Below are 57,769 nucleotides of genomic sequence, written 5' to 3' on the forward strand. Positions count from 1 at the left end.
TATATTTTTTACATTTTTTCTGTTTTTTTTCTCTCATAGCTCAACATTTTCCCAAATTAAATCATTTTAGGATTTTAACCTTTCGGTTTAATTAGTTGAATTACTGTCTTATTAATCACAAAAAACCAACATAGAGCACCAAAAACCAAGTTATTTTTCATTCTATAAATAGATGGATGGGTCTTCATTGGTTATTCAACATTTGCATGTGTCAAAGATTAACAACAAAATGTATTTAATACAATTTGTATATTTCATGTGGTATCAGATACACAGTCTAGTTACCTTTGTGGTAAAAAGTGTCCCAGTAGCTTTCACTGAAACAATTTTTTAAATCTAACAATAATTATAGTTTAAAACAATTAAGTTTTCAACATCAGGTGAAAAAAAAGGCTTATATATGACATTTGTACAGGATTCTACCAGATTCAAGTGATTTATCACTGTAAGCAGATGCAGGAAATTCTGGTAGTCACTACAACATGTCAAACAAGTCGCTGCCTCTCCTGCTGGTCATACTGGACAGATTCTCCTGATGCCTGCATGAACATGAAGCTGAGAATAACTAGTAGTCAATTCATTTTAATTTACAAAATTGTCTCAAAGCCCTTTTGCAGACTCTGTCTATCACTGCACTCCAATCATAATCTAATTAAAACAAAACCATTACATGAGTCACAATATTCCTGTTTATATCTGTGTTCATGGAAGCCAAAGGACAGAAAATGAATTGCCCATCAAAGGAAACCAGCAGATTGCATCTTATCTTCTTTTAGATTAAATTCCCCATCCTGAACTTGTGGGCGGTGGGACATAATGGAGACAAAAAAGCTCCCATTAAACAGGAAGAAGCTTCCAGCAGAACCAGGAAAGGAAGCAGTCTGACTCAACTGGTTGGACGTGGAGAGGACGGGGGGTCAACAAGTGCCATAATTCTCAGTAAGGATACCTGCTGAGACATTAATGACATGTTTTTATAAATGCAAAATTAGGAGTAAAGAGAAAGAAATACAAGTCCTAAACCTGTGGCAGCATAAATAAAGATCCTGCTCCAAAATAACTCCAAGGTTCCTCACTGTAGTACTGGAAACCAGTGTAACACCTGCCAAAGTAGTTACATGGCTTGATGGTGTCTTCTTCATGGGTTCAGCTCCAAAGACAACAAACCAACCATGAAGCTGTTGCATGTTTGAATTGAAGTATATGTTACACACTTTGTGTTGTTCGCTGATGACACTCATACTTTTAGCTCAGGAAATTATTTAAAAGTTCTTTCAGAAAGCATAATAAAAGAAACGGTGAAACTTAAAAAATCTAAAAAGAAATAGTTAAATACGCAACTTTAAGGGCATTTTTTATTCTTCTATTTTTAATGTTTTATTTGGACTTTGCTGTCACACTTTTAATATTTCATGTAAAACACTCATACGTGAAGTTTACTTTACAGATAAACGTACCTTGCTTTGCACCATGCAGGTGCTTTTATACTGTGTATTTTGTATCAGTTTGAATACTGCATGTTAAAATGTGAAGTTTTGATATTCCAGGTGTACATCATGATGTTGCATCAGCCTGCAAACAAAGAAGACAGATTACAAAATGTAATCCCATTTCTGCTCTACGATGAGATAGATACAGAGCATTTTGTCCTCCTTTATGTGTCATTTTCATGAGGCTCTTGTCGATGTGTACCTTGTTGGAGCAGCAGAAACTGTAGGGGCAGTGTTTGAGCGGTTTAACTGGTGCATGACTCACAAACGGAACAAAGAAGAAGAAGTTGGACTACATTTATTGGCTCCACAAACCTTCAGCATCTACTGTGATGGCTCTTTTTATGTCTCTGACAATGTACATTATCATGATCTCTTCCAGGGCAAACGGGCCGTCTTGCACGCTACACTTTACCTGATCAGCATATCAAGTGTTGAAGATATTATCGCCATTTGAGGACCAGTGTTGAGTTTGAAACTTTAGAATTGTGACACGCTACTTGCTAGCTTGTGACCCAGTGCGTAACTTTGCAGCATCACACAGCGTCCTGATAAAAAATTGGCAAAGTACGGTTTCACAGTTTCGATGTGTTGCTGAGCAGTGATATACGTCGTTGCACCATCAAACGAGTCCAGAACGTGGAGTTTTAAAAGGATATTGTATATTAAATACTCCCATCTCACGCTGAAATCATGTATCACATTCAGATAATGCATATGATGTGATGCCTTTTCAAACCCCTACTGCAGCAACAGAGACCACAGTGTATTAAAAAGCCTGAATAACAATGATGAAACCATATTATCCAATACTTTATGGAGTGCATAAGCAGAACAAAATTCATGGCACTTGGATGACTTGTCGAAGACATAAAACCTCTGCTTTCCACGAAGCACAATAACAGCTAACGCCACAAATAAACTCTGGTGGAATGGTATCTATACCATGCGCACATGGTTCCACTTGCTTTTAGAACCACAGTAAATGTCTGCATGGCCGGATTATCCAATGGGCATTATGGGCACAAGCCCAGGGGCCCACGCCCACTTGGGGCCCATGTGGGGCCCATGTGGGGCAAACACCAGCAGTTTGGACATGAAACAAAATGTAGATAAAAGCCAGATAGTTACACCACACTGTCTAGTCTATTGTTACCGGTACCATTGGCTGACAGATGTTAGAAATGTCGTTTCACAGTGTTTCTTTCAAAATTTTCACCATGTTGCGGTGGGGAAGGGTTCCCCTGGAACACTCTGGGCTCAGGGGACCTGTGCACTTTTAATCCAGCCCTGAACGTCTGCTTTCAGTGGCGGTAAAGTCACAATAAAAGCTAGTGGGATGGCAATATAAGCTGCATGTACATGACTTTTAAAGCTACTAAAACTCCATAAACACACGCTTCTGTAGCAACGAGACCGGTGGATTTCAGACGGAGCTTCTGTTATGCTGCCTCTGCTGATGAGTAATACTGTGTAACAATGAAAAACGTTAGCTTTAGGCTAATTTAGCCTGTGCAGTTGAATCACTGCTGGAGAAAAAATCTGGCAAGTTCAGCATCCCTGATAAAATCTTTCTCCTTGAGCTACTTCCAGCTGGGGAAGGCTAGCCACATGTTGCCTTTTATTCTTTCTTAGCGATGGTAAAAAAACATTCCCTGCATTTTCCATCTTGCTGAGGTAGTAAGTCTCTAGCTGAGCTTCTCTGTTGCCTCAATTGCAGTGCGCTGGCTCGCACAGAAAACACCTTCTCATAGTGTGTTGGTGCTATTTGTCCCTTACCACCAGCTATAGTTTCAAGATGGCAGTCATGGCGCTTCTGTTCTGGCTTTAGCTTGTCGCATCCTCCATGACAAGCTTTGTCTGCAGCAGGGAGGGATCGCTGCAGGCGGCGATGTCGGCTTTTATGTGCAATGAACCCTGTTATTTAATATTAAAGGAGAAACTTCGTCCATGGCAGGGCGGGTTGTGCATGTAGCTTGTTCCATGTCTTTAAATGCTATAAATGTTCGTACTTTCTCACCACTTCGATCAGCTGTTTTATCAAAACGATTCATTTGACCTGCATCAGCGGTAACTTTCCACTTCATGCTTTTCTGTGTTAACCACGCCCACCACAAATGGCCGACCAATCAGAGCCCTAACACTAACCCCTAAACCTAGAAAAAACTTCTGCCAGCTTGGTGTGTCGAGAAACGTCTTCAAACACGTCTGCGAGAATCAAATGACATCATTTTCTTCTCGGGGCCTCGAGAACAAGAAAAGTTCTCGCTTCTCATGGAGGATGTAGCAGGCTTTGTCATAATACACTAATGATAACCCACATATTGATGCAAAAATCCATTTTGGCCAGAAAATGTTAGAGAAAGTCCCTTTAAGGTCAGAAAGTTACGTAACACATCTTTAATTGTCTACTTATAATTAACATTTAAATAAAGTTTTATAACAGCAGAATCTCTTCGCTGAACTGGTCGCCTCACTTTTCAGGTTTCTTACAGTTTACTATCAGGATCAACACAACCAGTGGTGTAGTGGAGAAGTGGGCATACTCTCAATTTTTCGCTCTTGTTTTAAAACATAGAAAAAGTAGCCCAGAAAAACAAGACTCCATAATGCATCAGTGTATTCGCTCATTGTCACATGACTTCTGCTCCTCAGTTTCAGGAAGGAAGAATTATGAAATGACCGATACTGACCGATACTGGTACACAGACCAGTGATAGACAGGCTCATAGACATAAATACATAGATCTTTATTATGTCTATGTTCAGGCTGAAGTTAACGCAGCTGTTGACTAACTCTACCAGTATAGGTATCCTTAGCTGAGCTGCTGGTTGACGTAGTAACATGTAATTGTAAAAGCAGCATCACAAGGGGGTTTAGAAGTGAGTATACTCAATACTCTGTATACCTCTGTATACCCTGCACCGTATTTTTCACACTTTCTACACACATAAAGAACATGTGCTGTTTCCAAAGAAATCATTCTATTAGAAACTTAAAGCAATTAGTTTTTTCTACTGGGTTTCATTTGGTCTGAGAACCAGGTCGGTCCGAGCTGTCCAGGGTATACCCTGCCTTTCGCCCAAAGACTTCTGGGATAGGCTCCAGCTTCCCCTCCAACTAAGCGGTTTGGATAATGTATGAATGAAGGATGAATGTATAAATGAATGAACCAAGCCAGTCTGAGCTCTCGTATTTAACTTGCTTCCTCACTTGACTTGAACATTTCTTTATTACAAGGCACACTTAATACAATAAAACCATCTGATAAAGCGCACGTTTTGCTGTTGTTGAATGTCCGTCCTGCTGCTTTCATGGATCCTGGTGCCTGAAAATGAAAAAAAACAACCTGAAAGGCTCCAGACTCCGTTTCATTTAAACAATTATGTAGTTTTGCTCTCTGACCAGCAGCATGTTAGGATTAATGTTGTTGTGAGTTATTAGTATTATTAGATTGTGAAGAGTCATACTTGTGCTTTTTCTTGTCATGCAGTGAAAAAATAACCAGCTTGAAGCAGCAGTCTGAGCACTGCTGGTCTAGTTAGAAGACCTTTAATAAGCAGGAGAAAAAAAACAGTAATTCTGCTGGGTTTTTTTTTGTTTTTGTTTTTTTTTTTTCCAGAAGGTGAGACGCCCAATTTCCAAGTCATTTCACACCCTGTGTGTAAGTTGTTGATCACCTCTGCTCCCAGCAGCACACCAAAGGCAGGCTCAGGAAATCATCAGTCATCCAACATAACAGGCTTTTTTCTATTTTTCAAGGTGACTTTGAGGAATGGTGACCATTAGAGGTGAAATGAGCTAATTTTATCAAGAACCAGGTACAGTCATCCTGGGACTGGAACCTGCAACACATCCTCATGGAGAACTGAAACCAGAGCAGCTCAATAAACTTTATTAGTCCCTGAGGGGTCCTAGGATGACATTTTACATGACGGATTGTAAAAATGAGCATAGATGATAAGTGATTTTAATTACACAGACATATAAAGGGGGAAAAGCTGCAGAAATCAACAACTTACCAGTTTGGAACAATAAATGCACAGTTGTTGTCACAGTGTTTGTGTGGTACGCTTTGTTCATAGAGTTAAACCCTTTTTCCTTCAGAACTAACTTCATTCTTGGTGTGATAAAAGCAACAAGGTGTTGGAAACATTCCTCAGAGATTTACTCCATGTTGACATGAAACATCACACAGTTTCTGCACATCATGATGAGAATCTCCCGTTCCACCACGTCCCAAAGCTGCTCTGTTGGACTGAGATCTGGTGACTGTGGAGGCCGTTGGAGGACAGTGAACTCATCGTCATGGTGGAGATGATGTGAGCTTTGTGACATGGTGCATCATCCTGCTGGAAGTTTCCATCAGAAGATGCTACACTGTGCTCATAAAGGGATGGACATGGTCAGCAGCAGGACTCAGGTAGGCTGTGGGGGTTGGAGCTGGGGTAGGTAAGCTTGCTCAGATACATGTTACTCTGGGTGAAGTGGTTCCTCGTCCTGATAGTAGTCTGTACATTTTGTAATCATGAACAATAAGAAATCTAGTTAGACCCCTCAGTTTACTGTAAATCTGTAAAAACTCTGACCAATCCAAACGTTCGGACCGAAATGAAGTTATTTATTTCTTATATTTCGGAGTTTCTTCTCCCGGCTCCCCTCCTCCCCCTTCAGCTGTGCATACCTGATAGCCACACCCTGCATATAAATAGCGTGTTAGGATGAAAATACAAAGTAGTGAAGAAGAAACTCAGAAGGCAAACATGGCTGAGAAAATGCAGGAAGGATTTCCCGACCCGGCTCGGTTTATTTGCCTCCTCCTGCTAAACAGCCGAGAAAGAGAAAATCGTTGGTGGAAAAGCTGTGAATAAAAAAGCCTTGGACCACGCAAGGAGCAGAACCAAAGGGGGAGGAGCTAAGACAGGGGGGGGGGGGGGGGGGGGGGGGGAGACAGGGCACCACTTTCACCTCCTGCTAGCTCCCCAACATTACCTAGCCCAGCTGTAAACCATGTCATGTTGGTACTAAGAGGCCAACATGACACAACAACCTGACAGGTGAAATGCATGCCCACACTTAGCACCACTTATTTCTCCTCTTTTTGCAGGTCTTCCTGGATAAAAGCTGCTGTACATGTTGATCTGTCTTTTCCTGTCCTCTCCATCCCAACCAGCCGAGGCAGATGGCTGCCCTCCCTGAGACGAGTTCTGCTAGAGGGTTTTCCTTCCTGTTAAAATGAAGTTTTTTCCTTCCCACTGTCGCCACATGCAGCTCAGGATGGGAGATTGGATCGAAGTCAAGATTCGATGCAGTCTGTTGGTTCCTTATAGCTAGGCTATTTATTATAAATTGACTGTAAATGATGTGTCTCTAAAACGTCCTGAGACAACATTGTTATGAAGCCGCACTACACAAATAAAGCTGACACAACACACAAGATGCTACAACCGTGCGCGTTGCCTCTCAGAATGCAGTCTTGAATCATTTGTCTCCAATAAACTTGATTGGTTATGATATGGGAGGCAACTTTGCCATTTTCAAAGCAGCCAGTGACAGACGAGGCATCATGAATGTAGACGAAGATTTTGTTCCAGTTGACAGAAATCTTGCTGTTGACTCTACTGTATGACAGAAAAGACAATCCTGGGTTCAACCTGCTACAAACAGTGAAACATCATGGTGAGTGTCATCCAGATCAATTCAGAGCCTGTCTGATCAGTCAATGAAACCCTCGCTGATTGGTTGTAGAGCCATTCAACTCTAACAAAAGTTGAACTTCCACAGTAAATAAAAGGAGGAGGAGTGACGTCAGTCCCGTGTGTCGAGCCAGCAAGGGTCTTAAGGGTCTTAAAGTTGGTCAAGATGCCCCCCCTCCCACCACCATGATGTTTAAATCTAGTGAATGGCTCATTAGCAGGCTTGAAGTTAAGTTGATGAGCAGTTCAGTCAGGTGTGGTGGAGTTGGAAACCTCCCTGAGGACTGATTCACCAAGCAGACTGATCTGGAAGCATGTTTCCAGCCATCAGCACTAAATATTCCTGTAAATCGTATTATTGCAGCCTTTTTATGTGCATCATCATCCAAGTGTTTAAATCTGAGTCCTGGGCATTGTCTCATGTTACAAGACATCTGCTGAGATATGCTTCCAGCCGACTCACATCTGCTGACTCAGCACAGACTGGATGGCTAGTTCAGGAGCAACGCTGGTCTGAAAGTCATTTACTGGACGATGATGCGATCATGGCAGAACAAAGTGAGCCTCAGGAGAGTGGTCTGGACAGGACAGGAGAAGCAGCATGCAGATGCTCAGAGGTAGATAACAGCACACTGTTCTCCTCTCAGGCTGCTGCTGTCTGAACGCAGATTAGACTGGGTGCCACAGATTCACTGGTTTTTCCTGTTGGGACAGACTGCTGGACTAAAACAGTTACATCAGTACATCACCTCACTTTCATTGATCCTTTTATTACTAATTCTTGTTCCTTTGATTTATAAAAACATGAACTCGGTTTGGAAGATGCTTTCCTGTGTGTGTTCATACCCTCATGCCTGGACTCAGACCTGCATTTTAGCATCACATTATGATTTAGTTTGATATTTCTTTATTTAAGACGAAATGACGGAATTTAATCAACAGGTTAAAAAAGTAACAATTATAGAGTCCGAAAAGGAGCCGGATGCTTATTTATTCCTGCCCCCCAAGTACCCCCAATTATATTTTCTTCCTTGCAGCTGTTAATATAATCCCTTAATTGTCATTTTTCTTTTCTTCTTCTTCTTTTTTTTATGAAAAAGAAATAACTAATTAAAAAGAATAATAAATATAGACATGTACACATACTTACTCATGTACACATCTGCATATTTACATACATACATACATATATATATATATACATACATACACATATACATACCCACATACACTGACAAAGCAATGGCATATATAGATGGTTTTACACCTATCTATATATTTATACTCTCTTAAATACTTGCAAATGCACATTTATTTATGTACACGTTCATTCACCTACATATATACTTGCAGTTGTATATACCATACTTACATACATTCAGTTTTATTAGAAGTAAAGCTTTATGTACCTATTTATCCTGTTTGTTTACTTAATTTAATTAATACTTATTTAATTACTTGTTTACTTAATGTTTGTTCATTTAATTTATCTTCTAAATAACATTTCTTTAACTTTTTTTCTTAAAATTTAAGAACATATTGAGGATTAAAGGATGTCTCAGCAGGATTTAGAAAACTAGTTCATGTCCTGTCCTTACAAGTTTCCCTAAAAACTCCTTCAGAGAGCTGCAGTTAGTCCAGAACCTGCTGCTCCAGTCCTCACTAAGACTCACTAAGAAACTGGATCATAAAAGTCCAGTTCTCAGATCTTTGCACTGACTTTCTGTCTGGTAAAGAGCTGACTCCAAAATCCTGATTAAAAAGCACCGAAGAGAATCAAAATATATTCGGCATCTTCTTGGTTATGAAGCTCCAGATCTCTCAGGTCATCTGGATCAGGTCTACTTTCTGTTCAGTCAGAACTAAACATGGAGACGAAGCGTTCAGTTTTTCTGCTCCTCATATGTGGAACAAACTCCAAGAAACCTCCAGGTCTGCTGAAACTCTTTGCTGCTGTAAATGGAAATGAAAACTTTTTAGCTGCTTTTTTTCTTTTTTTTTTTTTAAAGCTTTTATATCTTACATTTTTTGTATTTTAATATTCAGTCTATTGTTTTCCTGTTTTTCTCTTTCGGCACTTAACTCCTCTTTAACCGTTTGTTCCACTTCAGCCATTTAAATATTAATATCTTCAGTACATTCTGGAGAATGATGCTATGATTTTTGTAATGGAAAACTTTTTTTTTTTTTAGATATTTAGTGTTTTGTAAAAATAACTTGTGATTGGATGACAAGCCTTCAAAGCAAATGCAGATTGGACACTGAAAAAAAATCAGCTCAGCCATTGGTCAGTTTTTGCATGCTGAGCTAAAAAGTGCTTCAACAGGAGTTAGGGGTCTGCACCAGTTTCTAGTGCCTGGTACATGGAAGCCCTATTAATACTGACAACTTTCTGTCTGTACCTTTGTGGAAGTGTCTTATAACAGCTGTGTACACATGGAGAAAATACCTGCATATCTTTGTCTGTGCTGGTTTGAAACCAGCAAGTTTCACATCAATCCATGGTGGTATTTCATGTTTTATTGAAGCTGCTTCCATTCACTCTTTGTCAATTTGCATGACTGCGCTAATTCCTCCCAACTGGGAGCTGCCGCAGAATCTGTTACTATGCTGATGTGTACATCACCAAAGTTAGTACTGTGTCTGTGACAACTTCAAAATGATAACAACCAAACTCCATTATCCAGTAGAACAGGGGTGTCAGAATCCAGTCCTCGAGGGCCGGAATCCGGCAGGTTTTTGTTGTTTCCCTCCACCAACACAGCTGATTCAAAATCAATGGATCCAGCAGCTTCTTGTCAACCTGTTTGAGTGTCGGTCAGGTGTGTGTTGGAGCACAGAGACAACAAAGGTTTGACACCCCTGCGGTAGAACAATCTCTATTGAGAAAAACAAGTGCTGACATCCTCATGGTATCAATGCGCACATGCTGTGGAACATAGAAACTATGTGAGATCCAACCCTCAGTATCAGCTAAGACTTTTGCAACTTATTTAAAAAAGAAAGGGGGGTAACCCTGTTACATCAAGTCAGCTCAGTAGTAGCCTGTTAGGCATTGGTGGGTGGAGCTTCCCAGCATTCCTTGCAGATTCTCTTGCTGTTTGCACCAGTTTCCAGTGTCTGGTACATTGCAGCCACATAACACTGACTACGTTCGGTCTGTACCTCTGTGGCAGGGTCTCACAACAGCCATGTATAAATAGCGCTGCTCCTACATCTAACTCTGATCTGTGCTGCTTTGAATCCAGCAGGTTTTACATAAATTCATGGTGGAACTTCATTTTTTTATTGAAGCTACTTCAGTTCACCCTGTGTCAAGTTACATGATTGCTCCTATCTAAGTTTTTCAACCAGCAGCGTCTGTTTATTACTATCTAAATTAGCATATTTGGTGTCAACTAAGTCTTTTTGCAAATTATTCAAAAAAGAAAAGCCATACAGAGTACTGCAAGTGTACTCTGGGAGACTGAGTTAGACCCAACTCAATCTTATGGTTTCCTTATATTGGCTGTTATGAATTGGCTTTCATTATATTTTCTTCTCTGTCTGTAAAGCGTCTCGAGATGGCATTGCCGATTTGAAGCTATATAAATAAAGTTGAGTTGAAGTGTCTTTGTTTACTTTATCGCCTTCAGCCGTGCTGCATTGAGCAAAGTCTGAACAACTGCATAAGACAAGGTTTACATGGTTCCAAACCAATGTGGAGAAAATTAGAAAAAACAAGACAAAGTGTTTCATTCAAGGTGAGAAATAAAGGCAAATTTTCAAAAATCACCTATTCCATGGCAATTTTTTTATCTGAATGTTAGTGGCTCGGAGGTTAAATAAGACTGTGGGCCAGAAGAGAGTGTTTAAGCCTTGATTGTGGATCTGCCCTACAACTGTTGTGACATCATGCCTGCTGCCAATCCTTAAGAAATTCTTAGTTTGCAACACTTATAAATTTGTAGTTCTTTTACCTAATATGCTTGAACAACTTACCATCTTCAGTATCCGGTACATTACGGTCTGACTTTGTTGTCTTATTTGCAACACTTTGGCATAATCCTCCTTCGTACTAATGAAAAGTGCTCCCTTACATCGCCACTAGATGGCCCTCTAAGACCAGAAATGAAAAGAAACTGCGTGCTCTTCAGTCAATGATGCTTTTCACTTCTGTCGCTGTAGTAGCTTAAGTTAAATAGTGTGCGGCAAATGGTTGATGCAACATTCAAACATAATTCTATGATTAGATGACATTTAAGAATTATTTCAGCAAAAAAATTTTTTTAACCGTCTTTAATTCTTCATAGCATAGTAAAATATTCAATATTTTTCTATGATATCTCCACATGCACTAATATACATTAGCTCAGTTAGCTCTTAGCTACTGGCAGGTCGGGGTTTGATCGGGGTCAATCATCCACCCCCACGCTCACAGCCCCCCTCTCAGCTCTATCTCTTTGCTACTTTTGTATTTTCTGGGAGCGACGGCACGCACAACGCTGCCAAGATGGCAACAGTTGAAACCGCACAATGAGCTTCAATTCAGCTCTTCAGAAACCTACGGTGCCGTCACGAGGCTCCAACCATCTTTTATGTACTGTCTATGTTTTATACCCTGGTCAGGTCACTGGTCTGTTGTCAAATGCTCCTCCATAAACAGATAAAAAAAAAAAACAACAACACTTTTTCAGGCTTTTTGTTGCCCTTTTCCCAACTTTTTCCAATTCATAAAATCCCTTTGTGTTGCTGGTTGCATGGAAAATGGGCCAATATTTCCCAAGACATGGTCAAATATCTGTTGCAACTTCTGATATGTTGCTTATGCTCTGCATTGCATTCTGGGTTTATTTTACACATCATCCCAACAATTTTTTTTTTTTTTTTTTTACATTAGATTTGTGCACAAAACCAGCAGAAGATGTGAAGCAAGTTGTTGCAGCTGCAAAATCTTACCAACCAAAAGCTGGAGAGGACCATTAAAGGTTGATTATGTCATCCAAAGGTTACACACACATCCAGAAACACCGTGAATCAGCTTTTTAACTGCTGACATCACACAATATGCAGCCTATGTGACATAAAAACAAACCCAGACGTGTTTGACCCTTCCGAGTGGAAATCTAAGTCTGCCTTTAACGGATGGAGATTTCAGTGTCCTTATTAGGGCACAAATCAAGAGGGGCAATAAAGAAAAAAAGGTGTCCACGCACACGCGCGCGCAGCCAAAACCAGACAGTTTGAGGTCTCTCCGTCCTTTACCTGCTTTACCTCGCCTGGTCAGCTCTCCAAACACAAACACACACACACACACACACACACACACACACACATCTTCCCTCCTCTTTTCTTTCTCACAGGCGCGCGCACTGTGACGATAATAAAGGTGGGATCGATCCCAGCCAAGGAGCGCGGAGTGCACAGCAGAGCGCGCCCGCACGCGCGCGCACGGCACTACTTCTTTAACTAGTTCGTCCCCGCCTGGTTCCCACTCAGCTCCAGGAGGAAGGCAGGAAACACGGACCAGCAGACAGCCTCAGACTGCTCGTCTCTCCGGATACTGCGGATTTTTTTTTTCCATCCTTCATCTTTCCCCACTCAGCGGACACGGAGCGCGCGCTCCGCCTCGCGCAGATAAAAACTCCCATTTGTCTGCTTGTGGAAGCAGGCAGACCAGCGGGCTTTTCTGCACCTTAAAGACTCGGGAAGAGCAACAGCCTCCACCGGCACATCAGTGAGGTAAGAGCTGCCTCTGCTACATTACACAACATTTCATTTCACGCGTGTCCGCTTTCATTCCGCGACTTATACACCGACATTCAGTAGATTCTCCATTAAGTCCAATATAGATTTTATTACAAGCTAAAATGAGGTTTTTCCTAAATGTTTGTCCGCTAATTCTGAGGTTACTTCACTTCTATGAAGGATGCTCGGTGCTGTCCGCCTCCAGCCCCTCTTCACACAGACATCTTAGACCACAGAGCTCACGATTCTTACATAAAACTTACCTTTATCCTCCTCTTCTTCCTCATCCTCTATCACTCCTTTTCTCTGCTCTCAGTCGAGTTTGCTGTAAGGAAGGAAAGATGCTTGAAGAGTTGAGAAAAAGTTGAAGGAAAGGACTTATCTTGTGCGTGGAGTGAATAAAAGTTTCCTGATTAAAGCAGCGTTTCTGGTTCACTGTAAAACGGAAATATCACTTCTCATGTCATTTGTGCTGAGAAGTAGCTGGTATTTCCAATTAATTAGGATCTAAATCGATCCATCCAGCAAATAAGGAGACAGAAAGAAGCAAAGATGGTTTTTGTGGTAGTTTTTAATGTTTATTTTATTTATGGTCTTGGCTTGCATCCACCTGGCCACCTTGCCATCTGAGATGGTTTCCTCCCTCGTGGCTGTTTTGCATTTCTCATGTTTTCTATTGTTGCTTAGTTTCTGTTTCTGTGTTTTTGCACCTGTTTGTGGGTTTTTATTCAGGTGGGACCATCGAATCGAAAAAGAGAATATCTGAATTTTTTGCTTCACAATTTAAAACTTGATTTTTTTTTTTGGTTAAATTTGACTTTTTTCAAATAAATAAAAATGATCCATTATTTTAAAAAAAATCAGTTTTATTGTTATTATTAATATTTTTATTGTCTTCTTGGGCATCATAGCAGCAGAATGATGGTCTGGTTACTGACGAGCAAAAGTCTTTAGTCTACAAAAATCAGCAATATCAAGGAATCGTGAGAATCGCAATTTAATTCGAATCGCAACCCCAAAAAAATTGAAATCGGAATCGAATTGAATCGGGATGAAAGCATATCATCACAGCCCTAGTTTTTATGCACATTTGAGGCATTTTTGTTTCTTTTTGTGGCTGTTTTGCACATCTTTTCATTTTGCACCGCAGTATGTCTCAAGTATCTTTTTCGTAGTTTTTTTGTGGCCTTCCGCTTTTGTTTTTATCGCTGTAGACTTTTCATTTGTCCATTTTTATGGTGAATTGTTTTGTGCGGATTTTCAGAGTTTTACTAGAATTTTTTGTGTCTTTTATCTTTGAGACTGTAATGTAAATGTCTAGCATTTTTTCATGGTTATTTTGTGACCCTTCATCGTCCCTCTTGTTGTTTTTTTGTGGTTTCTCCTTCATATTCATGCATTTTATAACCCCTGCTGAAGAGGTTATGTTTTTACCTGCGTTTATCTGTTTGTTTGTTTGTGTTCAAGATAACTCAAAAAGTTATGGATGGATTTCATGTTAAATTTTCAGGAGTTGTGGGAAATGTAAAAAGGAAGAACTGATGTAATTTTGATGGGAATCCAGATCACTGTTTGGATCCAGGAACATTTTAAAGGATTCTTTAACATTGTGAGATAGATAGTTTTACATCTGTTTTGTGAGTTTTCAAGGTCCATTTAAGAATGTTTCATGTCTCGTGTTAATAGGTACATCCGTTTCAAACATTGTCATATGTTGTCGTCCTCATATCTCCATGCATCTTTTATGGTTGTTAACTCCGTTTATCCACTAGTGGGCAGTGCTGAGTTCACGTCCACATGTTGACACCGGTCAGTGGCTGTGGTTGTGGACACACCCACACAGCCTTTCTACAAACACTTCCGCCATGTCTACAGTTGTTCTTGTCAGCTGTGTTCAATAGTATAACTTCCTTTTCTGCGTCAAGCATAAACAGAATTTTACTGTACATGTTGAGGAGCAATAATTTTTGACGCAGAAGGATGGATAGGCAAAAGGACGGATAATTTCGTCCGTCTCCTCCGACAGTTGTGAACGTAATTTAATCAATTATCAAGGGGCTTAGATGTCCATCATTTGATGCAGAAAACATCTGTTGACATGCAACCAGCTAAGGTAGCAAACCAGAGAAGAAGAGCTGGAACAAGAAATATGATTCAGAAACCATCAAAGCACCCGAAGAAGACACAGAAGTTGAGAACAGCGAGGAACTTGGTTTTATTCTTGTACTTTTGGTGTTTTTGGATGGCTGGTGATGTATTACTGCTACCAACATGTCAAAATCATAGACTGTATATAAAAAAATGGATGGAGCCTCTGTGACGTCGCCCATAAGTTTCTGAAGAGCTGGTTGGTTCCCACTCGCCAACTTTGCAGGGTCGTGCGTGATGTCTCTCCTGGAAAATACAAAAATGAGCGAAGAGGTAGAGCTGAGAGGAGGGCTGTGAGGATGGGGGTAGATGATTGACACTGAGCAAACTCCAGGTTGCCTTTAGTTAAGAGCTAACTGAGCTAATGTATATGTATAACAGTAATTAACCAGCTAATGGTTAGTTCCTGTTCTTTTTGACTAAAGGTAAATCACGCTGTTAACCAGCTAAAAACCGCGGTCATTCTGTATTCTTCCTTCTTGAAGCGGGAGATTGGGAACCTGTCAATCAAAAGGACACGCCCCTAAATATGCAGAATTTTGAGATGAAATTACTTTTAAACGGGCGAGTTAGAAAAAAGTTCACTCCCCCCACAGTTGTCATGAAGGTAAACCTGACCTATTAAACCTAAAATGGATTTTGGAACCAGGCTGGAAACATGTTTATTCCTGCTGTGAAGTTGGTCTTTTTAACATGGGAGTCTATGGAGATTCACTCTGTTTCGAAGCCCCTAGTGGATGAAGGGGGAACTGCAGTTTTTGGCACTTCTGCATAGGCTTCACTTTTAACCACCGGAGGTTGTTGCTTTGTCAAAATGTGGAATTTAACTCCTAACTCAGCACTGCCCACTAGTGGATGAACTGACTTAACAACCATGGCAACGTGATGCATGGAAGCAGTGGTGTTGTCCAGGGTACACGCAGGTATACGGAGTATACCCCTTTATTTTTCAGTTTGCGTTGACTATACCCACTTATAAAGCCCCCGTGATGCTTTTATGGTTACAAACATCCCAAAACATTTTTTTTGTATTTCATAGTAGTAGTTTTGCCTCTCTGTTTCAGCAGTGAGAGGGAGTGTAGGCCAGTTCTTTGTCTTGTCACGGTTGTTGTTTCTCTTATTGTATTTTATCAACTTTTAGCTCTTTATGTTGTCTTGGTATATTTAGTAGTTTTACTCATTTGACTGACTTTCTAACAAGCCAGGTTGAGGACGGGGTGGCATGTGTGGCTCTACGACCCCTTTCTCAGCTCATAGTTTCCTCTTCACAGATTCCCATATACACAGAAACATTAATTCCATCTAGTCCAGATCCATATTGATCTAAAGCCCATTGATTGGATATGTCCCTGTACAGGCAGACCCGCGCTGGTGTGGTATCAGTTGGCCTGTTTCCAGACATTCAGAGCTCCACAAAGTGCTGAAAAGATCAGCTTGCTGTTAAAGTTCAAACATCATCTGTCTGCCTCTGGCACTTTTAGTCCTCGGCATCATCTCTTTGTCAGTTTAATGAAGAGGAGCCGTGCTTTTCTTTCTTAGTCTCCACTCTCCGCCGGTCAGAGGAGCTCTGCTTGTTCCTTTCTATTTTTAGCCTCTATTTACAATGCAGTAGCTATAGAGGCAAGAAGAGTCGCTCACTCTGCTTCCAATCATCCGTCTCTCTGCCTATTATTTATCCTTCTTTGCAGAATATTCTTGCTTTTGTCCTCCCCTCCCTCACTCACGCTGACTTATCGCTTTTCTTTTTGTTCCTTTCACTTTCGGTTTTCTGATTTGACATCAACAGAAATCAAGAAGCAGACATTCAACATCTTAAATCTCAGTGGCAGCTCACCTCCCACGAGTGTACTTCACACACGCGCAAATGCTAGCACTTACGTGCACGCTTATGGTATAAGTGAGGGTGGAAAGATGGCAGAGGAGGAGGGGGGTAAAGGTTAATCTCTGGATGCTTGTGACCCAAATCACTAAATGACCTACATACCCTCCCCTAAAACAACCACCCCACTTACCCCATGCTGACACTCGCCAAACATGTCTTTATTTTTTAGGGGAAAAAATGGAGGACTAAAGAGAAGCATATATTAATGCACAATGTAATGAAGCGGAGCCGTATAAAAAGAAAAAGAAGAAGAAAGAAATCCAGAGGTTATCAGTGTAAAATAAGCCAAACAAATGAAGAAGTAGCCTGAATAGAAGTTTGTCTCAGAAAAAAAAATCATCTCTCTATATAACTTGTTCTTGATCTTCTATAATAATATAAATATTACCTCTATTAATGTTACATTGTCCCTGATTAGACTTAAAGCTCCATAATAGCGTGGCCACACCTTGATAAAAAAAGGACTATACTGCATGGTTACTCTAAACTTTAAACGAACATTTATTTTTTGTAATTATTTCAGACTAAATTTAGTAATCTAGTCTTGATAAAATTTATATTACTGCTTCAAAGGCTGCTATTGTAGAGCAGGAAGTGATTCAGCAGTCCAGATGAACACATACTCATCGCACGGTGTTGGTGCTATATTTATACCAACAGAGAATCAGTTATTGTACCCGGAGAAAAAACCTTTTAGAGTTTTGTTACAGATTTTCCCACTTAGTTGCCCCTAATGACAATTAATTCATCATCTATTTTGCATTCTGTCTCTTCTCTGACTGCTCTCCAGCCAATAAAAGTCAGCCCTAAGTCAACTATGGTTTTATCTTACTTTTCCTCTTTCTTTTTATGACTTTCCCTGATAATGTTCTCTTGCATTTTTTTTTTTAAATTAAATAATATATTTGTTTTGTAAATTAGCCATTGTGCTCATCCAGAGCAGTCACTATGTTGATATTCAGTTGCTAACATGTGACATGGAGCTGTAAAGCAAAACATTGTGGTAGTATAATGCTATGGGCTTGATAAAGGTTTTAAAGTGCAGTTTCTCAGCTTCAGGTAAATGAAGGTCAGTGATGGTATCAGTACTGTACATAAAGAACGCCAATGTACTTTTATCACAAGTCGAAATAGAGTTTTTAAAGTTGGAAATAGGGCTGCAACGATTATTTTGTACTCGAGTAACCTGAGTACAAAAATTGATCGAGGCAAGGCAAATTATTTGCCTTGAGGCTCCATTTAATTAATGTCACGTGGTGACATATTTTAATTCATGCATCATCGCGGCATTCTCAGACCACTGCACTGCGTAGCCTCAGATCCTGCAGCAAACTTTTATTCCGTATTAAACAGACACACTTTTAACAGGCGTGTCGTCCACCAAGACAGAGACTAGTTCTTAGATACTTTGGACATGTTTACAAGTCAGTCCTTCTTTCTACATGAATTCTTCTTTAAATCTTTTAAAAGGCAGAAATTCGCGATCTGTTGAGAATTTTTTTCCCACACATTGAGCACATGCACAACCACGTTGGTTGTACCAAAGTATCACATATTAAAACACATTTTCCTCATGAATTATGTAGTAATAACACATGCAACAGCTTCACATATTTACTTTGGCTGAGTTTCTAGCATTTGTTTAACAAATCATAATAAAAAATATAATCGTTAGAGTACTCGATTACACATGAAAATAATTGACAGAGTACCCGATTCCAAAAGTACTCGATAGTTTCAGCTCTAGTTGGAAATGACTGTACCATTACTGTAACATCACCCTCATGTTTACCTTTGATTTTTGAAGACTCGTTGCAATGATGGCCATGAAATTAGTTAAACCATGTAAGTCATTCTAGCTAAACATCAATGGTATCGTCACTGTGACCAAGATATTAGCATGTAGCCTCAAAAGTTGTACCATGTAATTACAGCTCAAATAGATTTCTTATTTAGCATGAATTAATTTTAAAGTGGTGTTTTGAGAGGTACTTACAAGTACTCAATATTTTACCCACTGTATGGAACTTTTAGAGGACTCTCAGTTTGGTTCCCTGAAAGGCTAGCTTGCTAAAGCTTGGCTAAAGAAAGCTACACAGACTGTGGACTATGTTGTAACCGGACATTCTCCAGTTGAGAATGTGTAAAGGACTGTCTGATGTGGTGCAAATGTCAACCACTGTGAATAATTTTAGTTTTGAGTTGTTTGAAAAAACAAAAATCCCTTTTCTGGTGCCCCTCTTCTAAATGTTAGCTTTTAGCATTTAGCCTTAGCAAGTCCATCAGGTAAGCTTTAGACTCCAAACTGAGATTACTCTAACTTATGCCTACTTCAGGTAAGACTGTGAATACCTAAAGTACTTCATACAACACATTTTCTCTAATTTACAAACAAAGATTACTTGGAAAGACACTTAAGATGACAACAAATTTTGTTCCTCCCTACATTTTTAGTGCTTTTTACTCACACAGATGGTATTAGAGCTTTACTATGTTGGTGCCCATTTGCTTTTAATCCATCAACAATCATCAGCCAAGCCATACTTTCCTGATCTGATTATCAGTAAGAGAAATGTGTAAGTGATGCTCTTAGCATCTGCTGTTTAATATATAAAGACCTTATCCTCCACGCGCCCATCTCGTTCTGACCACTTATCTGTGTGTACTTTGTGATGGCTTACAAAGGGACGTCCTTCCAGTAAACTCGTCCTTCAGCTTTACCCCTGGCTGGTATCCAAGTTGCTTTAAGTTGCACAATGGTCACATATATGCTACAATGTTTGATAAACTAATCCACGATTGATGTAAGTACAGGTTTCGTCCAGGCTGAGGATAGAAATTTGTCGGAACTGGCTTGTATTTGATGCATATTGTTGCCCCACATGGTGAAAATAAAGTTATTCTTTTTTTTTAAAATTTGTATTTCTTCTGCATCTCAGTAAATTCTTCCGGTTAGGATGGAATGCTAAACAAGCAAAACATCCTTCCTGGATCCTGTGTGAACAAGAAGCCAAGCCTTTAGGCTGTCTCTCAATGACAGGCAGGTTTGATGAATGAATGAATAAGACTTCCGACACATTTGTCTTCTTTAGTACAGTGGGAAAACCTCCAAAGAAGCCAAATTCCTTGAGAGAAAGACCAAATGAAATGAGATAAGTTTAATACATTTCACAAGCAAGTCTTTACACGACTTATGTTTTAGATTGAATGTGAATGAGTTTTATCATCTACTACTATTATGACCGGCTGCTGGCTGGGCAATAGAGAGAGAGCGAGGCAGACTTCCAACGTGCAGAGTAATGGATGAACTGTTTCAAATGTGTGCAAATGGACGGGGAGCACTTAGTGAGGAGGCATCTGTGGAAGACAGCAGGAGACGGAAAACGGATATCAGAGAGCAGTGAAAGGAAGAAAGTGAGAATGCAGCAGAGGGGAAAGCTGCCTCAACTAATCTTTTTGCTTCAAACCTTGCAGTTCTGCATGACAGCAAGGCCCGTGGCAGCACAGTGGTTTTTCCATTATTTACATTGCATTGTGCAGAAGGCAGGGTCAAAGATAAATATAGTCGTATTTACATGAATGTGCATCTAGCAGGTAACTTGAGAGGGAAAATGACAAAGGTAAACAAATAGAAGAACATGATGAACACAAGCAGATGCAGCAATAACACAAGAAAGGATTTGATGAATTCACATTTCTAGATTTTAGCATAATTAATTCCTCTTTGTGAATGTATATTCTCATCTATTAATCCAAAATGTAAATCCAGGGATAAGCTTTGATATTTTTCAGCACTTGTAGTGGCCAAAAGGAGGCTTGTTTTTATGAAAAATGTTGTGTACCTGCAACAATCTGCAAATGCACGGTTAGTCCCTCTGAAGCCAACTGTGTGCTGCCCAAATATTTGTCAACCTGCAGCGACTACGCATGAGCGTGGATCAATCTCCATTTCAGAAAGACAGATGAAAGAGATGAAGAACAGAAAAAAACAACTTGGATTCACTTTAAGGGGAGTTGTTATTGTCCGTTCTTGTTCATTTTGCAGTGAACTAAAGTCTGGGACAGTTTGTAAAGTCCCACTGGATTTATGATGGTTACCACCCACTCCCACAGACCTGATCCTCATCCAGTTGAGCCCTCTTGTGTGTTTCAGCCAAAAATGATTATGCTAAATATAGCAATGACATGCAACTGCAATTCAGACATGAACAGATCTGCTGATATTTCCATAATTACTGCATCGCTGACACCTTTGCATAATGATTAGAAAACATTATAGATTTTATGCCTTTTCTGAATCACATGCAAATAACATCAATTAATAAACAAAATGTAAATCTAAACTACCAGAAATCTAACAATATCATGCACATCAAAATGAGAAAAATGGTGGAGATATCCTGCAGTTTGTAATAGCAGCTGGAAGTTGACAGAAATGTGATGTTGGCTGTTTGCCATCTGACAAAGTTGTGTAACACATAATTGAAAAAGTGGAAACATACTCTTTGCTATGGTCAGCAGCTGTGGGTAGTGACTGAAAGAAGGAAATCGCTGATACAAATGGCTAAAATCAGTTAATCTGGGAGGGGCTCAGCCTTCCTGGAGAGGTTTTCTTTGTATATCCCACTGGGACAACCCAGGACATGGCAGAGGGACTATGTCTCTTGGCTGGCTTGGAAATGTCTGGTTTTCCCCAAGGGAAGCTTGAAGAAGTGCCTGGCAGAGGGAAGTCTGGACCTCCCTACTTAGGTCATGGGTAAGCATTAGCGGATGGAAGATGGATGAGGATGGATTGATGAGATGGATAGATGGATGGATGGGATGAATGGTTGGATGGATGGATGGATGGATAGCTGGATGGATGAATGAATGGGGATGGATGGATGGATGGATGAATGAATGGGGATGGGTGGATGGATGGATGAATGATGGATGGATGGATGGATTGATGGATGATGGACAGCTGGATGGATGAATGAATGAGGATGGATGGATGGATTGATGGATGATGGACAGCTGGATGGATGAATGAATGAGGATGGATGGATTGATGGATGATGGATGGATGGATGGATGGATGGATGGATAGATGGATGGGTAGCTGGATGGATGGATGGATGGATGGATGAGTGGATGGGTAGCTGGATGGATGATGAATGGGGATGGATGGATGGATGGGTGAATGGATGGGTAGCTGGATGGATAACTGAACGGATGATGGATGGATTAATGGACAATGGATGGATGGATGAATGGGGGTGGGTGGATGGATGAATGAATGGGGATGGGTGGATGGATGGGTAGCTGGATTGATGGATCGATGGATGGATGGATGATTGATGGATGGATGGATGAATGGATGGGTAGCTGGATGGATGAATGAATGGGGATGGATGGATGGATCAATAGATTGATGGATGGATGAATGGATGAATGAATATGGATGGATGATGGATGGATTGATGGATGGATGGATGGATAGATGAATGAATGGGGATGGATGGATTGATGGATGGATGGATGGGTGTATAGATAGATAGATAGATAGATGTTTGATTGGAGACTTGGTTTATCTGAGAGTTGCAACATTCAGCCAGTCCGTGTTTACGTTCAAACTGCAATTAAACAAACAAGCTGAAGGTTTTGAACAATCCATTCCCTCCTCGCCTGAGGCAGCGCTGCATCAAGAACAACTGAAGGATCCACTTCCTGTTTTTAGGCAGACCAGAGTTCACTTTGTTGTGCCTCAGTTTTGTTGCATGTTTATAGCTATGCTCATAAAGCGGACTGTGGATTTCCTACAGGGCCAAAAAGTACAGAAAGATACTCTTCAGATCGATACCCTAACCCTTTTTCATACATTTTCTTTCTATAGACTACGCTTATCTTTATAATCTTTTATCATTTTCTTTTTATAGACCTGCGGTAGAACAATGCTGAGTTCCTGCAAAGGTCTGGGAGAGAATTTTTAATCTCTGAGACACGTTTTCCTTCAAGTTCTGCATCAATCAGGCAGCCAAACACAGCACTCCAAAAGGACTAGTGTTGCCCCATAAGCATTTGTCATGATTTCAGACAGGAATAGACTAATGGAGGCCTCTTGTGCCTGGTCATTAACCGCTGTCAGTTTTTGCAGACTGACACTGATAACCACTGGCAACAGCCAAATCTAATGTCTCATCAGGGCTTAAAGATACCCTTTTAAGCTTATTTATTTTAAAATGAAGACTTTGGTAAAGGTTCTTAAATAAATACTTGGATATTTCTGCAATGCTTTGCTAAAACACCAACTAAAATGTCAGATTTTCAACTTATATACATACATTTCTGTCAAAATAGTCCAATATTCTGGCTTGTACATGGTGACTTTTGGTTGTATACAGTATCCCATGACTCACCTCATTTACCTTTCAAAGGAGTTAAAAAAAAGAGACAGAAAATGGGAGAAGGAGCTTAGAAACAGATGGATACTGCAGACAAGTTGATGTGAAAGAAGGGAAGAGAGGTAGACAGAAAATAGGGGTGAAAGAAACAGTGACTGATGGATTTAGATGGAGGAAAAGCATCCAATCTCACTGTCGTCTCCGGAGGATGCTGCTGAAACCTGATCTTAAGCAGGAAGTGGCCATCACTCTACCGTTGTGTCTGCCTATTATTGGTGAGACACACTCACATATTGCACCTGGTGTTTTCATCGTTCTCACAAAAGGATGCACACAACCGGATCATTAATTATAAATGTCTCTGTTTCATGCACAAATCAATCTGAGTCCAACCACAACTTTCATTTGTCCCCCCTCTTTAATCAAGTTTTATACATGGCAAAAGTAGCAACATGGGAGTGTTTATATAAAAAGCAATTATTTCACTGAAACTGGCAAGAGGTTTTCATGTACATCAGACTTTGCCAAATGATTTTATTATTTCAGTGTCCCAAATATCTCTTTGAGAGGGTGAGGTCATTACTGCTAGACATCTTATTTACACTGCAAATGAGTCTCTATTATTAAGGCTGAATGGATGCCTCAGCTTAACACTAATGCAGGTATGGCTCTGCAAGAGCGACAAAACCAAAGGCAAGAGATCTTTATATTTTCATTAAACCATAGTGAGCCTCCATCCAGAGATGTCCATTTCCAACCTTGTCATATGTCACTGCCCTCATACTTTTATCCATCTTATACATTGCCATGATTTTTAATTATGTTCTATTATTATTCTATTAGTTGATAGTGCTGAGTTGAGAGTTCACTTCCATGTTTTGACAACGGTCAGTGGTTGTAGTTGTTGACACACTCTCATAGCCTCTCTACAAACACTCCTGCCATGTCTACAATTGCTGTTCTTGTCAACTTCTTCCTCTGCACAAGGTGGTATTACTCCCTTTTTTTGTGTCAAGGCTTAAATAGACCTTTATTCTACATGTTAAGGCCCATGTAGGGGTTAGGTGTTACATAACTCTATGTGTTGAGGCCCGTAGCAGCTATCACACCCCCAGCTATACAACTCAACACTGCCCCGACGACTTCCTGTGGTATCGCTCTGTTTTCTGCGTCAAGTGACGGATAACTAAGCGCATTGAAAACGGCACAAATTAGTTGCGTAATTGACTCAGGAGACTGACGAAAGCAGCAGTAGCTACCTTGGAATCGATGCGGTGCATTAAGGCTAATGGGAGGAGAGGTACTGTAGGTGAGCGACCAATAATAACAGCCGGGTGGAGACGGTTTGCAGAGAGAGTCCGCAGCACCTGCATCTCTACTCTTTAAAAATTTATCGTATTTTCCTCACCATACGGCGCACCTAAAAGCCTTTCATTTTCTCAAAAGTTGATGGTGCGCCTTTAAACCCAGTGCACCTTTTGTGTGCACTGAGTTCCAAAATCAATTGAAGCAAATGAATTCGGAGCTTGCCATCATTCCAGCAGTATTACCAAAAGAACCACTGGACAGTGGTGTAAACAGGGCGTTTAAAGTGAAGTTACGCCACCATATGTGAATGGATTGTGGATGCCTGGGCTAACGTATCTCCTTTGACTGTTTTCCGAGCCATCGCAAAAGCCGGTATCATTGCTGAACATCCACCCAGCAATGATGAGAGAGAACCAAGTATGCCTGATGGCAAAATTGTCCAGCTATTCAATTCAGATACAGAAGATAAGGACTTTGGGCCCTGCGATGGACTGGCGAGCTGTCCAGAGTGTACCCTGCCTTTTGCCTAAAGACTGCTGGGATAGGCTCCAGCTTCCCCGCGACCCTTCATTGGATTAAGAAGTTAGGATAATGAATGAATAAATGAAGATAAGGACTTTGATGGAATGGTGACAACAGACTGATAAAAAAAAAAAATGTGTGTATTTTTAAATACGTACCATAGTTGAATGAAGTTCAATTAGGCTCACTGTTTGGCTTTTGTTACTTTGTTTTTCTTTTTTTTTCGCCCAATAACGCGGTGAGCCTTATCTGTGGCTGAAGCACAGAAATAGTCTCCGTATTCGAGACTGTGCCTTATAATGTAGTGCGCCTTGTGGCCCATAAAGTAAGGTACTTCCCTTTAAGAGCGTACAGCGGTGCAGAAGGACAGGAAGCTGTCTGCTCTCTGATTGGACAGTTTGATTTTTCATCATCCAATCAGATACAAATGTAAAGACGGGGCAAAAAGATCTGCACCTGCAACTTCACCTGTGGACAGATGTTCAACTTTTATTTTTCTTTTTAAACGCGAATCTTTTTTAAAACAATGAAAATCTTCTGGTTCAGATTAACAGCAAGGCGTTCTTGGTGAATTTATGTTTCTTTGCAGCTCTTCTCAGTCCAAGTTCAAGGAGCAACAAGTAGCATTAGGAAGGATGTGGTTGCTGAATGAGCTGAGCGTTTAACTCCACTGAGAGGATGGGGTTTGAGTCCCACTGGTTACATGCTATTTTTAGTGTGTGCATATGCCCCAGGTTGTCTGTGGGAGGAGCTCATAGAGAGGGAGGGTGAGCAGCAGGATGAAGGATTTATTTTTAAGTCTGCTGCTTTTTTTCCTACTTGATTTCTACCACAACATTAACAGAACCCGGGGCAAACATTTTACCATCAATTATGTCTTCATCAGTCTTTTTCTTCTCACATCATGACAGGCTCTGACTTCGGACCTGTAGAGCATGCACTTGAAGTTGTGTTTTCATGAGGAATTTACTGCTTTATTATAATAAACCCCATTGCATTATGTAATTTGTTAGCATCCACACCATGCAGTGAAGTAGTAGCTGAATTTAGAGCTGCTATTTCCTGCTTTCAACAACCCCCTCACTCAATAAATCATCATAAAGGGCAGTTGCGTAATATCAAGCAGTTTTCTGTGTTCCTCTAAGATTAACCATCGTTGTTTCCATGCAGAAGCACCTCAACAAGATCAATTCTGAGTGCAGACGAGACCAGCATTTGCTTCATCCGAATCGTCGAATGACTCACTCGGGCACGCATCGCGCACACACACACACACAAACACACAAGAGGGGCACGTTGTTACTGAGAGAGTATCGTGGACACAGAAAATGTGGGTTGGGAGTGAGAGACAGCAGGAGGAAAGAACAGAAAGTTGAAAGAAAATAACACTCCAGAAGATCACATTTCTGTGGAGAGTTCAATGCTGGCATGTTGGCTCTCAAGTCTGATTTGCAATAATATTTATTTACAACCATGAAGTCTTTTATTATCCCAACAGGTGTGATACAAGAACAAACACGGCCATGCCCTGAATATCTTTACTCTGTCCTTGTTTGCCTCAGTGGATTCATCCAATCATCCAGCCTTAAATGGAACAACTGCATTTTTTTTTTTTACAGTAGAAGTGAAGAAATAATGACAACATAAATAATTATCTCCTTTTACCACAGTGGCTTAATACTTCCTGTGAAGAGTTTGACCTGTCTGTTCCCTTCTATACAAGGTCGAGGGGCTTTGGAAGGGTACATTGATGATCTCATCCATCATACTTTTACTTGGCAAAGATAATAATCCTGTAAATTTTAAAGAAGGATAAAAACTTCTTATTTGACAGAATTACAGGGAAAGGAAAAAACCCTGCGCACCTGCTCCGCACCGCTTCCACAACGCCTCCGTGTTTGATGGAAGCCTCAGTTGAGCACTACTTTTTCTGAAAAAAAAAATATCTTCATTTATCAGTAGTTACCTTGTCCTTGTGATATTTGAAATGAATGTACTGATTTACGCCTATAAAGGGAACATAAATAAGCCTTTAACAGCTTATTGTAACTGAATCAAACTTAATAGATGTAAAAATTGCAAATGCATTGTGCAGATATGAAGTATTTCTGTCACGGTTGTATTTGTGGACTAAATTACCAACTTTGTTAAGTTGTTTTACTTGTATTCTCATTTTGCATTCGGTTTTAGGGGGTTTTGTTAGCATATATTGGTTCAGTAAGGAAGCAAATATTGAAGTGCTGAGGTCTAAATTGCATATGTAAATGTGGACATCCTTTCCTAACGTTGCCGTCCTGATACTTTCAAGGGTCTTTTACGTTGCTTTAGTTATTAAGTCAGATAGTTCACTAGTGAGCAGTGCTAAGTTCAGAGTTCACATCTGTGTGTTGACTCTACACTGCCCACATGATTTCCGGTGGTATATTTTCATTTTCTGTATCAAGTGATGGATAGCTTAGCCCCTTGAAACCTGACCAAATTATTTCCAAAACTGACTCAAAAGAGAGATAGAAGAAATTTCCCTCCCGTCTTTTGCGTCAACCATGAACAGGCCTTTTGTGTAGCTCTTCGTCTTGGCTAACTATGGGTAAAAAAATGGTAAAATTACCAGGTGCATGATCATAGTCCATTACTTTTCATTGCAGCTGCTCTGCATAATACTCACGAGTGTCAAGCTCTCGACCATGAGGCACCGCTAGTTTTGCCAGCACCAGCTGCTCTGCCACACTTCAACTTCACTATTCACCAAAAAAAATCCATTTTTTCTTCTTCTTATTCTACACTTTAAGTAAACAGCTCAAGTTCTGACAATTCTGCACTCAGAAAAGATAAATGTTCAAAGTTAAAGCAGAAGCGTTAGCTAGCTAGCTAGTAGCTAATTTGAGGTTAGCTTATCATTGTACATTCCAGTGCTAGGCTGCTTCTTACTCCAGTCAGAAAAAGCATGAAATATAAAACTAATGCATGTAGAAATGATCCAAACTAGCTCAAGGGTGTTTTTCTTTGTTGCTTCATCAAGGGTGTTTTTCTTTGTTGCTTCAGATAGCCCTTGAAGCCCTGGGAATGTGAAGGTGAGAGGGAGGGCCAAACATTCATCTTATAGACAGAATTTTGCTCCAGAACATGAAATGTACACGCTGTTCTTTTTCTTTTTAGGAATGAAATAAAACCTTTAAATCTCAAGGGGCCTCAAATACCAGCCCTCCTCTAACCCACTCACTATGAAGTGATAGCTTCCAATAAACAATGTATAAACCAGAATTTGTATTATATTGGCTGCAAATGTACCTTGTAGTTGTTGTGTAAAGGATGCTAAAGGAGTTGCATATTTAGTTTAGTTTAGGCAGCATTTCTTTTTTCTATATTGATTTAGGAACGTAGTTTCTCCCTCCTGTAGGTGGAATTATTAAGCAGCAGTTATTAATCAGATGTTATTTGTTGTGATCTTGCTGCGGGGCGCTGATGTATGGAGTGTGTTTGCCTTCTATTTAACAGTGAAGTTTCTAAATATAACTCGAGCCTCCTCCCTCTGTGCACAGGTAGAAGAGCCCTACATCAAGCTGCAGCCATGGATGAGATGGACCTGCCCCAGATGAAGAAGGAGGTGGAGAGCCTCAAATACCAACTGGCCTTCAAACGAGAGAAATCCTCCAAAACAGTCACAGAGTAAGTAGTTATACAACAGCTGTACTACTGCATACTTTTCCTAATAAACTGCATGTAAAAGTGAAGGTAGATGTAGTTAAAATGTTAAAGCAGTTTGTCCTTTGGTTAGCTGTGTGACTGTTTAGATAAGGAATGATGCAAGGCAGCTTTTCCAAAGATAATTTCAGTGAGTTTGCTGATCATTGTGGAAAAAAAGGTATATTTATCAAATAAATTTGTGATTTATTTTTATCAAGGCTGTCATAATTTAGGCCATGCCATACTAAAAATCTGAATTTTGGATTATCTCAGCAAGAGAAGCTGATTTTGAGCATTTAGGTGCTTTGTTACGGCGGTGAACCAACCTCACTCAGAAAGCATTTTATCCTCCTTATTTATGAAATTTCAGATATTTTTGAAGCTTTTCATTTAGAATTTTTACCTCCGCCAAGGAGATTATGTTTTTACTGGCGTTTATTTGTTTGTTTGTGTTCAAGAAAACTAAAAAAGTTATGGACAGATTTCCATCAACCTTTCAGGAGTTGTTGGAAATGTGAAAAGGAAGAACTGATTTATTCTTGGTGGTGATCTGTATCACTGTTTGGATCCAGGAATTTTTTAGAGGACTGTTTAACATTGTGCTTGTTGGACGTTTGCTCTCTCCGAGTGCTTCTCTTGTTTAATATTATCTTTAATAAGATCCCAAATTTGCCATTATTTTAGAGAGAAAAGCAGTATTTCAACATGTGTGGGGTTTGTCACAACTGTGAACATAATCCACCAAAAAACACTTTTATTCAATGATGGGAGACATGGCCTTTGAAGCAGCTGCTCTTTCTTTTTTAAAACTTTTTTTTTTTTTTTTTTTTTTTAAAGTGCTTTATGGCAAATTTCTTCATTTTTATTGCTGGTGATGTTGTTGCTGTTTTTATTTGCTATCTTATTTTATTTTATTTTATTTTTCTATTTATTGATTTTTTAATTTTGCTCAGACTTTACATTACATTACATAATAAATAAAATTTATGATTATTAATAATAACTCTGATGGGTTTCAAGCCCCACATTTAAAGCAGAGATGACTAAAGTCTGTCCTCGACGGTCGCAGTTCTTCAGGTTTTCTATACATCCATGTTCCAACACGTGGCAGAATGTTGTATTTATTGGTAATGTAGAAAGACACCTGAAGGAATATTTAAAAAATCCCTTATTTCTTAACAATAGTTTAAAATTGAATAATGTACTGCTGACAGGTTCCTGATGAAATTAGCATTTTTGTCTGTCTCTGGTTAATAAAATCCAGCACAGGTAAAATTCAGTCTATAAAATTGTTTGTTCTATTTATTGAATAGATAAATAAATTACAACCTCTTGATGCTTTTATCATTAACAGTGTGGTTAAACACAGGTAAAGTATTCAAAAGGTGGATGAAATGTGATAAAAATGTCTCTGTCTCTCTTTACAAAGTTTGGTAAAGTGGATAGAGGATGGTGTTCCCGAGGATCCCTTCCTGAACCCAGAGCTGATGAAGAACAACCCATGGGTGGAGAAAGGAAAATGCATGATCCTCTAGGAGGAAATATCTCTCCACACAAGCCCGTCTACGTCAACACACCCTACAGATGTCCCCTGAAGCCGACCCTACCCTGCCTGTGAGGGCACTGGCAGGACAGGGCCTACTAACCCTTCACCATGAATGTACTACAGCTGATGATACTCCCAACCTCTCCCAGACACGCACAGCAACAGGAGCATGAAAACACACATGGACTGACCCACATGATCACCCCAAACCTTGAGACTTTCTCACATTCACTGCAACTTTATTCGTGCCACGGCAATTCTGCATTACTATAATATGTCAATAACGATCCAGTTGTTATGCTACATGGGTTTGTATGAATATGTGATGACTTATTTATGCAGCTGCCAGTCACACGTTTTTTCTCTGCACATTTATTTCCCCTCAGTTTTAATTTATTGAGGTGTAAAACAGAGTCACATTGTCACTGCCAGGATGACTGGGTGTGCTGCAGGAAGGTTGTGCCGTGTTGAGCTATTAAGATGATATTTGTAAAACTGTAAGTATCCTCTGCTACTTTTAACTAAAGCTAATTGATTCCACAAGTGTGTGATTAACAACATAAAAACATTCACTGGCATTTTATTTAGACTACCTGTGGAAACCTGAATCTACATAAGGAAATATAAATATTTTTATTCAGTCTGAAAAGCAGTTGTTGAAATGTTTCACAATCCCTTGGTTGGCTAAAATAGAAAAAACTTTAAACCCATTCATTGATCCAATTTATAGACAGTATCGATATCTTCTATCTTTACATAATTTAATGGACATAAATGTACTTAAATAAATTCATATAAGATTCATGTAAAAACTCAGAGAAGCTATGGCGTTTTAGCTAACCAAAACTCTCAAGCTAACACACAGGAGATGGTTTAACAGTTATACTTAAATGCAACTCGCATATCTTCAGAAAACTCTTGATATCCAGTAGTTATCATTAAGGTTATGATCATAAAGTACGACTGTGTGTGCGGTGACTGAGGGCTTGTCTACATCGTAAGCATAGCATGTTGCATGTTAGCATAGCGGCTAGCATTAACGTCAGTAAATGTGAGGAGAGTATAAACTTGACATTTTGCGGCCTGTAATAGTCACTCTGACACATTATAATAGCATATTAAACTAAAACAGAGCAAAATGAAGCATCAGTGTAATTAGCAATAGGTTTGGTGACTGATTGAAATGCATAGCAGCGTAAATCAGCTAATAATGTCTCACAAATTACGTATCTCTGTTCAATCCAATCAAAATACTATAAAAATCGTAATCTGTACAAACTGCAACTAAATAATTAAGTTTTTACATTGTTGGTGGACTGAAGTCAGTTCTATGTGATTCTATGTGATTTGCCTAAATATTTTTATCATGTTTTTACTCAAATTTTAATTATAAAGATCGAATTGGAAGTCTTGACATTCCTCTTGGGAAACTGGTCTGTTAGCCCAAAATTTTTGTTCACCATGTCTTTAATAATGATTCATGGTAGACTGAACATACTTAAAGTGCAATGGGAAGCATTATGTAAAGACATGAACTTCTAAATTGAACTTCAAAACTGTCCTCACATCTACATATCTGGCCATTTTTACGTGCAAACTGGTCATCTTGAAAGTTTTAAAGTCACAGATCAGCCACACTCGCTTAATGTTCAACAGATATGATGGAGGGCACGTATGTTTACAGACATTTATATTGAGATAAGATATAGTTAAAGCTCATTTAGACCATTTAACTGAACTATCATCCTTGTTCCAGTGTAAGAACACAAGAGGGGATCAAGCTACTGACCAAAGGAAGCATTAAAATGGTTTAGACCTTATTATATATGAAGAATATTTGAACGACTAATTTACATCCTACATTAGAACATTTGACAAAAAAACTTAGCTGAAGGCAAATTATTACTATGCGAATTGGATGAATTGGGTAACTTAATTTTTTTGTACTTTTTTCTCTCTTTTTCTTTTAAAAAACAGATACACACTGTTGCTTCTAGATATTTGCTGTTGTTCGAGATTTCTTCGTTTAAGTATTAGCTTTTTCTGTTTACTTCTGGGTGATAAAAGGGTACTATAAAAATTATAAAGTGCACAGCTGGGTTTGCATCCAAGAAAACATATATGCAGGAGTACTTGACTCCCAAACCACACGATTTTGTTGCATTAGTCCTATTTGAGAAATTCTGTTCAGAATAATTTAATTTGCAACTAATATCTTTCCGTTTACTTTCAAAGTCTTGCTTTCAGTCTACCTAAACAAACAATTTGATAATTTTTTAACATTTAGTAAACGCGCGAAATGCTGCACTGCTGCTATCATTATAAATTTACTTACAGTCACCAACGTGGATAGTATACTTGCTTTTATTTATGCGTATGCGTGATTCTCATGGCTGCTTTTAAGTGTTTTGCATTTCTTCAAAGCGTTGTTTGTGTGAGTCCTTGGAAATTTATGTTACTTTTATTAAGGTGCAATATGCAAGTAACCTCTAGGGGCAGCATTGAGGCTAATTTGACTGGAAGTAATGTCACAGGATAAAATTATGTAAAGTTTAGAAGACAAGAAACTCCGTGCTGTAAGGGCCTTGTATCCAATCTGATATATCACTGCTTCATTTTTTTATGCTAAGCTATCGGAATTAACCAAATATTAACCAACTTATCTGTTGCCATGTTAATAAACTTATTTACTTCCTATAAATTCAGAAACTATCTGGCCTGAGTTCTCTACTGCACCCCCTAGTGGAATCCTCTGGTAACAAGCGTAGTAGTTTGCGAACAATTACGCCAGTCGCATACGTAAACCTGAAATTAAACAATAATTATATTTTTGACCTAAAGATTAATCTGTAAAGATCGGGATAAACTTTCTGTGTACGCAAACGTGCACATCAACATTCTGCACAATCCGTGTAAATAATATTGCAGCTTGAAAGCAACATGTTGCAGCCAATACGCTCAATACCGAAGGTCACACTTAGGGACAGTACACAGTTCTTGGACTATGAAACAGCGAAAAGGCGTTCACGTTGCGTTTTCAGATTATCTGTTGTAATCTACGAAGAGCGCTTGTCACGGTGCAAAAGGTTGTAAAAAGATGTCAGTAGTCGCGGACAAGGTCTGACAGGTGCTTTTCAGAACTTTCCACCTCCGACGTCGTGTTTGTTCTCTTGTTTGCATGAGCACCTACAGCGTTTAAGTCAATATTACAACTCGCCCATGCAACATGTTACCTCGCATCAACGTGAGCGGCCTGCATTCCTGGCATGCCGGACATATACTGGGAACACAAGGCAGCCATGACACGTACACGGACACGTTGCTAAAAGCTCGTATATCCAGACCCTTTGACACAACATGCCTAGACCCGAAAAGCTTTCACAGCACCATTTATCTGGTGACTCCTACATTTTCCACGTCTTTTTAAGTTGTTTGTGAAGCACCATTAGCAGATTGAGGTTTTGCGTGAGTGGCGTTATAGAGTGTCTTCATAGAGTAGTGTAGTTTGTGTTGCCAGAGCAGAATGAAACTCAAAAGTCTCTGGAGGAGTTCAAGGTTTCTGGTCCCTCTCCTCCGAAGCTACAGCCCCTAAAGACCTCGCACAAACATACAACAAACCAACACGTAACTCCGTGCACACACATCGTATCTCCTCACCCTCACATGTACATACTGACCCCTTTAACTTATTAACTTATTTATTTATTAATGCTTTCCTTCACCTTAGGTTGTGTTTCCTTTGTCGGAACTCTTTCTTTGTCATTACCTCAACTTGAAAGGAAAAATTAAAAACAGAAAAACACAAGTACACCTTGCCAGATCACCATCTACTACTGCCTTGTACACAGTTTCCTTAAAACGAGAATGTAAATACGTGGCATGAGGTATGAACATTACCACTGACCTCAGAGCTAGCCTGCGAGTCTGTGTGCATGTGACTGTGATCGTGTGTTTACTGTGCGTATTTTAGAAATAAACATGGACAAAGGGCGCCTATGTTGGTTGTGAAGGACATGTACATCTCACACACACACACACACACACACCTACAGGAGGCCGAAGAGATCAAGAAAACACACAAACACACACACATTGGCAAGGACGTGGGATTCTCTGAAGGACTCTGGACAGCGGAGCTTATCGTCGTCTCAGTACTGTATTAAATCTCATTAATTTCTCTGTCACTATTTCCCAGATTTTATTTGTCTTGAAGATGATTTTGTTTGTAACTAATATTTGATTTTATTGTTTTTTAAAATTCAGCTGTAATGTTATATTGTCCTTAAATAGATACAAAACTTTGCTTGAGCTGAAAATTTTACAGACGTAAACAAAACATTTTTGGCACATTTGCATAAAAGCAACATGGTGATTAATAAAAAGCTAATAAACAAGTCCAATCATATAAGTTTCATGATTCCTTAAATTATTGCTCCATTATCAGTAATTTTGTCTCATTTTTATTTACGCTAATAGTATAACATTTTTAAAGTAGTTCCCAGGAAACACAGATCTTAAAATCTGACTAGTTTTTGTATTTTATGCAAATTTTTCTCACTTATGGTCTGCATTCATCTACGTTTTTTTATTTACAGATTGAAACATTTACCATTAGGAAAGGTTGTAATGACAGTCCTACAGTACATGAGAGGACTCCTGAGTCGGCCTGTCCCTTGTCTGTTTTCTGTCCAGCTACTGTAACTTTCTTTGGTTTGTTTTTATATTATCTGAACATGGATACGTATGTCTGTTATAACTATTATAATGACTGCATTAAGACTTTGTCTAAATATTTAGCAACATAATCCTTGTGAGAGTGCTGTGGAAAAATTATGCATCAGATCAGAAGTCCTAGCGTAAAGATGACAATGAGCAATAAATTATACATCGTTTTTTTATTGAATGTTTTACAAAAACATTTACCTTACTGAATAAAGTAGACCATTTTTAGACACATTTGTTGTTTCTGGTGGCTTTTATATGCAAAACACACACACACACACACACATGCATACAAAGTTGTGCGTGTTCTTGACTCATGAACCACTAGCTGTGTTTTCATAACCCTAGAATTACACAAAACATAAGTGTCACAACCAGAAATTGTTTAGGAAAACACAAAATTTTCGAAAAATCTCTGAAATATCGCTAAAAGATTTTATGCTCATGAGTTTTTTTCTTACAGACGTGTCGATATAAAAGTACAAAAGTGCAATGAAAACACTTTTTCACATTTACACGCCACTGGATGTGACGAAGCATGGTCATGTGACCAATTTATTACGAGTAAATATTGCATGTACGTATTGTGGAAATCGTTGTACAAAAAAGGGGAGAGATATATAACCGGCATCCTTGACAGCAGAAGACAACAAACAAAGAGTTTTACAAGGAATCAGGAAGAAACGATGGAAAAGAGCTTTGAAAAGTCATCATAAATTCTCCGTAGAAGGTGGAAAACCCTGCATGGCATAAACATCTATTTTTGAAAAATCTTCTTTCTTTTGTAAGACCTTTTTTTTTTTTTTTTTTTTTTTTTTTTTTTTTTAAGAAAAATCTTATTTGCAGGGTAATATTTTACGGAAATTACAGTTTATGTGATGAACACCATTCAATGAAAACTCCAGCTTATCACAACTGTACTTTGTCGAAATTTTAGAAATATCACTTTTATTTTGAAAAAAACAAAATATCCAGTAGAAACACAAGTCTTCTTTGTTTTCTGACACTGAGGTCTCGTAGCTTTTTCATTAGCTACTCCCAGTCTCCGTAGGAACCGGTGCTTTATAGTGTCACATCTAGGGCAAAAGATCAAGTTCTGGCTTTTAGCCTTGTTCCCAGCGCACAGAGATTCCTTCTAAATTTCCTAAATCTTTTGATGACTTTTAACATTGTAGAGCAGCGGTACACAATCTGGTCCCCAGCAGGTTTTCCATGTATCCCTGCTCCAACACACCTGATTTAAATCAATAATGTGTAAAACTTTTAGTACTTTTTACAGATGTGTTCCTGTCCTCAGATTCAAAACAAGCTTTTAGTTTCCATGAAATCATAAAATGTCTCAGTTTCTATGTCTGATACGTTGATGTTCCATGTTTCTATTAGATCTGCAAATCTGTTTAATCCTCTCCCAGTTATCTGAATTTGCGAAGCAGCTTTTAATGGGAGAGAAAACATGGGAAAATATAAGTTTAGAAGAACATTTCTTCACGTTTTAAAGAGAAATGACTGACAGTTTAGAGGCTGAGAAACAGGAGGGAACAGGAGGCTTGTAGGTCACACATGTCAACACAATCAGGAGAAAAAGAGAAAGCAACAACCTCTTTCCCCACGGCCACTTCTGCACTTCATAAATAATAAAAAAGCTGAAAATATAGGAAAATCCTCTTTCTGTGCCTTTTTGTTTCTCACCCTTTCTTCCCTAGTTTCAGTCTAGTTATTATTTCCCATCATTTACTTCTATCCATGCTGAAAGTCATACTAAAGCTAAAAGGATCATATTAAATAGTAAAAACTTTCATTCTAGCTGAGTTTAGTCGATATTTAGGTGAAAACCTGTTTCCCTAAACCACCTTAGTTTTTTCAAATGTTGACACTGAACAGGTTCATATCTACCAATGAAGACACCCATTAGTCTTTAATAAAGGACATTATTCCACTTAACTAGTCCTTGAAAGGCAGATAGAATAAAGATTGATGCTATCAATACCAAAGGAAATATATTTTCATTGGAAACTAATGCAATTAATATTTTCTTGCAGTGGACTTCATAATAACAATAATAATAATAATAATAATTAATAATAATAATTATTATTATTATTGTTGTTGTTGTTGTTGTTATTATTGTTGTTGTTATTATTAGTAGTAATAATTATAATAATAACTTAAGAAATTAAAAAATTATTACATTATTTTGTGTTTTATTTGTAAACATTTTAAATAAAGAAGTCTGAATTTTAAAAAAAAAAAAACTTGGAAAACTCAAAATAATATTTTCAGTTTCTTCCTTTTTAAAAAAAATAAATGTTGATATTTTTCATTACACAGGGTTTACATTTTCCTATTCATGACCATGTATATAACATGTTAAAGTCTTTATTTCATTCATGCTAAATTCTTCTGGCAGTTCGTAGGTAGGACTGGGAAAACATCATACATGACTGGAAAATAAAACTTTATCTGCACTGTAGCTGGCTAAAAAAAAAAAAAAAGGGAAAAAGGGTGATGTGGACGGCAGTTAAATCTGGTTACTCTGGACTTTATGGAAACTTTTAGTGAACTTCTTTTATATAAGTATCTCAACATTTCACAGCTTCACTAGCAGGTGAAGCTACTAGTATCAGCTCAACTCACACTTGAAAGCATGTCCACATCTCCACATGGAGGTAATGTTGCAATCCACGGTTGAAAATTGCAAGATATCTAGACGTATATGGGTGCAGGAGAAAATACCTGTTTTAACAACTGCATTGCAATGCTGCAGTATTGAGGGACCAGTAACCAGGACCTGACAAAGCTTGCTTTCTGCACCCTCAGTATAGAGAGCGCCCACCCAATCATCTCCCTCTACATTTAAACTTTTTGGGTTTCTTGTTTTCCACTTCCACAGCAGGTCTGACAGCAGCTCACTGCCATCATTACCAGCCGCCTACGCCTCCCCATCCAGCGGATGACCACGCTGTCTTCAGCCTGCTCTGAAAGCTCAAAACATTTCACATCAGGCTGCACATGAAGCGTATTATTCTGCCAGTCGAACCCCTTTCCTCTGAGCCAGAGCCGTAATTCAGTCGTTTTCATTACAGCTTTTTGCTAAATTAAAGCAATGTTTCAACAACTTTGACAAAGTACAGTTGTGATTACACTAGATTACAAAACTTTTGTCATTTTCCCGTTACACGCCCCCTATTGGTGACTAATTCATCATCCATCTTGCAATCTACCTGACCTGTTAGCTCCCTCCAGCCAGCAGGACGATCTCACGATAATTCGTTTTGTTAGCTATTAAACTAAACGCTGCCCTCTGCGATTCTGTATCGCTCTTCTTTCTGCACCTCTGACGGATAGCTAAGCCTCTAAAAACGGACCAAATTATGCATGTGACCGAAGCAGGAGACTGACAAAACTGTCCGTCGCTCTGTGAATCCATTTTCTATGGGTGCATTCACATCATGTTAGTCCGTGAGACTCGGTCCGATTGGGGACTGGGCTCAGTTGTCAGAGGGTGCATCCATTCAGACCGAGATCGTGTTCATGCTGCACTTTGGTCAAACAAGCCAAACCGTTAGAATAATACACTGCTCAAAAAAATAAAAGGAACACAAAAGTAAAACGTTGCAGATCTGAATTAATGACATATATATTAATATAAACCATTATAACAACAAGTCCCTATTCCCACCAAAGGTGGCGCTGCACTAGTATTTAGCAAAAGACAGGACAAGATCCACGTGACGAGGAAAACTCACTGCAAGTTAAACATGGAGACGAATCTATCGCTGTTACTGCAGAAATACACTGTAAAAATGGACGCAGTATGAACAACAGATGAGACAGGCGACCCTTAACGCCATCGCTATGTATTTACCCACAATGCAATACTACACCAGACGCAGGAAGTCGCATTTTTTTGTAGTCTGCTTCCTGGATTTGGTCCGCTTGAAGCAAACAGAGACCTGCGTTTGTAGGTGGACCAACTCCGCTTCTTTGGTCTGAATCGAAGCAGACTTTCAGAGCAAACGGACTCGGATTCGAATCAAAAAGGTTGATGTGAATGTGTCCATGTTGAGCATAAATGGGCCTTTACAAGACATGGCAAGGCGTTAGCGTGACAGTAGATGGTTTGATTAAATAGAAAGTTCATCATTTTGACATTTCCTGTGAGGTGTGATGCCCGCGAACTCTCATATTGCATCGCTTAGAAGAATATTTGCATAATTTATCAAGCAGAACTGACTGACGGTGTAGCCCAGATCCACCTACAGCCCACTGGACTGTAAACAAGTTCCCAAACATCCTGAGGGAGGATCAGGATGGATTTGTGTTCATCAAAAATTTATTTGAATAAGATATTTTATGTAAAACAAACGCAGAAAGCCTCATATGGAATAAAAAAAAAAGCTCCTTAATTGACGTATTTTATCGGTCAGATATGTTCTGATTGCATAAAAACTGGATGATGGGATGTCTGACTCTCATGCAGGGTGTGTCTGTCTGCTTTTTATGGGTCAGATCCCCTCAATCCCTTCAATACACACTGACACACACGTCCTCACTAATGCACTCAATCCCCCTCACCCTCACTGCTAAATCCTCACCCTCATTGTCCCGATCCCCCTGAAATCCTCAAACCATCGTATTTCCTACACACACACACACACACACACACACACACACCAGTCCTTTCCGTCTGTCTGTCTGCAGTCTGTGCTAATGCACTGTTTAATGGCCCTCTAACCCCCTAGTCACTCTCAGATTACACTCTCCGATACGCAGTCATACACAAACGTGCATACTACGCGTGTACTGCGCATGCATGTGTGTATTCATGAGCAGACAAACACTGGTCAGCATGGACATGTGTTCATACTGTATACTTACAGGCCAAAACACACACACACACACACACACTCGCACAAAACGGGCACTAATGGCCTGCCGGCACGAACATTCACGAGTGGATTAGGATTACCAATCCACCTGCAGCACCACTACACACACATCCACACAGAGTGTATACAAAGAGAAACAGAAGCAATCTCTAATGCACATTCTGCTGGTGGTGATAATCTCTTTCTGCGTGTGCCATACACACACACACACACACACACACACACACACAGACTCCATAGTGACTGCTCTCTGTGCTGCTCAGATCACCACTTGCCATCTAATCTAAGAGCTTTAATCCACTGTTTGGGGACCCTCACTACCCCATCCACCCCCCCAGTCTTTCAGGATTGCACTTCCCTCTTCTCCTCTGCAGCTGCTGCTCTTTAATACGTGTGTTGTATGTTTTTTTATTGCTGTAATAGTAACAATTCATGTAATCTGCTGCATTCGAAGAAGTATTGCCAAGAGTTAAACGTTGTTTAATGGGTTTTCCTGGTTTAATGTCAGGCGATTAGCTGGAGGTAAGGTGGGGTGTTTGCTGTGTTTTAGTCACCATGCATGCGTTCAAGAGACTTTGCTCCATGTTGACATGAAGCATCACACAGTTCCACCACATCATGATGAGAACCTCCCGTTCCACCACGTCCCAAAGCTGCTCTGCTGGATGTAGATCTGGTGACTGTGGAGGCCGTTGGAGGACAGTGAACTCATCGTCATGGTGGAGATGATGTGAGCTTTGTGACATGGTGCATCATCCTGCTGGAAGTTTCCATCATAAGATGCTACACTGTGCTCAGAAAGGGATGGACATGGTCAGCAGCAGGACTCAGGTAGGCTGTGCTGGTTAAACCAGGTCATGTTGGTACTAAAAGGCCTACAGTGTGTCAAAAAACATCCCTCACACCATTACAGCACCAGCAGCCTGAAGTGTTGTTACAAGGCAGGATGGATCCATGATGTTTCCATCAAACCCCGAGCCTATCATCTGAATGTGATTGGCTGATTGGCTACCGAGCGGGTGTACCTTGCAAAATAGATGGTGAGTGTATGCCTACATTTAAGCTCTAACGTTTCCTATTTAAAGTATAAACCTGTTTTTTTTTTCCATCCCTGAACATTAAAATCACCTTTAACACCAAAGTTTCTCAGTGTTTTTGCTTAAAAGTGAGAAAAAAACAAAATGTTCTGCAGAAATTTGCTTCTTGCAGGGTCTGCCACCGAGGCTCTCCAGTGCTGGCGTGGAATTGGAAAAACACTTTTTAGCATCCTGACACCACCATCTGGATCTGGAGTTTTTAAAGAGGCTGAGAGGAAACTGTGGTGGATTAACCCTTCCTGTGATGATGAGGGTTAATGGTAACCTAAAGACCTAAAGAATCCAGGACTGAAGCAGATCAGCTCAGTAATCTCTAAAACCAGAAAGAGAGACAAGTATGGACACAACAAGCATTGCTCATATGTTTTCACAACCTGCCAGCCTGTTCAAAGAAAGAGAGCTGCAGTGAAGAAAAGACAAAGTGTTTGTTGGAGCCAAAATTAGCTGACTGTCTTCTGAAGAGATGTAACACACAACTGTGCCTCCAAAGATTCATATGAGAGCTATGAAAACATCCACAAAGAAATTAAGCCGATGACGAAGATGCTCATTTTACCATCACTAACATGTGACAGCATGAAACCCATTTACATTTTATTAAGTTATATAGTGAATACTCTGTACTCACATGACACCTTCCAACCTAAATTTTAACAAAGCACTTACATTGTGTCTGTAACTACCCCCCCCAACACACACACACACACACACACACACACACACACACCATGAGCTGTGTGCCTACTTTGCTAAAAGATTAAACAAATGTTTACGTCATTAAACTTTGTCTAAAAATAAAGAACAAAGCAGTAATAGAATACATTTAAGGCCTATGTTTTAACAACAATACCACATGAGAAAGGAAACAACAAATACTGCAATAATCAGGAGAATATAGATTAAAAAACGTGGCAAAGTTAGCATTAAAAAGACAACATACATGGATGAGGTTCACCTGTTCAACTGCTAGTTAACATGAATATCTAATCAGACATATAATCAGATCGCATGGCAGCAGCTCAACACATGTAGTCATGTAGACATGGTGAAGATTTCACTGAAGTTCAAGCTGAGCATCGGGGTGAGGGGAAAAAGTCGATTCAAGTGATGCAGCAGTGTCAAGCCAGATATAGAGACAGAATCCTGAAGTTATTAGTTGTTATTTTGATATAAATGGTCAGAGGAAGGGTTGGATTGTGTGCTTGTGTGGTCAATGTACGTGTGTGTTTTTTTTAATTGTGAAACTGTTTTTACTTTTATGTTGTTAAGCACTTTGATTTGCTTTTTTTAATGAAAAGCGCTTAACAACATAAAGTTTGATTTGATTTGATATTGACTTTGAAAGTTGTGCACAATCTGATACTCGTCTCTTGTCACCTAACAAATACAAGCAGTAGAAGATTACATTGCAATGATTTTGACCGATCACATGGAAATACATTTAAAAAAAACCAAACAAAAAAACAAACCTTTTCTCATAGTTAGTTAAAGAGCCAGATGAAGACTTCATCCACCCAACCCCTATCCAGGGTTTTCTCGGACAGCAGCCTCAGCAGGGAAACCCAGACTTCCCTCCCCAGCTACATTCACCAGCTCCTTCAGGAGATCTCAAGGCCTTCCCAGACCAAACCAACTGATATAATCCCTCCAGCGTGTCCTGGGTCTTGCAGGGACGTGCCCAGAACACCTCACCAGGGAGGCATCCAGGAGGCATCCTAACCAGATGCCCTTGCCACCTCATCTGGCTCCTCTCAATGCGGAGGAGCAGCGGCTCTAGTCTGAGCCCCTCCCAGATGACCAAGCTTTTTAGCCTCTCTAAGGGAGAGTCCGGCCACCCTGCAGAGGTAACTCATTTCCAAGATCTTGTTCTTTTGGTCACGGCCCACAGCTCATGACCATAGGTGAGGGTAGGAACGTTGATTGACTGGTAAATCGAGAGCTTCGCCTTCTGGCTCAGCTCCTTCTTCACCACAACAGACTGGCGCAGAGTCCGCATTACTGCAGACGCCGCACCGATCCACCTGTAGATCTCACGTTCCATCCTTCTGTCACTCAGGAACAAGATTTAGATACTTGAACCCCGCCACATCAGATTTATAAAATTTGGACTTTTGTTATTTCTAAATCTACTGTCCAGGTTCACACCCACCGCTCTCATACTGTCATTCATTTGGAACGTTAAGAAACATGTCAGAACCACATATTTTCAAGTTCCTATTGACCTAGATTTTTGTTAACTCTACCAATATTACTGCGCTGTTTCAGTGTCCACAGTTGGAGGATTAAAGCCAACATTTCTCTAAATCCATCTTTTAAATGTAGAGGGAGCATTTATAAAACCTTATTACTCCGGTTTTCACTTATCTAAAGCAAATGGTCAGTTTTTGCTACATCCATTGTGATAAAGGGCACGTTCACACTGCTTAAACTGACTTTGGTATGAACACCAACCGCACCCTGATGCGGACCCTGGTCCACTTGAAAGCCAGGGGGTCTGCATTCTCTTCCAAACAGATTATGGAGCAGACCAAAGAGAAAGTTACATCGGCCAACTGCAATGAAGCATCAAGAAGAGCGAAAGAAAATGAGCAGAGTATCAGAGGGAATACGAAACCAACAACATGTGTTCAGATAAATGTATGTATCCAGCATACCAGGACCAGAGTCCTGCACAGGTCCAGCTTTATGGACCTGCACCCAAATAAACCTGTTAAGATGACCCAACCCGACTGGTAGATATATAACACGTATACACATGAAGTAAAAGTAAATACATCCCATTCTTTGCTTCAACAACATTTACTCTCTTTATTCATAAATATATTTAAAGGTCCCATATTATACATGCCTTTAACATTTTCAGATCCTAAATGCAGACCAAAAAGGGCAAAAGTAACCTGATTATTGTTACCGCAATAAAATAAAGATGCTTTACTCAATTCCAAATGCTGATTGTCTTTTCTTTTTTAATTTAAAATTCATATTATATACCTCATTAACCTAAGTCTGAAGAAGTGGTGGTGAAAATACGTGTTATGGTTTGTGCCAACAACAGCGATGCTAATTAAGGAAATGTGCCTTTGGCTTGCATCCAGAGGCTAGACAAGCGACCTCCATGCTAAAGTTAGAAAACAGAGGAAGACTTGGGTTGAGTTCCATTTACATCACTTTATATCTCAATGTGTTGAAGGAGAATTAAAAGATTAGTGAGCTTTTTCAGTGAACGTTCTGGGGCTTTCAGAGAAGGTGCTTTTTTCTGTTGTTTCTGCACTGCTGTAGCTGAAAACAGATAACGGGATGACAGCACGACTAGTTCGAAAGGAACAATACCTAAGTCAGGTTAATGGAAGGCCAGGCTTCGCCTATACTATAAAAGAGAACATACAGCTTGATTTTGACTCAAGTATCCGCCTCCACCTGCCTGTTATATGGCCTCAGAGATATATGATGACTATGGTGGGTGTAAATGCCAACAGAAAAGGAGCCCTTGAAGTTTTGTTCTTCGGGGAGCTCGTCATTCCCTGGTTAACCTGAGGAAGAAAGTCCCACAACGGTGGATCGAAAGCATCTAGTTTTAAAAGCAGAGGAAGGTCAGCCATTTCCCCAGTTTCAAGGTTATTCTTAAGCTTAGTAAACCCTTTGCTTGTGGTTTCTCTTACATTAACACACACACACACACACACACACATACACACACACACACAGGGCCCTCTGATTCAACTTGGTATAAAAGCAAAGAGAAGAGTACTTTAAAGGATGTTCCCTTGTACAGTCTCATCAGCTTTAAAAATCTAAATTCCAGACAATAAGAACACAATTTTTGATGTATTGTAATGTTTCGACTCAAGGCTCGCTCACGTACGTAAATGGGAACATCCATTTTAATTTTTTTCTTTTTTAAAGTCTGTCTTTCCTCCTGCCCAATGGTGGAGGTGGCCTTAAGCGGAGCTCTCAGCAATGAATTGGGATTCTATGTAAAATGCAAATCAACCTCTTTGTTACCACCAGATTACCAACGATTCAGCAATAAACTATATCACCATCCGGTGGTACCATAGACTGTATATAAAGAGATGGACGGAGCCTCCGTGACGTCACCCATAGGTTTCTGAAGAGCTGAATTGAAGCTCGGTGGGCGGTTCCTACCATCGCCATCTTGGCAGGTGCATGTGTGTCATTTCGCCCAGAAAATACAAATATGGGCAAAGAGGTGGAGCTGAGAGGGGGCTGTGAGCATCATGGTGGATGATTGACATCAAGCAAACTCCGAGCTTTCTGTAGCTAACAGCTTACTGAACTAACCTGGCAATAACAGAAGCTAACCAGCTAACGGAGGTAAGCGGGCTAAAGCTAAGTCACGTTGTTAACCGGCTAAAAACCGCGGTTGTTCTACATTCTTCTTACTTGAAGCGGGAGATTGGGTACCTGTCAATTAAAGGGACTCCCCCCTTAATATGCCGAACTTCGAGATTAAATTACTTTAAAACAGGCGAGTTAGAAAAAAATTCACTCCCCCCACAGTTGTCATGACGGTAAACCTGACCTATTGAACCTAAAATGGATTTTTGAACCAGGCTGGAAACATGTTTATTCCTGCTGTGAAGTTGGTCTTTTTAACATGGGAGTTTATGGGGATTTGCTCTGTTTTGTAGCCCCTAGTGGAGGAAGGGGGAACTGCAGTTTTATGCACTTGCAGATTTCATGAACCCATTGACACAAAGCAAACTGAATTCAAGGAAGTAATTTACAGGTACATCTAAAAAATGTTAAGATTATGAAAAAGTTCAACATTTTTTATCACTCTTTTCAGAATGTGAAACCTGTATGTTTTATAGATTCATTACAGATACAGTGAACCATTTCAAATATTCAAGGTTTGAAATGCTTTTGACAGCAGTAGCCACACAAGCAAAAGGAGAAGGAGGAATGCAAGAGGGGAAAACACACTAGATCTGGGTATCTTTGAGCCCATATTTTATTCCCTTAGGCCATTAACAGCATATCAAAGGTTGAAAATGAGACATTTTACCATTTAATGAACCTTTTTCATCTCATTACTTAACTTTCATGCAGCTGATTTTAATAGTTTTTATGTGACACAGTTTCCAAGATAAAACATGGCGGATGTGTCAAACATAGAATGTTTTATCTCTCACTGGTGTAGATTAAACAAGGCTTAAATGAGTGTTAAAAATCAGACGGCCTCTTAGCAACACACAAAGCTCCATATGTAGATGTCGTCTGATGGGGTTAAAGATTATGATAGTGTAAGCTCCATGAAAACCACAGACATTAACCCAACAATAATCCAGGCTGAGCTCTCCAAGATCAATAATAAGCCAGAAAACACTCACTGAAATTCAGAGTATGAGGTCAGGTCAGCGTTGGGAGGAGGAAACATAATTTACACAGGGGTGGGGGGGTGTGTGTGCCAGGCATCACTGCTTATACATAAGTTGTTGTTAGAAAATCAGACCAAGATTAGAAATGTAAAGTAAAACATTTGCTCAGTAAAAGATAATATAAAACAATGAGCATCAGTGAATCATCCTAAATTAAAGAAGAAGTGACCATAGTGCACGTTGCATTCTTATGGAGGTTATATACCAACAATTATATTGTGGGAACAATCCCAAACCTGTGTGCGGCGTTAACATTAGATCATACTGTAGATTCTAATACATTTATTATTAGATTGTTTTAACAACTTGGAGACAGATTAATGTTCAGAGTAATGCTACTACAAAAATACCTAAACACCTGGGTGTTAGCTCACCCAGCATTTGGTTAGCCTAACATGCTAATCGAAAATGCATGCTTAGTAATTCAGTCATCCTGCACTCTTTGCAGTAACCTACACACCTCAGCATGTTGCTATTTGAATAAACTTTGGGCATCAGAAGTGATGATCAAGTTTTTTCTGTCAGTTCGGTGTGGAGTCGTGTGAGTTCAGTGTGTGCTAATATGAGCTCTGAGGCCACATACTGTGTGCAGTGTTACGCTAATGCACCATAATATTATGCTGGCGGGAGAGAGGCACTGGACTCTGCAAAGATCCATCAGTCTATGATGGAGTCAACAAAGTGGCAAACCATCCTTGTTCACTTTAATGGCTAGTGTATAATCACAGATTATCTTAACACGCATGATTCTGAACTGCATGAGGAAAATGTTGTACCTGGACAGGACCTTGGCATGTACAAAGAGAACATGCATGCTCCAAAATGAAAAGTTCCAACTGAGACTCAGAGGATACTGGTGCTGCCGTGCATCTCAACAAGGGGCATATCCTGCAAAAAAGTGACCCAGTGGTCTAAACAGGGGTTTGTTAGCATGCTGTGGCCCTTTAGAATTGGACTTTTTAATGAAATTACAAAAATATAGTCCATTAAGATAAGTTCAAGATGTTGTAACATGTACTTAAAGTCTCCAAATTTGTCATAATATATGATGTGTTTCATAGTTTTCATTGCCATTGTGGTAATTTTGCATGTTAACTGCATGTTTTCTGCATGTTGTTTTACTCAACAACTTCCAGATATAAATAAACACTTTGTTTATAGTCTATAAAGTTCTGCATCTAAACTATCTAAAGAGGAAATACTCAAGTAAGGTTCAAGTAAAAATTTAGCTGTTTTATAAACCATGGCTCTGAAAAAAGAACATGGTGGGTTGGTGTTGTATTGAAGATATCACAAAGAAAATCCATCCTATAAGCTAGTATATGCAGTTGACCGAGGTATAAATAATCATGCAGGTCCAGGATAATCCTGGGGAACACACAAGCATCTCCCATTTTACCAAGTATGCTCATCGAAGCTTTACCAGATGGTTAGAGCAGCACTTTTTTCAGGCTGTTCTTCACATAGCATGCAATTAGCTTATGATAAACATAACAACATAATGTGGAAGACTGAAGCAAAATTACAGATGTGTGACACAGATTAAAGCAGCAACATTTGATGAGATGTTTATGATGTTTAAGACACAAAATTATAGACAAAACAAACACTTTGTTCCCTCCTGCTGCTACTACTGTCATGAAAGAACTGATTTGAAGATGGCTTGAAAGAGAAAAGTTCATGAAAGAAGATGGCTTCTTCAGGTCCGATGCAAGACTGAAAGATACAGAAGATCATTCCTGCCAGCAGCCATCAGCCTCCAGAACAAGACCTCCTCAAATTAATAATTATTATATACTACAATATTGAATTTCCCTTTGGGGATTAATAAAGTATTTTTCATTTCATTTAATTTCATTTCATTGTTATTTTCATTTCATTTCATTCCATACCTGTGAAAAATACCATGATGCAAAAATGGTCTGCAATTTTTTTTATCTAAAGTGCCTTTTTGGTTAGGTTTTGAGAGTAAATGTTTTATTTCTTACTCCTAATTTTTACATTTGGTTATTTTAAAATATCTATGTAGTTTGTATCAAATGTCCATATGTGTGTTTTTCTCTCTTCTCCCAGGGGTTTGTAGAAATTACTTTCATGGAAGTATACTAACCATACTTTCTTTCCTGGGCAGATTTAATCTGAGGGCCTTCCTCTTTTCCACACATGGAGAATAAAAAGGATTGAATCTCTCCCCAAATCATCCTGTTCATCCGTATAACCAAATTATATCTGATCTCATCATGTCTGCTGAATTTTTTCTTCTCGTTTTTATGTGCTGATAATAGTGTCGACACATTTCATCATAGATTTTGTTGGTGGGTATTAATTTTTATTTAGTTGTCTTGTTTTCCATCCATCCATCCGTTTATCCATCCATCCATCCATTTAGCAATTCATCCATCCATCCATCCATCCATCCATTTATCCATCTATCCATCTAGCCATCCTTCCATCCATTTATCCATCCATCCATATATCCATCCATCCATCCATCCATCTTTTACATCGTCCCCGTCTCTTGCTACTTCTTTCAACTCTTTCTGGGAAGTCCTGAGCCAAAAGACATAGTTCCTCCAGCGTGTCTATGAAAAAGGTCCAATAAATATGATACATACAACATAAGGGGTTCATTAAGGTGCCTCCGGCTCCTGAACTTTATTCACTGAGAAACTTTGAAAGTTTTCACAGTTCTCTAAACCTGTGGTTTCCAACATGGTTTCCAACATTAAGTTTTTGTTCGTTATCTGGATATTCTGGGCACATCTGGAGCTACAGTAGTGGAGAACTTCCTGTCTGTCCTGATAACCTTCATTTTTGTTTTTTAATTAATGAAACATGTCTGAGAACCACCACAGAATTAGACTTTATTCATTTAACTTTGGCCTTGTTGAAGGACAAGACCGAGCCAGAAAACATTATTTATGGTGAAAACATAAAAATAAGCACGGATTCATGGCGAGGTGTGGCAGAGGGTCCACAGCTTCTTACTGTTTGCATAAATGAGTTTCTTAAGGTAAATAGGTTGGGAAGCATTGGACTAAAAAAAAGCACAACTTAGGTTTGTGGAAGTTTAGCATTGCAGTGCCATGCAAATCAGATTCCCCTTTCCCTACATTGACAGGTGGTGCATCCATCCATTTTCTTAACCGCTTAGTCCAATTCAGGATCACAGGAAGCTGGAGTCTATCCCAGCAATCACTGGGTGAGAGGCAGGTAGACCTGGACAGGTCCCCAGTCCATCACAGGACCAACACAGACAAACAACCATTCACACTCACTAATAGAGAAACCAGTTAACCTAACATGCATGTGATTGGACAGTGGGAGCAAGTACCCAGAAAGGTCACTGTTCGATCCCAGCTGAGGCTTGAACCAGCGACCTTCTTGCTGTAGGCCACAATGTGGCATCATATTGTCTAAGAAAACGCCACCTTTTTAAATATTTTTCTTTAAATAATGAAAGTTTTAAATCACATAGATGCATCTGGAGTGTACATTTGTTCTTATTTTGTTCTTCTTCTGCTCACTGGGCAAAGTGTAACATCATCGTTGCTTTATGTTACCACGTTGACGTATTTGTTTGCTTACATAATATTATAAGTAACAAAGACCAAAAACAAAATAGTGAATGAGGCACTAGATGAATCAACATAAGAATAAAGCTTGTTTTGTATGTTGTTGGGATGTTTTGATGATTCCGGTCTCATCCTGCTGCATAAGAGGCCTTTCTAGCTGAGAAATCAGGGTTTAGGTTGAGAAAAATCTCATGCAGCTGAACTCTCCACCCTGTTCGACTCGCACAAGAAGCTGAGGAGTGACTCAGTCCTCAAGCAGAGGCACCAATTTTCAGCCACAGAATTCAATAAAAAGAGCTGATGCTCAGAAATGTAAAAATGGGACACAATTACTGCATGTAATTTGATGAACAGTTTATATAACGCTGCATTGTTTGAGGACTATTTTCTACAACCATGTACACTATTATTTGCAGCATTTATGGCTGCATCAGTGGGTTTAAATGAAGACCCACATCAGTCTAAAGGAAATATTTCTCTCAGTTCAGCTCAGAAATGTAATTGTGCATTTCTATTTGACAAACTTAGAAGACTGTATATGGAGAGGAGAACAAGGTGCTCTAAGGTGTATGAGCTGATCCCTCAAGCGTCTAACATCAGCTTAGTTTGGCCTCTTGTGTTTTTACCCTAGAAGGAAAAGTCCTACCTCTCTCCTGTCTGTACAGCGTCTCCATCTCCTTCCTTTGCCTCACTTTGTCACAGTCCCTCATCTTCCTCTGCCAGCTTCATGTTCCCCACATACAAATGAAAAGATATGGGTTTTTTCAGTGTCTATTGCGTCCCTTTTCCCTGCTGCCTCTTGCCTCCATGTGTCTGGAGATATGGGTCACGCAGGGGGCAAACTTCATTTTCGTAAATGAGGACAGAAAAAGAAATCCTGACACGGTAGTTAGTTAACAGCACACTGCCCCTCGCTAACCCCGACACGCACACACACGCAGAGCAAACCGAGACCTGTTTGTAGAGCTAATTAGCATTGACTCACTCCGTGTGCGGGCATGTGTCCATGTGTGTGTGTGTGTGTGTGTGTGCATTCTGGGCTGTGTGGCCCAGTTTTGGCTGAATAAGGGAGAATACTGTAGGCCTGATGAAGAGGCAGGGGTTAGAAAGGACAGATATAGATAGAACTGAGAAACTGAGAGGGAGGGAAGGCAGCGGAGAGGCAGAAAAGCAGGGGTTGTTAACAACCAAAGCACCCCCCCCTCCATCCCCAGTGAGTTTTGTGTGTTATCCTTTCTGTGTGTGTATGTGTCTGTTTTTTTTTGTTCCTATGTGGTGTCATTACCGGTTGTTCCACTCTCAGGGGAGTCCGTGTTTACGCAGCATGGTCTCTTAGCTGTCTCCGCAGGAGTCATGCATCCATCATCACCATAGCAACCAGCAAACGCAATAAGCCTGACTGGATATCACCTTGAAACACAGCCTGCTCAGCATATCAGACATTTGCCGACTACTGGATGAGCAGAAGTTGAACTCAGCTGTTGGTTGATTAAGTTCCACTTTCTGATTTATAACATGAATCAAAATTCGTCAATCCAAATGAAAGTGAAACATCTGAAAGGTGCCTCCATTTCAGCGCCACGTTGAAGTGAAAGCTGCTCATCATGAAATTACAGCCAGTTTCTGAAGTGGAGAGCAAACATTGTGCATGTTTTTGTGTGGTGTTTTACATCTAGCATGGCTCTGAAAGTCTTGCTTTTCAGAGGCGCTTTCTTGTAAAGCTGGAACATTTTCTTTGTTTGAGTGGGCGGTTTCTATGAGCCAAAAGAAGATATGTAAATAGATCAGTGATTGGTCTATTTTTATAGCATTTTTCTCGTGTTGTTGTTGAGACTCATCCACACTGTGAAAAATCTAAGGACAAATTTTTTGTGTTAACATTTAGTTGTAAGATGTTTGGTGTTTTTATAAAGCTGAGCTAACTCCAAACCCACGTGTACAATAAGCTGTGCAGTCATCAGTTATTTTCTTTACTGCTTGGTCCAATCAGGGGTCCAGGAAGCTGGAACCTATTCCAGCTATCTTTGCATGAGGGAAGGCACACCCTGGACAGGTCGCCGATCCATCACAAACAGACAAACAACCACACACACTCACTTCGAAGAACAATTAAGGGCACATTCACGTCAGCTTTTTTGACGCAAATCTGAGTCTGTTAACTCGGAAAGTCCACTTCGTAATGTGAATGCACCAAACAATTCTGATTCAGATCAAAGAAGACTCATACCGTCTCCAAACGCAGGTCTCGGTCCGTTTCAAGCTGACAAAATACATGAAGCAGACTGCCAAAAAAAGTCATTTCCTGCATTTTGCGTAGCGTTGCATTGTGGGTAAATAGGTAGCGATAGCGTTAAGGGTCCTCTGACTCGTCTGATGTTCACACTGTGTCCATTGCTGCAGTGAATATCAGCAGTATACTTGCATAAGACACAATAAAAACCCAACATAGCGATAATTTCGTCTCCATGTGTAACTAACAAGGGGAAGAAACAGAGTTTTCCTCTTTATGTGGGTCTTGTCCTCTCTTTTGCTAAATACTAGCACAGCACCACCTTTGGTAAGAACAGGGATGTATTATTGTAAAGGTTTGGTTAGTTTGACCAAAGTGCAGCGTGAACACACACACACACCCCCACAACTGAGCCAAATCCCCAATCGGACCGAGTCTAGTGGACTATCCTGATGTGAATGCACCTGTAGCGTAACCAACTAACCCAAGATGCATGTCTTTGGACAGTGTGGGGAAGCTGGGGTATCTCCACTGTTCAAATAGCTCCCCAGCCAAGACTCGAACTAGCAACCTTCATGCTGTGAAGCCACAGTGCTAAACATTACACCACATTGCAGCTGTACAACGAAATGAACTTCTTTAGCTGTTACAACTTACAGCTTGAAGGCAAAATGGTTGTCAAAGTCTCATCTCATCATGATTTTATATCAATACAGCCTAGTAGCTTTAGTACCAGATTAAAATCTAAACACATGTATGATATTGTGGTGTGTATTTGAATGTGTGTTACTGTGTGTTTACTGTCCTCCTGTGAGGGCCCTGAGATGGACTGGTGACCCGTTCTGGGTTTATCTGCCTCTCACTTTGTAGCCACAATCCTGCAGGTTTTCCATGCATCCCCACTTCAACACAGCAGACTCAATTTAATTACTCATCATGCAGATCTCGATATGATGTTAGATCTATGTTATCTGGTGGGTTGAAGCAGCAATACATAAAAAATCTGCAGAGAAGTGGCCCTTGAAGGCCGACTTTGGACACCACTGGTACAGACAATGGAGGGATGAATGCACACTTCCAAACTAAAGAATGAGAAATTGACAAAAACTTGAAATTAAATAAACCTTTGTTGTGTAAAGTGTCATTATTGGGTAAAAATAGCAGTGATATTAAGTTGGATAAACTTAAAACTAAATGTTTTCAAAGCTATTTCAACTTAACATTAATTGTTAATTGTATCACAGCTATGATAAACGTTGATGTAATGTAAGTTCACACAACCTATTTGAGTTTATTCAAAAACGTTTTGCGCCTGTTTGCTGTACTTTTTTTTCAGATAACTAATTTTTACAGTGTATTCACAGAGCATTTTATGTTTTAATTACATCTACAGCACAGTTTAATAAACAATAAGTGGATTAAGGAAGCAGTGGATCAAATCTCTGACTTCCTGAGTGGTACGCTGTGAAAATAAGTTGTCAAACAAAGTTAGTGAACTTACAAAAGTACAATAACCAGCTGATTTAGTGAGGTAACTTAACTAATGGGTTCTGTGCCCCACACAGAAAATTTAAACAAATGACTCCTCGCACATTGGGGTATCAGTAGATCTGGTCATGTATCAGGACACGGCTTTAATGTTGTACCTAACTGATGCTGTTTATCAAGATATTTTCATTCTGTGTGCCTCAACCTTCATTATCTTGCTTTCTATATTCTGCTCTGAACCATTAAAATGTTACAAACTTTAACACTGAAAAAGGAATTTCATTTTGTATTTGGCTCTTTATAAGTGCTCATCAGAATGGAGATTGTTGAGAAGACACAACACTGAGATTTAATGGTTACGTGCAACAAACAGAGCATTAAATGCCAAATCAAAGTAGCAGGATGAAAACATGCAATTAGTTATGGATCACGAGTGTGTGTGTATGTGTGTGTGGGTCTTAAATGTCTCATATTAACAAGAATCCCAGTGGGAAGCATACGTGACTCACTCATTGGATCGTATGCATGCATGCAGAGAGCGTTGTGGCGTATCATGGTTATGTGGATGATACCATGCTGTGTGGGTGTACCTGTGGAAGAATAGAAGGATTTCTCTCAGAGGACTGAGACACAAAGGAAAAGAGGAGGAGGAGTAACACACTTAGTTGCTCCTCTGCCAGTTACACCCCAATAAAAATTATTTTAAACACAGACTATTATTCCTCTTTTTCACAGTGAGTGTGTCTGATTCTTTCAGTAATGTTGTGTATCTGAGCTGATATGTTCACTGATACCATGCTTTAAAGTTCTGAAAGTTAAAAGTACTCTCTGCAGCAATGATACAGGTTGCTAGAACAAGAACTTTATTTATACAGCACTTTTCATACAAAAGCAGCTCAAAGTACAGTAAAGTAAAGCTCAAATTTTCTGAGATTCTGACAGCTGCTTATTTTAAATTTTACCCCTTTTACATAACATGATCTTTACCTGTAGGGCACACATAGAAACCTCACCTGGGTTCATCCTTACAGAGTCTTTTTAGATGACTTATCAGCCCCAGACAAGATGTCCATGCAATGTGGTACCCATGTCACATATCCCAGCATAACCAGTGTGGTCAGCATGTAACCAGTGAACAGTTTTCTGTATCATTGTTAAACTTCGGAGTCGGATGACTGCCAGACGAAACCAATAAACTGTCACCTAATGGTTTGAATATGTCTACAAAATGGATTTTATTTATTCGGTAGATATGTTGATCAAGCCGTAACAAATAAATGACTAATAATTGTAGCGTATTATCATTAACGTTAACCTGGGATCCAATGTCGGAGTGACAGTGGGTGTTTTCATTATTAATTCGCTGTGTCCTTAGACAAGCGGACGATCTCGGGGCACCACCCAGCCCTTAATTTGTTATACGGTCAGGCAGGGAATACTGTAATATGACAATGATATTTGTCTAACAACATATAACCATCAGTCTCAAAATACGCTTACTGTAAGTTCTCGTCAGAGGGAACAAATCACTTCTCAAAGATCGATCACGCTACCATGACTTCTTAAAATAAAACACACTTTATTAAAAACCACACCTGTTAAAATCATCAGGCACAAATTAAATTAACAATGTAAACCAGGAATAGCGTCAGCAAGCATCAAATACTGAATTAGCCAAGATGAGAGAGAGAGAGAGAGAGAGAGAGAGTATGGATGCTCGAGCCGAGCCAACAACAAAAATGTAAAATAAAATTATTAAAGGTAAAGTTATGTAAGCAGCTTACATAACTTAAAAAACTAGGAAGGTTGGAAAGATGGCAAGTCTAATGAAGGTAACTAAATATGTCAGGGTAGACAGGGTAGATACAGGGGGAATGGATTTAAAAAGGGCAGCTTCTACTAAGACACCAGCTGGATCGGAGACAGTGGAATAATGGGTCGGCCTTACTTCAGCGCCTTGGTGGTCGAGAACCCGAACCTTGGGTCCAGTAGGCAAGGATTCAGTGGTCGTCCTGATACTTGTCCAAAGGGGACTTCCGCAGAAGTCAGGAGCTCGCCTGGAACCGCCTGGTTCGACGTCTAAACTGGACCCAACTCAGTGATTTTCACTTTCCACGGACCTGGTGGGTCAAGAAATAATTTCCACACAACAAGTTCTTACTTTGAGTCAGAGTCGTTAATAACAACAGCATATAATGTTAATCACGGTGTATTTAATCAGTCTGAAATGCATATCTCAACCTGTTCGAGGGTGTCTGCTAGATGGCGCCATTGCTCCATCCAAGGAATCACAGAAATTAACTAACTTGCTAACTTCTGTGGATTTCACATCTGAAAAACGGTTGATTAATTTAGAAAGGAAGAAGAGTCCATTTATCCAGGTGTGCTGAGGATACATCCAGTATTTTATACAGTTTAGAACTCAGAGCTTAAAGGTTCTGCTCTGGAATTTGGTCTTTGTGTGCTGTGGATACAAAGGGACCTCCTGGGGTAATGGACAACAGGCTCTTACCAGGGTCCAACTTCAAAAGGGTGCCACAGTCTGTCAGGCACAAGATAAGACCAGCAGGGTTCCTGGTTTAAAGTGGAGGTCTGTCTAAGATGGATCTGATTTTTAGGGCTTTCATTGAGCTCTGTTTTGGAGATGTGTGGATGGACTTCCTTTTGAAGTAGAAAGTCCTGAGTTCTTATCTGATTCGGGGGTTAATTCGGCCTTGGGAGGTTGCTACATAATAATTGGTATTTTAGTTCAGTTTTCAACATTTCTATCAGAACTTTAGGAAAATCCTTTAAAAACTGGAAACGTTAGTCGACTTTGGAGGCCAGAAGCATGTAATGTACAGAAGTGGCCAAAGTGGTGTTTTTTTTTTTTTTTCTTCCTTTTTAAATGGATTTATTTGTATTAATTTCATACTTCAAATTTCACAGAAGATGCTGTTAGCTTGATCTCAAAAGTGTTGCAATGTGTTCTCTTTAATTTCTCACTTGCTGTGTTTCCATTACAATTTTTCACAAAATAAAAGCCATATTTCTAACATTTCAATCAAGTACAATATTGATTAGCAGTTTTTTCCATTAAGCAGTGTTTAGCACATGAGCAGTAAGTTGTAAAAATCTGTTCCTGTGAGACTTCACTTTGAGGAGGATGGAGATACAAAACAGTTTGCATTTTGGAGAAGATAATTCAGTTGCCACTACTGCGGTTGTTGCTGTCCTCATCAGAAAATAAAAGTAAAGCTGTCGGATATTATCGGCCAAGCGATACTTTTGACTGATATCGGTATTATATATATGAGATGTTATTTAGAGTTTTCCAGAAATTTGTGTTTGTTTAGCACAACTCGCTCCAACAGTTGAAATCGGCATCAAATTAAGGGTTGGACCAAATCAGTCAATTGGATATCGGTAAAAAAAAGGCAATATCAAACGTCCCTAGAAAGTCATTTAGAAACCATATTTACTGGTAAAGAACTGGTCACATGACCACCTTGTCATGATGTGTGTTGTGTTGGATTCCTGCTTTACTTTGTAATTTTCCCAGTTTAGTTCCCTTGTGTCTTGTTTCCTGTTTAGTCGTGTCTCTGATCATTAGTTCACCTGGGTTCATTTAGTTCATCCCTGTCAGCTGTGTCTCATTGTGTTCTGTGTATTTATACCCCTCACATGTGGTTTTACTTTGCTGGTTCATGGCTTGTGTTCGTCATTCTCCGTGCCTTAGTTACGCCTTCCAGTTTTCATTCATTCATTCATTCATTCATTCATTCATTCATTCATTCATTGAATGCTGCAACGGACAGCTCACCAGTCCGTTGCAGGGCCTTCCAGTTTTCTGTTAAATTCATTAAAATGTATTGACTCTGCATCCCTGCCGCCCGTCTCTGCATTTGGGTCCACACTTCCACCAACTGTGATATCCATATGTCACATGAGGTGACGTATAAATGTGAAAAAACTGTTTCTGTTACACATTTTACATAAT

At 39.6% G+C, this 57,769-nt stretch overlaps 1 protein-coding gene across 1 annotated transcript; it reads left to right on the top strand.

Annotated features, from left to right (window-relative positions):
- The first annotated feature begins 12,806 nt into the window (after positions 1-12,806).
- gng13b (guanine nucleotide binding protein (G protein), gamma 13b) lies at positions 12,807-30,454 on the top strand. Its single transcript, XM_079253383.1, has 3 exons — positions 12,807-12,908; positions 28,697-28,823; positions 30,271-30,454. Exons 2-3 carry the CDS (start codon positions 28,726-28,728, stop codon positions 30,374-30,376), a joined length of 204 nt encoding a protein of 67 aa, XP_079109509.1. The 5' UTR covers positions 12,807-12,908; positions 28,697-28,725; the 3' UTR covers positions 30,377-30,454.
- Positions 30,455-57,769: the final 27,315 nt, after the last annotated feature.

This window comes from Telmatherina bonti, assembly GCF_933228915.1.
Source record: "Telmatherina bonti genome assembly, chromosome: 14".
In the NCBI taxonomy this organism is placed as follows: domain Eukaryota; kingdom Metazoa; phylum Chordata; class Actinopteri; order Atheriniformes; family Telmatherinidae; genus Telmatherina; species Telmatherina bonti.

Coding starts and splice junctions, on each gene's coding strand:
- gng13b (XM_079253383.1), top strand. CDS start 28,726: ATGGATGAGATGGACCTGCCCCAGATGAAGAAGGAGGTGGAGAGCCTC. Junction 28,824..30,270: donor TCCTCCAAAACAGTCACAGA/GTAAGTAGTTAT, acceptor CTCTTTACAAAG/TTTGGTAAAGTGGATAGAGG.